The sequence below is a fragment of the Salvelinus namaycush genome, chromosome 4, assembly GCF_016432855.1.
Source record: "Salvelinus namaycush isolate Seneca chromosome 4, SaNama_1.0, whole genome shotgun sequence".
NCBI lineage: Eukaryota > Metazoa > Chordata > Actinopteri > Salmoniformes > Salmonidae > Salvelinus > Salvelinus namaycush.
Genome location: NC_052310.1, coordinates 48,298,502 through 48,370,590, shown reverse-complemented (window position 1 = coordinate 48,370,590; position 72,089 = coordinate 48,298,502). Strand labels below are relative to the sequence as shown.

Sequence of the window (72,089 nt, the reverse complement as noted above, 5' to 3'; positions counted from 1 at the left end):
ACAATGTGCAGGATATAACCCCACCCACTTTGCCAAAGCACAGCCCCCACACCGCTAGAGGGATATCAACAGACCACCAACTTAATACCCTGAGAAAAGGCTGAGTATAGCCCATGAAGATCTCCTCCACTGCACGAGCCCGAGGGGGCGCAAGACCGGACAGGAAGTTCATGTTAGTGACTTGACCCCACTCAACTCGAGTATAGTGCAAAAAAGCGTGACGTGACGTGACGCACCCCTCCTTGGGACGGCATTGAAGAGCACTAGTAAGCCGTTATAGGGTCAGAGGCAGAGAATCCTAGTGGAGATGGGGGATCCGGCCAGGCAGAGACAGCAAGGGCTGTTCGTCATTCCAGTGCATTGCCGTTCACCTTTGCACCCCTTGGCCAGACTACACTCAATCATAGGACCTACAGAAGAGATTAGTCTTCAGTAAAGACTTATAAGTTGAGACCGAGTCTGCGTCTCTCACGTGAATAGGCAGACCATTCCATAAAAATGTTGCTCTATAGGAGAAAGCCCTGCCTCCAGCATTTGCTTAAACATTCTAGTGACAATAAGGAGATGCGTCTTTGACCATAGCGTACATGTATGTATGTACGGCAGGTCCAAATGGGAGATAGATAGGAGCAAGTCCATGTAATGCTTTGTATGTCGGCAGTAAAACCTTAAAATCAACCCTAGCATTAACAGGAAGACAGTGTAGTGAGGCTAGCACTGGAGAAATATGATCACATTTTTGGGTTCTAGTCAATATTCTAGCAGCTTTATCCGGGTAGCCGGAGAGTAGAGCATTGCAGTAGTCTTTTCTAGAAGTGAAAGAAGTGTGGATTAGCTTTTCTGCATCATTTTTGGACAAAAAGTTTCAAATTTTTGCAATGTTACGTAGATGGAAAAAAGCTGCCCTTGAAATATTCTTGATATGTTCGTCAAAAGAGAGATCAGAGTTCAGAGTAGCACAGAGGTCCTTTATTTTAGACGACTGTACACCCATCAAGATTAATTGTCAGATCAGACAGCAGATCTCTTTCTTTCTAGAATATGCATCACTGTTTTTTCCGAGTTTAAAAGACAAACATTTGCCGCCATCCACTTCCTTATGTCTAAAATGCAGGCTTACGGTGTAGGTAATTTTGGGGCTTCACCATGTTTCATCGAAATGTACAGCTGTGTGTTGTCCGCATTGCAGTGAAAGTTGACATTGCGTTTCTGAATGACATCATCGAGAGGTAGAATATATAGTGAAAACAATAGTGGTCCTAAAACGGAACCTTGTGGAACACTGGAACATACAATTGATTTGTCAGAGGACAAACCATCCACAGAGACAAACGGATATCTTTCCAGCAGATAAGATCTAAAGCAGGCAAGAACTTGTCCATGTAGACCAATTAGGGTTTCCAATCTCTCCAAAAGAATGTGGTAATCGATGGTGTCAAAAGTGGCACTAAGGTCTAAGAGCATGAGGACAGATGCAGAACCTTGGTCTGACGCCATTAACCCTTTGACACATACCAACAAACGGATTGTGATCATTCTACAGTGGTCCCTGCAGTGTACGCTTAAACCTGTGATATTAGAACGGTTACTTACGGCATCTAGTTTGAATTGACGCAACAGTCAGCGTTTGAGCTGGCCACACTGTTTTTTCACAGAAACATTTTGCACAAACACAGTCCTTACAAAGTTATGTCCTGAATGTGAGCATTTTATTTTTGGATGCAATGTTCAGACATTCACAGAAGCAAGTGACAGCATAACACAATCATCCAAACCGGAAAATGTAGGCTACATTAGAGATAACTGAAGAAAGATTGACATAACACAAGCGGTCATCTTTAGCTAACTCCACAATATGTATTAGCTAAAAGCAATTATTATTTACAATTCATCACATCATGGGTGAGCTCACCATTGATCAAAATAATTGAGTAAAACACTTTCTAAAAATAGTATTAGCTCATCATAATCAGTACAACCTTCAAAAAAGTATTTTACACAGATCATAGGCGTCCATTATAATCTATGCAATAATCGGAATGCATTATTTGTGACCAGTACTTGAAAACATGTGAATAAAACTGTAAATACAGTACGCTCCATACATACATACTATATGCTACAATGGAAATGACAACACAATTTACAGAAAATAAGGCACTTACTTTGATAGGTACGCACACGTGTCCAAAGTTATTATTTGTAAGGAAAAAAAACAATGAAAGTAATGCAAACATCAGCCAGAAAATGTGCCACGGGAAAAAGTTTGTGCAAGACCGCACAAATGTCTTCATACTTGATCTGCGGAAACACTGGGGAAGTGCTTGGGCTCTCCTCGAAGAGAGAAGTTTGTCCGGTTCAGTAAAGCCTCAAACATAAATAGTCCGCAACAGTGAAATAGGCTACTTCTATGTGAATTAATGAGGAGGCGGAACACACCTTAATTCAAATTGTTGTTAGAAACTAAAACTTGTTAGAAAATTATTTGAAATTGACATGTTGAAACATAGCCTATAGGCAATTAGCAGGCAGCATGGGTTAACTGTCCTGTTGTGTAACAATCACATTTTGCAACATTGAAGGCAGTAAGGAAGCCTTTTGGAGTGGATCTGTGGACTTTTCCATGTGAATATTGAAGTCACCAAAAATTACAATATTATCTGCCATGACTTCAAGGTCCGATAGGAATTCAGGGAACTCAGGAACACTGTATACGGCCCGAGGAGGCTTGTAAACAGTAGCTATAAAATTGATTGAGAAGGCTGCATAGATTTAATGACTAGAAGCTCAAAAGACGAAACGCGCGGGATATGGTCACTAGTATAACAAGGAGGAGAGGCCTTCCTCACTCATAATTTGTTAATTTTTAAAGAGAAAAAAGTATATGAACTTTAAAAAGTAACAGCAATTATAGTTTGGATGGAAAGAAGCTCATTGATTGGACTTAACACATTAATTTAATCATGCTTGAGCCATGTTTCAGTCAGGCCAATCACATCAAGGTTATGATCAGTGATTAGTTAATTGACTATGACTGCCTTCGAAGTGAGGGATATAACATTAAGTAGCCCTATTTTGAGATGTGAGATATTACAATCTCTTTCAATAATGACAGGAATGGAGGTCTTTATTCCAGTGAGATTTCTAAGGCGAGCACCGCCATGTTTATTTTTTCCCAACCTAGATCGAGGAACAGACATGGTCTCAATGTGGAAAGCTGAGCTGACTACACTGACGGTGCTAGTGGTAGACTCCACTAAGCTGGTAAGCTGGCTGGCTATCTCATTGTGGAGCTAGATGAGTTAGAGCCCTGTCTATGTTGATAGATAAGATGAGAGCACCCCTCTAGGTACGATGGAGTCCGTCACTCCTCAGCAGGCCAGGCTTGGTCCTGTTTGTGGTTGAGTCCCAGAAAGAGGGCCAATTATCTACAAATTCTATCCTATCGGAATGGCAGAAAACAGTTTTCAACCAGCGATTGAGTTGTGAGACTGCTAGCTAAGAAATTATTGTACTGTTGGCCACATTTTGGCTGTCAGCTGACTAGCTAGCTATAGTTAGCTAACGCTAACGCTGTACATCGCGCTGTAACGTACAATTGACCTTATTTTAGTGCCCAAAAAACGTAATGCTTCCTGTTCAACTGTAATATGAATACCATTGTAAAGCACCATTTCTCCCCTTTCCAGCAAAATCAATGACGAGACCATCATGCTGCCTGTCTCTGCATGATTGAAGAAGGCAATGAGTTCTGTCGGGTATTTTTAAAATTGGCGGGTGGGGAAGCAAAACCTACTGCGTGATAGGGAAAGGGGGAGATTTTTCACCTGATCAATCCAACTTATCACCTCTAAAATGTAAATAGAACACTTTAAAGAGTTTATATAATGTGTCATTGCATACCTATTTGAAGGTTTGCGTCAAATTTGAATCGGGTTATTATGGCGGCGCTAAACTTATCTTCAGAAGTAAACAGAGGCTGTCGCGGCTTTTGAGAGTCATGATTGCTTGCAGTGAGGATGCAAAAAATGAATGCATTCCGTTGTACAATTGACTAGGTATATTGAAAACCTAAACATAAAATGTACTACCTGCACATACATGTATTGCCACTTGTATTTTTTTAAACAAACACCTTATAAACTGCATATGCACCGAAAACTTTGTTGTTTTGACAAGTGGCAATTAATCACTTATATTGATAACGGGGGAAATCAGGGTGTATGCATTGTTGAAACTAACATATCTCATAAACCACATGGAAACTGGAAATATTGTTTGCATCACTCATTAGAGGAAAACCTGCTGAAGACAACAAGCTACATTTTGGAGTGATGCATTTTGATTTGTTGGTTGCCAAAACAGAAAAAGAAACGCAACACTTTTTTGTCAATCACTCATATTGATATCACATGGAAATCAATAGAACGAGAAAGATGCGTCAAGTTGCACGTCCTGTTGAAACTAACCTTACTAAAAAAACACACAGAATCTGGGAATAATATGTATATCACAGGTTAGAGGACAACTTGTAGAAGAACGCCAGCTACATTTTGTATTGTTGCATTTTGTTTCAAGTGGGTCGCCAATGCAGAAAGGTAAAAGCAACACTATTTTGTTCATCACTCATATCAATATGAATTTGAAATCAATAGAACAGGGGCAAACGTTTGCTGTGTATGCATTGTTTAAATGAGCGCTATTCAAAGGCCACACTGAATCTGAGAACAATTTGTATATCATTGGTTATAAATTCTAGAATGTCGGATGGAAGTTTACGGAGGCGGGGAAGGAAACAAATCAGTTGCTTTGTTATTTAACTTCAATGAATCACGACCTTCCATAGGATAAAACAGTGACAAGGGTTGGCTGTTATTTGAATGATCGTTTGACTCTCAAATCCATGTATTCGTGCGAGGTCAGTGACTTTTATACAAAGAATAACGAATAACATTGTTAAATTGCAAGACTAGTTGGTTTTTGCGACGGAAAAAGTGAGAAACCTTCCCGGTAGCCATGATTGGCTGATGGGCTGGACATGCCGGGAGATGAGTTTGGATTGGTCTGCCATGTAGCATGCTTCTGTCTATAACATGAGCTGTTCAGTATGTGTTGACAGTCCTTTCTAACACTCCATTTTTGAAAGCTATATCGTTAGCCATCGAGAACTACAACATTTTTGCTATTTTTCTCAACAACATTGATGCCCTGAATATAGCAGGCACTATCGACAGATCCGTTGGAAAAAATGATAGGCTACCTTCTACACACGCCACAGTCAGTGTGAACAAGAGTGACTTGGCACAAAGCTGGCAAACAAGTTGTAGCTCCAAACAAAAAGTTAAATGGTTCCAGTCTGCCGGGAAGCGTTCATCCCATGTATACGGGTTAAAGTCTAGCTACAGTTTCAGATATACGTTTTTAATTTAGTCAGCAAGTCGTTTGGAAGCTTCATTAAATAGTACCCGCAAAACACCAGTCTCAACGTCAACAGTGAAGAGGCGACTCTGGGATGCTGGCCTTTTAGGCAGAGTTCCTCTGTCCAGTGTCTGTGATCTTTTGCCCATCTTAATATTTTCTTCTTATTGGCCAGTCTGAGCTATGGCTTTTTATTTGCAACTCTGCAACATTAATTAACAATGTCTACACTGTACTTCTGATCAATTTTATGTTATTTAATGGACAAAAAAAAGGTGCTTTTCTTTCAAAATCAAGGACATTTCTAAGTGACCCCAAACTTTTGAACGGTAGTGTACATGTCTAAACAAGACTCCACTTCGGCTGGATTATTACATGACCCATCAAATAAGCCAGATGTGTCTGGGGGTGATTATGGCCACCTATTGTATTTCATTAACATGTGTACATGTCTAGACAATAGTGACCCATCCACTTAGCTAGATGTGGCTGGGGGTGGTTATAGCATTTCCTTCACATGACCCATCAATTTAGACAAGTGTGTTGGTAAGCGTCACCTAATAATGGTCAAATATTTCATTTTTTTTTGTATCTGGACATTTTCTGTTTCTGATATTGCTACTATGCAAGTAACCACTTCACTGTACCATTTACACATTCTGTATCCTGTGCATGTAACAAATAAACTTAGATTGTATTTGATTTAGTGTGTGTTTACCACATGGCCTCACATGTGAATCCCTAAAGAGATGGGTGGGACTGAGGCTTAAGAGGGCGTGAACGATGCTGAATGGGTGTAGACAAAGAAGCACCTTCCAGTAGGTTTACCAAAACATTCAAGGACCTTTTTCTCAAAAGGGGGTTACAAGTTTATCAACTTTCAAAGCAGAATTACTTTCCCATTGTTCCTCAACTGCTCTAGCTTTGAATCTGTACTTTTTTCCAATGTAAAAAAAACACAATTTCACGTTTTTCTACATAAGACTGAATTGAGGCGGTCGGTCACAAATGTGTTTACATTCCTGTCAGTGAGCATTTCCCTTTGCCAAGATAATCCATCCACCTGACAGGTGTGGCAAATCGAGAAGCTGATGAAACAGCATGATCATTACTCAGGAGCTCCTTGTGCTGGGGACAATGAAAGGGGGTGTACAATTGCAATGCTGATTGCAGGAATGTCCACCAGAGCAGTTGCCAGATAATTGAATGTTAATTTTTCTACCATAAGCCACCTCCATCGTTTTAGGGAATTTGGCAGTACTTCCAACCGGCCTCACAATCGCAGATCACGTGTAGCCATGTCAGCCCAGGACCTCGACATCTGGCTTCTTCACCTGCACTTTGGATTTGAAATGATACAATAATACAACAGCTTCAATTTGAGGGTATGTTCATCCATATCTAGTGAACCATTTAGAAATTACAGCACCTTTTGTACATAGTCCCCCAGGTTAGCATGTCCTGTGGGTATGACATTTGTGTGTCTGTAACTTTCTCACTCATCATTATTTATGATTCATTCAAGATTAAGCGTTCAGTGTAGACATTGCATGCTATGACTACTTTAATACACATATACTGTAAGTGAATTTGTCCCAATACTTTTGCTCCCCTAAAATGGGGGGACTATGTACAAAAGGTGCTGATATTTCTAAACGGTTCACCCGATATGGATGAAAATACCCTCAAATTAAAGCTGACAGTCTGCACTTTAACCTCATAGTATCATTTCAAATCCAAAGAGCTGGTGTACAGGGCCAAAACAAAAACAATGTGTCACTGTCCCAATACTTTTGGAGCTTACTGTATCTTTTGTGATGTTCCCACCAGACTGTTCCCACAACCTAATGAAACATTCTGGTAAACTTTAAAGAACAGACTAAATGTGTTCTATGAACATTCTTGCAAAATCAGGTGAATTGTTTTGCACCTTAAACGAGACATTGTAGAATAATCCGCACAACTGGACAGTTTTTGTGTTTTGGGAACATATCTTTTGTCATGTCCCCACACTATTGTCACGAACATTGTTGTAAGAATCGGACCAAAATGCAGCGTGGTTTGGGTTCATCATCTTTATTACGTGAACCGGCAAAAAACAATAAAGAACAAAACGAACGTGAAGCTATGCAGTGCTCAAGGCAACTATACACAAACAAGATCCCACAAAAACCCAGTGGGAAAAGGCTGCCTCTGATTGGGAACCATACCAGGCCAACATAGAATTAACAAAACTAGAGTACCCATCCTAGTCACACCCCAACCTAACCCAATTTGAGAATAAAAGGCTCTCTAAGGTCAGGGCGTGACAACTATTCTCACCAGACTGTTTCCACAACCTAATGAAACATTCTGAGGCGTACCCACAACTGCCTTATTGATCAATAATATACCCAAACGTTTGTATTTTATATTGGTTATGGTTTCCTTTTGCATTGATTACATTTCTGGGTAAGGTAGACTGAAGCTCTGGATGTTTTTTTACAGACGTCTGGGTTGTGGGGGACAGCTACACAATTTAATGATCAAGCTAGTTTGGGTCATATGAGGTAAGCTGTGTGGGTTTTGGAACTCAGCTAACCTCAGACAGAATATGATTCTGTTTTTGAACAAGTTGTGTTTGTTTGAAGTTTCAGTTCAATATGGGGTTGAATGGGCCATGGCTTTTCCTTTGGTTTATTATTCTGCATTGAATGCCCCACAGGGTGCAGATTGAGAGGGACAGGAGGGAAAAGAAGGGGGAATAGAGGTTGACTCACTGTGGGACACAGAATAGTGCAGGAATTCCCATATCATGTTACAGTCCCTATACACAACCAGAGCAAAAAGCATCCTGAGTTGATGTAACCAAAATGTGAATAATGTGTAAAGGGCAATTCCACGGTCCTGGAATTTAGCTGAGACCAAGGGGCCAGGGTTCGGGTCTAGAAGCAAGGATTAGACTGCTCCTACAGTTTTGCTTCGTTACTGCAGTTTAACTGACGCCCGTCCACAGAAATTTCCAAAGACGGCCACATAGGGAAGTAGATTTAGAAAATTCCTAATAAGACACTTTATTCATCACCTTTGTGCACAAAACATCTATTGAATTATTCAAATAATTGTCACTGAGGCAGATGTTTCTTTCATTACTCACAGCCAAAGACATTAACATTTTATTTTCATCCAATGTCTGCCTTGTTTTTGGATGATGTGAGATGTCGTAGCTGCTCGCGCTGCTCCTTGTGCACACGGAGTGATATTGTGCATGTGATTTTGGTCCGTATAAACCGGATGCAACATGGATATCCTGTTAGTGATCCCTTCGCACGCCAATCCCTTTAGCGGGATCGATTTGACAACATCCAGTGAAATTGCAGAGCGTCAAATTCAAACTACAGAAATATCAATATTCAAGATTCACTAAAATATAAGTGTAATACATCAAAATAAAGCTTAACTTCTTGTTAATCCAGCCTCAGTCTCAGATTTCAAAAGGCTTTACGGTGAAAGCAGACCATGCGATTATCTGAGGACAGCGCCCTGCAAACAAACACATGAAATCATTTTCAAACAGGCAGGTGGCGACACAAAAGTCAGAAATAACTATATAATAAATGCCTTACCTTTGAAGATCTTCTACTTTTTGCAAACCCAAATGTCTTAGTGACACAATGAATGGTCGTTTTGTTCGATAAATTCCTCCCTTAGAGTGTTTTCTATCCAAATCTACCAATTATATGCATATCCTAGCTTCTGGGCCTGAGTAACAGGCAGTTTACTTTGGGCACGCTTTTCATCCGGACGTGAAAATACTGCCCCCTATCCCTAAGAAGATTTAAACTTACAGAAGGCAGAACATTTACCGCACTATTCAGTTTTAATGTATTTCTAATATCTTTTAAAAACCTTTTCTGGAAGATGTGTTCTAAGACCCCTTTTCCATCCATTTGACCAGAAATCAAAGCCTTTACTTATTCCACATTTTTTGGATTGAAAATGGTTAACAAATGTGTATATGCTTTAATTTTATAAAAATATATTGACAAGCTTTCATTTGATACCCAATTTGATATAGTCCTGTGAACTTCACGTTGGTGCTCATGGGTCTTTTTACATGGAAATGACCTATCCTCAATCGATTAACCTCTCTAGGGTACGTCGGACGGTAGCGTTTGCAGAGCGCAAAATTCAAAAATACTACATTCAAATATTTAACATTCTTGAAAATATATGTGTTATACAACAAAATAAAGCTTAACTTCTTGTTAATCCAGCCGCCGTGTCAGATTTAAAAAATGCTTTACGGCGAAAGCAAACCATGCGATTATCTGAGGACAGCACACCGCATACAAACACATGAAAATCATATTTCAACCAGGCAGGTGCGACACAAATGTCAGAAATAGCAATATAAAAAATGCCTTACCTTTGATGATCTTCGTCTGTTGGCACTCCAAAAGGTCCCAGTTACATCACAAATGGTCCTTTTGTTCGATAATGTCTTTCTTTATATCCATAAAAACTCAGTTTAGCTGGCGCGCTTCAGTCAATAATCCACTCAGTTTCCCTCCATCAAAATGCATACAAAATGAATCGAATGTCAAAATACTGTCCCCTACCCCAGAAAGGTTAAATATTTGAACAATGTGTAACCTCAATTGATTAAATATCTAACTATATTTAATAAATATGACAAGAGAGAGAGAGATAATCACACTATTCCTATAAATTAGTGGCCAGTAGTCTTAATCTTCTGAGCAGGAGGTTTAGCACCACTGACTGGACCACCACTGGAGCTAGCTTAATTTCTACATGGGGACCTGCTGTGCTACTGTGGTCCTGCTGGACCCCCCAGTCCTCTGAGTTTGGCTGATGGTGCGAATGTCAGAGTGCCAGGGAAGTCAGCTTGAGTGAGATTTGTGTGAAATATGATCCCAGAATCTCAATCTATTCAACCAGCCTTTTTCTACACTTTTTGGGGTAGATTATGAGGCCCACTCTGCATCCTAGCTGAAGCCCGCCGGTGTGAAATCCCATTTCCTCTGGTGCAACGTGCCGTGACTAAGACCTTCTCCACATAAGGGACTTCTATAGAGGAGAGAGGGGGAAAGAGAAGAGAAGAGAAGGTATGCAAGGGCAGAGGGGGAGAAGAGAGAGGTGAAGAGAGTCAGGAGAAAAGAGAGGAAGAGGACGCAGAAAGGTAAAAAGGGAGAGTGAGAGACGTAAAGAGAGTGATAATAGGACTAAGAAATGAGCAGTGGAGAGATCACAGGAGAGAAAGTGTGTGTGTATGTGTGTGTAAGGAGGCAGACCGGCTGGAGAGGTGTCTAAGGTGCCTGAACAGGAAGATGGTTAACAGTTGCAACTGGTTTTATTTATTTTTAATTTTTTTCAAGCAAAGGTGAATGGCTTTCTACAGTGCCAGAGTCCCAGAAATCTGAAAAATTAACATTTTAATAAATTAGAAAAAATGAATAAACTTCAAATTACTTCAATAAATATGATAAACTCAATGATAAACTTAATCCTTGCACTGCGTTATCACTGCGTTTGACTAGCCTAGCTGGGCGGCAGCCCAGCCTGCCCTCTTTGCACTCCAGCTCTAACTAGACCTGCTTGGTCAGTCAGGCTCTTATACCATGAAGATGTTGAACAAACCAGCATATCAAATAACTTCAACATTCGCCAGTTTACATGTTACATCATTATGATTTTCATATGTAAATCTTTATCATTTAAATAATGTTGACAAATAATATCAAACTTCATAATGGTCTATCTATAAATACACATGATCACATTTCACTATTAGTTTATTGGTTTATTTGGATCCCCATTTTTTTTGCGGAAGCAACTGCTATTGTTCCCGGGGTCCACTACTGACTTGGACTAGCCCACCATCAACAGTGGCGGGAACCCATTCATATAAAGGGGTTGAATGCACCATCACTTTCTTTACAACACCCAGGACGAGACAAAGCGAATGGAATGCACATCAAGGTAAGTACACAGCTCAGCTTCTGAAATACAAATGCAGTTAGCGATCAGATATTCACATACAGAGCACAACATAATGACTTCATAATAGTAGGTGATCAGTCTAACAATGGACGACAGATCAAATGTGTTGTCTGTTCTGTTACAGCTTGCTGTGTGCCCAGGCTCCATACACGCATATGGCGCTCTGCTGCACATGACACACATCTGCTCAATAAACAATGAAATAATACCTTGTATTTCGTGATCATTTCTAATAGATGGTGATGAGGATGAGAACCGTCACAGTGTGGAAGAAAGACTGAGTACTGTTCAGTTGGGACATAAGTATGGATCAGATATTGTATGTTCTTTTTCTGTTTTCTATCATGGTTTCCTGCTTTCCTTACCTTGAATACAACATCCATTGATGACCACCAACCTCCATTTTATGGGCTATCTTCAATTTATTTTATTGATTATCTTCAATCACTATTTATAAAAATGTTCATCTGATGTACAAAATTGCCTTGCAATTCATCCTTTGAATAGCATACCGAAAGCAAAAAGGTCTAGAGGACAAATCTTTACTTCAAACTTTGAAATCAACAACAAGCAGTATAATCAAAGTGCAAACTATTTTAGCTGTAATAATTTTACCTGCTCGCCGTCACATTATTATACTCATTCAAGAGGGATGTTCCTTTAGAGAAATGAATGTGTCTGCTAATCTTTTGTTGTCAACGACTCTGCGTCTTGTTTTAAATGTTAACCGATGTTTGTGAGATTCAAAACGAGAACTGTGAGCGTAGAAATTTGGCCACTACTGTACTAATCATGCCTTTTCAGACGGGGGCATTGTGAGGTGTTTTTAACATACCCCGACATCCTCTAGAATCTCTTGTAACAATCTCTTGTGAACTGACAGAACAAACAGTTGGGTTACTAGCTTGATTATTGTCCTAGATGATGGATGTGTAAACATAAAGTGAATAAAAATGTGAATTTTTATTGAAACCAACATTTGTCTCTCTCCCTCCCTCTCTTCCACTATGCAGGACATTCTGAATAACCTGGACAAACTGGAGCCAGCTGACCTGGATGAGGACGACCTCCTGCTGGATGTGGACCTCCCTGAGGAAGGCTGTCTACACAATGGTGAGAGGACAGACAATAGTGGCTCCAGGTGCAGTCACATACAGTGTTGATTGACCTCTTCATCTTTCCCCAGACTTGGTGCTCTTTAACAATATGATTGGTTCAGAAGAGCCCTAATCATTACAATGAAAGCCTAATCACTGTGATCAGATCCGGTCACCTTTTGAATGTAGCTCTTCATTCCACTGTGTAATTGTAATCATGTTTCTTTTCCATTTTATATCTAATCATGACACATTCCCTAGCCCTATAACAAGTGCTGATTAGGTAGCAAGGTAAAGTAATCCCATTTATCGTTTTGGTAAATAAGCTTTGATTCTCAGAGATAGCATAATTGTCTTTGTGTGAATTTATGGGTGTGGATGGGCATGCATGCGTGTCTGTGTTTTAGTACATCACGGACATTGACCGTGAATCTTGGGTAATGAAGTCTCTCAACTGTATTGTGAATGCCGTGCTAACAATGCTATTCATGGGTAATGTAGTTCTTTCTACTGTTCTGAAAACACTTTGCCCAGTGTCAGACCACTGACCAGTCTTGCCAAGGGATTGCTAACAAGGGTCCCTTTATGACCCCAAAACACACAGACAAACCCAGAGCTTATGTAGTCTTCAGACACACACACACACACACACATTACTGGGGCAGCTGCCCTTTAATTAGAACTAGCTAATGAAAGACTATATAAACAGCCACAGCTTTGTTTTTCTGTTTACAGAGTGCTACAGTGAGTGTGTTGTGTTGGTGTGTGTGTGTGTGTGAGTGAGTGTGACAGGAATGTTCACTCTGAAAGAATGTGAATCCAACCGGCATACTTCACTCCTCCTTTTTGGAAAGAGCCCATATTTATAGTCCTGTATGTCATAGCTAAGGGAGAGGGGAGCAGAGAGAGGGCCCAGCCAAGCTCAGCCGTTTGGGGCAGGCCTAGAGAGAGGGGAAGAAGGGAGGGAGATTTACTGTTGCATAGTCTTAGGCTCACTCTCCTCCCCTTCCACCCTCCTTCCCATTGACACGCAGGCTCTGCCAGCCAAGCAGGAAGGGGAAAGGAAGACGGGAGAAGGGAAAGGGAGGCCCTGCTATTTTCTCCAGCAGGCAGGCTCCAGCTCCAATGACAGGAGAGGCCCAGTGGTCTCTTCCCTCCCTCCCCAAGCTGGTGACACACAGCCTGTCCACGAACACAGCCACCCCAGCCTCTCCCTCCCTCTCTGGCCCCAGCTCCTAGAGAGTTTCTCAGAAAACAGGGTGGAGGAGTTTCTCTAGCCCTTTAAATGGCTGACTGGCACTTTCGCTCACACTGTTTTCTCACACTTTCTTATATTTGGATTTTCAGTTTTGTACGTGTTGAAAACAAGTTCATGGTTGTAGCAGAGAGTCTTGGAATGTAGCTGAGCTGACTATTTGGACAGGGTCGTCATCAGTTGTGGTATGTGGAGAGAGGCTGGATAAAGTATTTCTTGAGTCCTCAGCTGAAGAAAGTGGCTGACTTTCTGTATTCTGTGTCATTTGTTTTGCACCACCTCATGGTACAACTACAGTAAGATTCAGTTATTTGAAGACTGGCAATCAATTTTATGCAGTCTATCTTTTTGATGTTGTCTCGGTTCATTAATGGCTTGTTTGAATAGTGTTGCCAAATATTTATGTCCCTTCCTTTCTTGCTCTGTTTGAAAGAGAAATTGCGTGTCTGTCTGTGTTTTATGGGTGAGTACGAGTTTGTTAAACTTCTCTCTTGATGTTTTCCCCTGAGAGTCCTACTGACTGTAGGCCTTAGCTTGAGTCTAGAACTGCCGTCTTCTTTGGTTTTGATGTCTTATTCAGTACAAATCAAACTTCAAGCAATGAAGCAATGTGTGAATGTTTTATGAGATGAAGAACTGCTTAAAGAATCCTTATTTTGCTATTTGGTTGTATTCTGACTTTCTGAGTGTGTGTGTTTGTTTGTGGGTAGGTGTGTGTGTGTAGGAACAAATAGATATCCTCTAAAAATCTAAACAAATCAAGTTATTTGTCACATGCTTCTCAGGGTTCTACACAAGCTTTTTCCACTGGTGCTTTTCCAGTTGGCAGCAGCAGCACATAACTTGGTTGCACCAATATTTATATATACAGTGCCTTTGGAAAGCATTCAGACCCCTGGACTTTTTCCACATTGTTACGTTACAGCCTTATTCTAAAATGGATTAACTAAATACAAATCCTCAGCAATCTACAAACAATAACCCATAATGACAACGTGAAAACAGGTTTTGTAATTTAGGGAAAATTACAAAAACTTTAATAAAGTACCTTATTTACATAAGTATTCAGCCCCTTTGCTATGGTATTCGCAATTTAGCTCAGGTGCATCCTGTTTCCATTGATCATCCTTGAGGTTTCTACAACTGTCTTCCGGCGCCGACAGAGATGGCCGCCTCACTTCGTGTTCCGAGGAAACTATGCAGCATTTTGTTTTTTATGTGTTATTTCTTACATTGTTACCCCAGGAAATATTAGGTTTTATTACATAGTCGGGAGGAACTATTGGATATAAGAGCAACGTCAACTCACCAACGTTACGACCAGGAATATTACTTTCCCGAAGCGGATCCTCTGTTTCGTCCACCACCCAGGACAATGGATCGGATCCCAGCCGGCGACCCAAAACAACGGCGCCGCAGAAGGGGCAGACGGAGCGGTCTTCTGGTCAGGCTCCGTAGATGGGCACATCGCGCACCGCTCCCGAGCATACTACTCGCCAATGTCCAGTCTCTTGACAACAAGGTAGACGAAATCCGAGCAAGGGTTGCCTTCCAGAGAGACATCAGAGATTTTAACGTTCTTTGTTTCACGGAAACATGGTTCACTCAGGATACGTCATCAGAGTCGGTACAGCCACCTGACTTCTTCACGCATCGCGCTGACAGAAAGAAGAAGGGCGGGGGTTTATGCCTTATGATTAACGAGACGTGGTGTGATCATAACAACATACAGGAACTCAAGTCCTTTTGTTCACCTAAACTAGAATTCCTTACAATCAAATGATGACCACATTATCTACCAAGAGAATTCTCTTCGATCATAATCACAGTCGTGTATATCCCGCCCCAATCAGACACATCGATGGCCCTGAAAGAACTTCATTTGACTCTATGTAAACTAGAAACCACATATCCTGAGGATGCATTTATTGTAGCTGGGGATTTTAACAAGGCTAATCTGAAAACAAGGCTCCCTAAATGTTATCAGCATATCGAATGTACGACCCGGGCTGGCAAAACCCTGGATCATTGTTGTCCTAACTTCCACATTGCATATAAAGCCCTCCCCCGCCCTCCTTTCAGAAAATCTGACCACGACTCCATTTTGTTGCTCCCAGCCTATATACAGAAACTAAAACAGGAAGCGCCCATGCTCAGGTCTGTTCAACGCTGGTCCGACCAATCGGATTCCACGCTTCAAGATTGCATCAAGCATGTAGACTGGGATATGTTCCGCATAGCGTCGGACAATAACATTGATGAATACGCTGATTCGGTGAGCGAGTTTATTAGCAAGTGCATCGGTGATGTTGTACCCACAGCGTCTATTAAAACATTCCCCAACCACAAACCGTGGATTGATGGCAGCACTCATGCAAAACTGAAAGCGCGAACCACTGCTTTTAATCAGGGCAAGGTGACCGGAAACATGACCGAATAAAAACAGTGTAGTTATTCCCTCCGCAAGGCAATCAAACAAGCTAAGCGTCAGTATAGAGACAAAGTAGAGTCGCAATTCAACGGCTCAGACACGAGAGGTATGTGGCAAGGTCTACAGTCAATCACGGACTACAAAAGGAAAACCAGCCCCGTCGCGAACCACGATGTCTTGCTCCCAGACAAACTAAACAACGTCTTTGCTCGCTTTGAGGACAACACAGTGCCACTGACACGGCCCGCTACCAAAACCTGCGGGCTCTCCTTCACTGCAGCCAACGTGAGTAAAACATTTAAACGTGTTAACCCTCGCAAGGCTGCCGGCCCATACGGCAACCCCAGCCGCGTCCTCAGACCATGCACAGACCAGCTGGCTGTTGTGTTTACGGACATATTCAATGAATCCTTATCCCAGTCTGCTGTTCTCACATGCTTCAAGAGGGCCACCATTGTTCCTGTTCCCAAGAAAGCGAAGGTAACTGAGCTAAATGATTATCTCCCCGAAGCACTCACTTCCGTCATCATGAAGTGCTTTGAGAGACTAGTCAAGGACCATATCACCTCCCCCCTACCTGACACCCTAGACCCACTCCAATTTGCTTACCGCCCCAATAGGTCCACAGACGACGCAATAGCAATCACACTGCACACTGCCCTAACCCATCTGGACAAGAGGAATACCTATGTAAGAATGCTGTTCATTGACTACAGCTCAGCATTTAACACCATAGTACCCTCCACACTCGTCATTAAGATCGAGACCCTGCGTTTCGACCCCGCCCTGTGCAACTGGCTCCTGGACTTCCTGACGGGCCGCCCCCAGGTGGTGAGGGTAGGTACCAACATCTCCACCCCGCTGATCCTCAACACTGGGGCCCCACAAGGTTGCGTTCTCAGTCCTCTCCTGTACTCCTTGTTCACCCATGACTGCGTGGCCATGCACGCCTCCAACTCAATCATCAAGTTTGCAGACGACACTTTAGTGGTAGGCTTGATTACCAACAACGACGAGACAGCCTACAGGGAGGAGGTGAGGGCCCTCGGAGTGTGGTATCAGGAAAATAACCTCACTCTCAATGTCAACAAAACAAAGGAGATGATCGTGGACTTCAGGAAACAGCAGAGGGAGCAGCCCCCTATTCACATCGACCTGACAGTAGTGGAGAAGGTGGAAAGTTCCTCGGCATACACATCACGGACAAACTGAAATGGTCCACCCACACAGACAGCGTGGTGGATGCACAACGCATCACCGGAGGCAAACTACCTGCCCTCCAGGACACCTACACCACCCGATGTCACAGGAAGGCCAAAAAGATCATCAAGGACAACAATCACCCGAGCCAATGCCTGTTCACCCCGCTATCATCCAGAAGGCGAGGTCAGTACAGGTGCATCAAAGGGACCGAGAGACTGAAAAACAGCTTCTATCTCAAGGCCATCAGACTGTTAAAATCTCTACTTAATCACCCTCCCGGATCCGGGATCATCCTCATCAGAAAAGCTGACTAGCATAGCCTAGCCTAGCGCCACAGGGATATCATATAATATAATTTCATGAAATCACAAGTCCAATACAGCAAATGAAAGATAAACATCTTGTGAATCCAGCCAACATTTCCGATTTTTTTAAATGTTTTACAGCGAAAACACAATATATATTTATGTTAGCTCACCACAATAGCCAAACACACAACGCAAACATAGCTTTCACAAAACCCACAAATAGAGATAAAATTAATCACTAACCTTTGAACAACTTCATCAGATGACAGTCTTATAACATCATGTTATACAATACATTTATGTTTTGTTCGAAAATGTGCATATTTATAGCTACAAATCCTGGTTTTACATTGTGAATATGGCGCCAAAATTACCCAATTGTCCAGAGAAATTTTGGACAGTCACGTAATCTAACCAAAAAACTCATCATAAACTTTGCTAAAAAATACATGTTGTACAGCAAATGAAAGATACACTGGTTCTTAATGCAACCGCTGTGTTAGATTTTTTTTAAATAACTTTAGTACAAAGTACAGCATGCAATAATCTGAGACAGCGCCCAGCCATTCTCTGCCATGTTGGAGCCAACATATTCCACAAAAATACGTAATAACATCATAAATATTCTCTTACCTTTGATGATCTTCCATCAGAATGTTGTGCAAGGAGTCCTAGTTCCACAATAAATCGTTGTTTTGTTTTAGAATGTCCATTTCTTCTGTCGAATTAGCAACTTTGGCTAGCATGGTGGAGCGTACATGTCCATGAACTCTTGGCGCATGGAACGAAAAATTCCAAAAGTCATAATAAACGTCGAATAAACTGGTCAAACTCAGTTGAAAATCCATCTTTATGATGTTTTTCTCATATGTATCCAATAACGTCCAAGACGGAGCATTTCGTTGTGTCTACCTAACGCATTTCAGAAAATAATATGGTGCTCTCTGGTGCACAGCAAAATACTGCCAATATGGCGGACCTGTCACTCCAAAAGCTCTCATTCGGTCTCACATCAAGCTAGACACCCCATTCAACATTCTACTGCCTGTTGACATCTAGTGGAAGGCGTATGAAGTGCATACAGATCCATAAATATAAGGAAATTGAATAGGCAAGGCCTTACACAGACACCCATTTTCAGAATTTTCACTTCCTATTTGGAAGTTTGCTGCCAAATGAGTTCTGTTTTACTCACAGATATAATTCAAACAGTTTTAGAAACTTCAGAGTGTTTTCTATCCAATAGTAATAATAATATGCATATCGTATGATGTAGAACAGAGTACGAGGCCGTTTAATTTGGGCACAATTTTTTCACAAAGTGAAAACAGCGCCCCCTATTAAAAAGAAGTTAAACAGCCATCACTAACATTGAGTGGCTGCTGCCAACATACTGAATCATCTCTAAACCACTTTAATAATGAAAATTGGATTTAATAAATGTATCACTAGTCACTTTAACCTCTCTTGGGTACGTGAGACGTTAGCGTCCCACCTCTTCAACAGCCAGTGAAACTGCTGGGCGCCAAATTCAAATACAGAAATACTCATTATAAAATTTCAGAAAACAAAACATATTTTACATAGGTTTAAAGATGAACGTCTTGTGAATCCAACCACGGTGTCAGATTTAAAAAATGCTTTACGGCGAAAGCATACCTTACGATTATTTGAGAACATAGCACAGCAGACAAATCAATATAAACAGTAACCAGCCAAGTAGAAGAGTTACACAAGTCAGAAATAGAGATAAAATTAATTCCTTACCTTTGATGATCTTCATATGGTTGCACTCAGCAGACATTAATTTACTCAATAAATGTTCCTTTTGTTCGATAAAGTCTCTTTATATCCAAAAACCTCAGTTTTGTTCGCACGTTTTCTTCAGTAATCCACAGGCTCAAACTCAGTCAAAACAGGCAGACAAAAAAATCAAAATTGTATCCGTAAAGTTCATAGAAACATGTCAAACGATGTTTATATTCAATCCTCAGGTTGTTTTTAGCCTAAATAATCAATAATATTTCAACCGGACAATAACGTCGTCAATATAAAAGGTTAACAAGAAAGGCACTCTCTCGGTCGTGCGCATGAAAAAGCTCTGTGACACTTTAGGGTCCACTCATTCAGACTGCTCTTACTTCCTCATTTTTCAGAATACAAGCCTGAAACAATTTCTAAAGACTGTTGACATCTAGTGGAAGGCATAGGAACTGCAATTTTAGTCCTAAATCAATGGATTCTGTAATGGCATTGAATAGAAAACTACAAAATCCCCCCAAAAACTACTTCCCGAATGGATTTTTCTAAGGTTTTCGCCTGCCAAATCAGTTATTTTATACTCACAGACACTATTTTAACAGTTTTGGAACCTTTAGAGTGTTTTCTAGCCAAATCTACCAGTTATATGCATATCATATCTTCTGGGCCCGAGAAGCAGGCAGTTTAATTTGGGCATGCTTTTCATCCACAATTCCGAATGCTGCCCCCTACTCTAGAGAAGTTAAACAATGCCACTTTATTTATATAATGTTTACATACCCTACATTACTAATCTCATATGAATATACTGTACTCTATACCATCTACTGAATCTTGCTTATGCCGTTTGGCCATCGCTCATTCATATATTTTTATGCACATATTATTTTTCATTCCTTTACACTTGTGTGTATAAGGTAGTTGTTGTGAAATTGTTAGGTTAGATTACTTGTTAGATATTACTGCATGGTCGGAACTGGAAGCACAAGCATTTCGCTACATTCACATTAACATCTGCTAACCATGTGTATGTGACAGATAAAATGTAATTTGATTTGAACTTGATTAGAGTCCACCTGTGGTAAACTAAATTAATTGGACATGATTTGGAAAGGCACACCTGTCTATATCAGGTCCCACATTTGTCAGTGCATGTCAGATCAAAAACCAAGCCATGAGGTCTAAGGAATTGTCTGTAGAGCTCCGAGACAGGATTGTGTCGAGGCACAGATCTTGGGAAGTGTACCAAAAAAATGTCTGCAACAATGAAGGTCCCCGAGAACACAGTGGCCTCCATCATTCTTAAATGGAAGATGTTAGGAACCACACCAATATTTAGAGCTGGCCGCCCGGCCAAACTGAGCAATCGGGGGAGAAGGGCCTTGGTCAGGGAGGTGATCAAGAAACCGATGGTCACTAACCGAGCTCTAGAGTTCCTCTGTGGAGATGGGAGAACCTTCCAGAAGGACAACCATCTCTGCAGCACTCTACCAATCAGGCCTTTATGGTAGAGTGTCCAGACGGAAGCCACTCCTCAGTAAAAAGGCACATGACAGCTCACTTGGAGTTTGCCAAAAAGCACCTAAAGGACTCTCAGATCATGAGAAACAAGATTCTCTGGTCTGAAACCAAGATTGAACTCTTTGGACTGAATACCAAGCGCCACGTCTGGAGGAAACCTGGCACCATCCCTACGGTGAAGCATGGTGGTGGCAGCATCATGCTGTAGGGATGTTTTAGATTTGCAGGGACTGGGAGACTAGGCAGGATCAGGGCAACAATGAACCAAGCAAATTACAAAGAGATTATTGATGAAAACCTGCTCCAGAGCACTCAAAACCTCAGACTTGGGCGAAGGTTCACCTTCCAACAGGACAACGACCCTCAACACACAGCCAAGACAACACAGGAGTGGCTTCGGGACAAGTCTCTGAATGTCCTTGAGAGGCACAGCCAGAATACCATAGGGCGGCGCACACTTGTCCCAGCGTTGTCCGGGTTTGGCCGTCATTGTAAATAAGAATTTGTTCTTAACTGACTTGCTTAGTTAAATAAAGGTTAAATAAAAATAAACCCCTGGAGAGACCTGAAAATAGCAATGCAGCAACACTCCCCATCCAACCTGACAGAGCTTGAGAGGATCTGCAGAGAAGAATGGGGGAAACTCCCCAAATACAGGTGTGCCAAGCTTGTAGCGTCATACCCAAGAAGACTCAATGCTGCCAAAGTTGCTTCAACAAAGTACTGAATACTTATGTAAATGTGATATTTCAGTTGTGTCTAGATTGATGAGGGAAAAAAACTATTTAATCCATTTTAGAATAAGGCTTTAACGTAACAAAATGTGGAAAGTCAAAGGGTCTGAATACTTTCCGAAGGCAATGTGTGTGTGTGTGTGTGTGTGTGTGTGTGTGTGTGTGTGTGTGTGTGTGTGTGTGTGTGTGTGTGTGTGTGTATATATTGATTACACACACACACACACACATACATACAGTTGAAGTCGGAAGTTTACATACACCTTAGCCAAATACACTTAAACTCAGTTTTTCACAATTCCTGACATTTAATCCTAGTAAAAATTCCCTGTCTTAGGTCAATTAGGATCACCACTTTATTTAAAGAATGTGAAATGTCAGAATAATAGTAGAGAGAATGATTTATTTCAGCTTTTATTTCTTTCATCACATTCCCATACTCTCAATTAGTATTTGGTAGCATTGCCTTTAAATTGTTTAACTTGGGTCAAACGTTTCAGGTAGCCTTCCACAAGCTTCCCACAATAAGTTGGGTGAATTTTTTGCCATTCCTCCTGACAGAGCTGATGTTACTGAGTCAGGTGTGTAGGTCTCCTTGCTCGCACACGCTTCTTCAGTTCTAACCACAATTTTTCTATGGGATTGAGTTCAAGGCTTTGTGATGGCCACTCCAATACCTTGACTTTGTTGTCCTTAAGCTATTTTGCCACAACTTTGGAAGTAAGCTTGGGGTCATTGTCCATTTGGGAGACCCATTGGCGACCAAGCTTTAACTTCCTGACTGATGTGTTGAGATAATGCTTCAATATATCCACATAATTTTCCTTTCTATTTTGTGAAGTGCACCAGTCCCTCCTGCAGCAAAACACCCCCACAAAATGATGCTGCCACCCCCGTGCTTCACGGTTGGGATGGTGTTCTTCAGCTTGCAAGCCTCCCCCTTTTTCCTCCAAACATAACGATGGTCATTATGGCCAAATAGTTATATTTTTGTTTCATCAGACCAGAGGATATTTCTCCAAAAAGTATGATCTTTGTCCCCATGTGCAGTTGCAAACCATAGTCTGGCTTTTTTATGGCGGTTTTGGAGCAGTGGCTTCTTCCTTGCTGAGTGGCCCTTTCAGGTTATGTCGATATAGGACTCGTTTTACTGTGGATATAGATACTTTTGTACCTGTTTCTTCCAGCATCTTCACAAGGTCCTTTGCTGTTGTTCTGGGATTGATTTGCACTTTTCGCACCAAAGTACTTTCATCTCTAGGAGACAGAACGCGTATCCTTCCTGAGAGGTATGACGGCTGCGTGGTCCCATGGTGTTTATACTTGCGTAATATTGTTTGGACAGATGAACGTGGTACCTTCAGGCGTTTGGAAATTGCGCCCAAGAATGAACCAGACTTGTGGAGGTCGACATCTTTTTTCTGAGGTCTTGACTGATTGTTTTGATTTTCTCATGATGTCAAGCAAAGAGGCACTGAGTTTGAAGGTAGGCCTTGAAATACATCCATAGGTACACCTCCAATTGACTCAAATGATGTCAATTAGCCTATCAGAAGCTTCTAAAGCCATGACATAATTTTCTGTAATTGTCCAAGCTGTTTAAAGGCACAGTCAACCTAAGTGTATGTAAACTTCCGACTTCAACTGTACATACACACACACACACTGATAATGACCTGGCCTGTGTCCCATAATGTGCCTGCATTCAATACAAAACTAAACTTTCAGGTAAATTTGCCTATGGCGCACTGGGCCAGTGCCAACAAAGCTACTGGCCCAAATGAAAAAAATTCTGTCCCGGGTCAAGATCTGATAGGAAAGCAAATGATGGGTGCATAATTTTAATAGCAGGTGATTTTAGATTTGATTTGCGGTCTGAGAAAATATTCTATACAGGGTTCATACAGACATTTGAATGTGAAATTCAAGGGCTTTTTCATGCACTTAAATTGTAATTTAACTTCTCTAGGGTAGGGGGCAGCATTCGGAATTAAACTGCTCAAATTAAACTGCCCAAATGAAACTGCCAGCTACTCATCCCCAGAAGATAAGATATGCATATTATTAGTAGATTTGGATAGAAAACACCTCTGAAGTTTCTAAAACTGTTTGAATCATGTCTGTGAGTATAACAGAACTTATGTAGCAGGCGAAACCCCGAGGACAAACCATTCAGAATTCTTTTTTTTTGGGGTCACCCTGTTTTCAATTATCTTTCATTGAGAATCCAGATTTCTAAGGGACTTGCTTGCAGTTCCTACCGCTTCCACTGGATGTCACCAGTCTTTAGAAATTGGTTGAGGTTATTCCTTTGTGTAATTAAGAAGTATGGCCATCTTGAAAAAGTGTCACTTCATGTGTACTGTTTGATAGAGGCGCAAGACCAGAAAGCATGCTTGAGTTTGTTTTCTTCCTGTATTGAACACAGATCATCCCGTCTTCAATTTTATCGATTATTTACTTTAAAAAATACCTAAAGTTGAATTACAAAAGTAGTTTGAAAAGTTTACAGGTAACTTTTGAGATATTTTGTCGTCATGTTTGCGCAAGTTGGAACCAGTGTTTTTCTGGATCAAACGCGCCAAATAAATGGACATTTTGGATATATATCGACGGGATTAATCGAACAAAAGGACCATTTGTGTTGTTTATGAGACATATTGGAGTGCCAACAACAGAAGCTCGTCAAAGGTAAGGCATGAATTATATTTTTATTTCTGCGTTTTGTGTCGCGCCTGCAGAGTTGAAATGTTTTCTCTCTTTTGTTTACTATGGTGCTATGCTCAGATAATAGCATCATATGCTTTCACCGAAAAGCCTATTTGAATTTTGACATGTTGGCTGGATTCACACCACGTGTAGCTTTAATTTGGTATCTTTCATGTTATGATTTAAATGAAAGTTTGATTTTTATAGTAATTAATTAGAAATTGGGGCTCTGCATTTTCTCTGGCTTTTGGCCAAGTGAGGCAGTAACATCCCGCCTAAACTCAGATTTTTGGATATAAATATGAACTTTACCGAACAAAACATACATGTATGTATTGTGTAACATGAAGTCTTATGAGTGTCATCTGATGAAGATCATCAAAGGTTAGTGATTCACTTTAACTCTATTTCTGCTTTTTGTTACTTCTCTCTTTGGCTGGAAAAATGGCTGTGTATTTCTGTGGCTATGTACTGACCTTACATAATCGCAAGGTGTGCTTTCGCCGTACATCCGTTTTGAAATCAGACACTTTGGTTGGATTAAAGGGAGGTTTATCTTTAAAATGGTGTATAATGCTTGTATGTTTGAGGAATTTTAATTATGAGATTTCTGTTGTTTTGAATTTGGCGCCCTGCAATTTCACTGGCTGTTGGTTAGGTGGGACGCTACCGTCCCACATACCCTAGAGAAGTTACGGACCTACATTTTATATGTAATTGTTGTAATAGCCTATAGATGAAAAGAAAACTCCCCCCAAAATGTATGCAAAAACGTATGCATTACCACTTTAAGAATGCATTTTTTATAATCTATACCAAATGGTATTAAGCATTGATTTTCACCTTATTTTTACATTCTAAAATGTCAGAGTAATGTGAGCATTGCCTGACTAAATAGACAGCATGCTCCCAACTCAAACACACTAATAAAGTCTGTCCATGTGGCATCTAGTCAGTCTCACCATCTGAGATGATGGGTTACTGTATCATGTTTTAAAAACAAGAAAACGACCAAAAAACGGTTTCCCTTTGTAATGGAATGTATGGAAAATCAAGCCAAAATCCAATGTTGTCTTGCTCATAATATCCTTAAGTGCAATAGACATTATTTACATTTTAGTCATTTAGCTGACGCTCTTTAAGATAGCTACGTGGGGGGGGGGGGTGAAAAGTTATGGTTAAAAAAAAATGATTTGTATTTTTTGTGGGGGGGTGGTCAAGGTGAGGAAGAGGATTATTTAAAATACTGTTTGAAGGTAGGGTTTCAGATGTTTTTGGAAGATGGGCAGGGACTCTGCTGTCCTAGCTTCAGGGGGAAGCAGTTCCACATTTGGGGTGCCAGGACAGAGAAGAGCTTGGACTGGGCTCAGCGGGAACTGCCCTCCCGTAGGGGTGGGATGGCCAAAAGACCTGAGGTGTCAGAACGGAGTGCTCGGATTGGGGTGTAGGGTCTGAGCATAGCCTGAAGGTAGTGATGGGCAGTTCCACTTGCTGTTCTGTAGGTAAGCAGCATGGTCTTGTAGTGGCTGCAAGCTTCGACTGGAAGCCAGTGGAGTGTGCAGAGGAGCGGTGTGACATGAGAGAAATTGGTAAGGATGAAAACCAGGCAGGCAGAATCATTCTGGATATGTTGCAGGTGTTTGATGGCACAAGTTCAGTGTCATCCACATAGCAATGATAGGAGAGACCATGTGAAAATATGGAGACAAGTGACTTGGTGACTAGAGAGAAAAGGGCCTAGAACCATGCCCTGAGGGGACACCAGTCGTGAGAGTACGTAGTGCAGACACAGATCCTCTCCACGTCACCAGGTAGGATGCAATACAAGAATGTGCAGAGCCTAAGACGCCCAGCAATGAGAGGGTGGAGAGGAGGATCTGATGGTTCACGGTGTCGAAGGCAGTGGATAGATGTAGAAGGATGAGAAAAGAGGAGAGAGAGTCAGCTTTGGCAGTGTGGAGAGCCTCCGTGACACAGAGAAGAGCAGTTCCGGTTGAGTGACCCATCTTGAAGCCTGACTGGTTAGAGTCAAGAAGATCGTTCTGAGAGAGATAAATAAAAGAAAAGAATGAGGAGACACAGGTCTATAGTTTGACGTCAGATGAGTCGAGGGGAGCAACTCGGGCCATTTTGACCTCAGAGGGGATGCAGCCAGTGGTCAGGGATAAGTTGAGGGAAGTGAGAAGGTCTCCAGAGAGGGTCTGGAGAAGGGATGAGGGGATGGGGGTCGAGTGGGCAGGTTGTCGGGCAGGTAGACCTCACTAGTCACAGGATGTCATCTGGAGAGAGAGGAGAGAAAGAGGTCAAGGCGTAGGGTAGTTCTCTGTGAGTGAGACCAGTGGAGTCAATAGGCTGAGTGAATGAGTAGCGGATGTCGTCAACCTTTTTTTCAAAGTGGTTGACAAAGTCGTCTGGACCATATGATTTTTGTGGGTTGACACGTTGAAGGTATTGCTTGATGTCTTTCACAGAAATCTGTATATCAACAGCTGGTATGCTGTCTATACTGTCCAAGGCCACTTTCTGCTGCGATGTAAAATCACAAAAAGTCAAACCTACAATAGAAACTGTTAAAATACTTTGCAAAAGCAAGGTAATTTGACAGTCATCCAATGTCTCTTTGGTTTGTAGCCTATGATGGTTTGTAGCCCTTGCCAGGCTTTCTTACTGTCCTTGAAAAGGTTTTATAATTGGTGTTTGTACACTGCTTTGCACTCCTTAAATGCTTTTAAGTAGCCTCTGAATATTTTTCCTTTCCTCTTTACTGCCACCTGATTTAAAACACATTTTTTTCTGGTTGAGGAGTTCTTTTAATTCCTGAGTTACCCACAGTTTATTATTGGGGGAGATATTGCCTTCCTTTTTGGGAATAATGAGATCCTCACCGAAACAGATGTACTCAGAGACGGTATCCGCTGCCTCTTCCAGGTCATCGGCGCTGTCCATCAGAGCTGCCCAATCAGTGGACTCAAAACAGTCATGGAGGGCTTCAGTCCAGCTTTTAATCTCCACCTTTTTAGCCTTTTCTCATTGCAGACGTGCTTTGTAGACTGAGATGAGCTGAACCATGTTATGATCCGAACCCACAAGACAGTAGTGCCTTGGAAAAATACACACCTGGGATGTTAGCAAAACAGAGGCAGAAAGGCTTCATTTCGGGTAGGACATGTAACATATTGCTGATATGATGGTAAGTCTTCAGATAGATTGCACATGTTAAAGTCTCCCAGGATCAGCTTTACTGCTTCAGGTGACTGTCTCAGCCTGGGATACAAGGTCGTGAATCAAGTCTGCAGCTATTTGGGAGTCAGCGTGGGCTACGTAAACAATAAATAATCGGACCTGATTTATTTCCCATGGCAGGTAGTATGGCCGTAGGTTAAGAGCAAGGAGTTCAATGTCTTTATTACAGACCTTGTGCTTAGTTGTAATATGGACAGGATTGCAATATTTCTCATTGATGATTGCACAAACTCCACCAACATCTCTTACCAGAGTTGATGTTTCGGTCCATTCTAATAATTGTTGAGCCATAAAGCTCCACAACGGAGTCGGGATCCTTTTCCGTAAGCCAGGTCTCAGATAGACAGATCAAGCAGGATTGTCAGTACTCTGAGAGGTATTGGGTACAAGCCCGTACGTAGCTCATCAGTCTTATTCCTTATGCTTTGTACATTGCCGTGCATAATAGAGGTGTTCTGAAGGGCTGTTTTTTAATCCGATTCGAAATTCCTCCTCTACTGCCATGCTTCCTTGGTTTAGAAGCCTTTCCTTGGCAACACGTTGATTGTATTAATGGTGGTTGTGCAGCTTGTTTGGTGTGTTTCACAAAAAAACGTACTGCTATTTGCCTCATTATTAATTATCCAATTTAATACAACTAAAAACTTTGTTGGTTAAGGTAGATGACAACTTTAAACAAACAGAAGAGACGAGCACAAATGACCATGTCGCTGCAAGAACAGACGCCACTTTCCATGTATAGTTCCTGACAGGCGCTCCTAACAAACACTAATTGCTAATTGCCTAGCAGAGGTGGAGAGCACACCTCCCTGTACTAATTGCTGATTGCCTAAAAGAGGTGAATCCACTCCCCCTCCAATACAGCCACTGATTACTGGAGATATCAGGAGTCCTCTAGCAATAGAATGAAGCATGGAGCCTGAGAAGCTGGTTATATACACTCAGAAAATAGATTAAACCATTCCCCCTCCAATACAGTGATTACCAAAACAAGTAACAAATTGCCCTGCCCCTTGATCCTGGTTGATGTGTCAACAACTATCTGCAAATGACCAAGTAGGAAGACAGGCAGCACTTAAAGTAGATGGCCCTAGCTAGCAAAAAGACGGTACTAGACCACAACAGATAAAGACAAACAAATTATACTTATCACTCCTGGAGATATCGGGAGTCCTCTAGCTACAGAATGAAGCGCAATACCCTTCAATTGAAATGTCAGGAAATGAAAGCGCCTACATATCTCATAAAATGTTATCATAAATTAAATCACAGAATAATTATATTGGACTTCTAAATTTGCTACCATAACTTCAATGACTTTTCAAGGATCAAAGCGCCTGCTACTGCCATCAAGCTGTACCGGAGCGCCAAGTCTGGGACTAAAAGCCTCCTGAACAGCATCTACACCCAAGCCTTAAGACTGCTGAACAGTTACTCAAATGGCTACCCTGACTATTTGCATTGATCCCCTTTTTATTTGCACTGATTCTCTTGCACCGGCTCTGTGCTGGACTCTACCCACACATACTACACTGGCATTCCAACATACATTTACGTCATTTAGCAGATGCTCTTATCCAGAGCGACTTATAGGAGCAATTAGGGTTAAGTGCCTTAAGGGCACATTGACAGATTTTTCACTAATTTGATTCAGGGATTTGAACTAACAACCTTTCAGTTACCGGCACAACGCTCGTAACCGCTAGGCTACATATACACACATTTACGCACACACACACACTACATACGCTCACGCACAAAACACACACACATGCATATTGATGCCACACACACACTCACACATAGACACATTTAAAAAACTTTCACACTCTTCACAAATGCTGCTGCTACTCTGTTTATTATCTATCCTGATTGCCTAGTCACTTTTACCACTACCTACATGTACATACTGTATTACCTCAGCTACCTCGTGCCTCTGCACATTGACTCAGTACCGGTAGTCCTTGTACAGTATATAGTCTCATTATTGTTATTTTATTGGGTTACTATTTCCTTTAACATTTTTAGCAACTTTTCCGTACTTTGTTGGGTAACTCTGCATTGTTGGGAAAGGGCTCATAAGTAAGCATTTCACGGTAAAGCCTACACCTGTTTTATTCAGGGAATGTGACAAATTAAATTTGTGTTTAATTTTCAAGGTAGGCTATTCCATGATGACTGAATTGTGCATTGCAAATATTCAACCAAGACCTTGAATTGAATTGGTTTGCATACCCATTCTTGCCTTAGCATTTACTGGTAGATATCATAACTTTGAAAATGTTTCCTACAGCTGTTGGTTTTCTCTCCACACAACAACCAGCTGTTTGAGAGCTGCGCGCTATTTCTGCCCGACAGATTATCTATTGACTATATGTGTGCTGCACGCGTGATTAATAATCGACATAACGAACAAACAGTTCCTGGAATCCATCTGTTTTTTAAAATAAATGATGTAGCCTGGATTAAAAATACAATTTATTTTCACTGGCCCAAGCGGGTTTACAAAACCTCCCCTGCATGTCGAGCCCTGACACACACAGACATGGGTATTCCCGTGCAGTTGTTGCCTCTTCAGAAAGTTGGTTTATTTTTGGTCAATTGCATATTACTGTTTTAATATATCACGATGATAAAAAAAAGCTAATTGGGATCAAAAAAGGAACATGACCAGGTAAAAAAATATATATACAGTATATATTTTTTTGACCAAATCAAAATTTGTGTTTCACTGCCAAGTCAAATGGTCGCAAATGCAACTGTTTTGGTCACAGTATCGAACCCAGGTGTAGACTAACAGTGAAATGTTTCTTATGGGTCCTTTTCCAACAATGTAGGGATAAAGATAAGCTATGTTCTCAGGGGGCAATATTTGTTTGTGTGTATACAGGAGTCTGTTTACATGCAACATATAGAACCACTGCCCCCAGACACACACACACTGTAACGGCTTTCCTCCTCCTCTTCATCCGAAGAGGAGGAGCAGGGATTCGACCAAAACGCAGCGTTGTGAAATGACATGATTTTTAATTAACAAAACAGAAAACACGAACGAACACTTGAATAGTTACAAAACAATAAACGACGTAGACAGACCTGAACGACGAACTCACATGAAACACGAAGAACGCATGAACAGGAAAACTGACTACATAAAAGAACGAACGTACAAAACCGAAACAGTCCCATGTGGCGTAACATAACACAGACACAGGAGACAACCACCCACAACAAACAATGTGAAACAACCTACCTTAATATGACTCTCAATCAGAGGAAACGCCAAACACCTGCCTCTAATTGAGAGCCATACCAGGCAACCCATTAACCCAACATAGAAAACACATAACATAGACTACCCACCCAAAACTCACGCCCTGACCAATTAAACACATACCAAACAACAGAAAACAGGTCAGGAACGTGACCGAACCCCCCCCTCAAGGTGCGAACTCCGGGCGCACCCCTACAACTCAAGGGGAGGGTCTGGGTGGGCATCTGTCCGCGGTGGCGGCTCCGGCGGTGGACGAGGACACCACTCCACCACTGTCTTTGTCCCTCTCCTTCGCGTCCTTTGAGTGGCGACCCTCGCCCCCGACCATGGTCCAGGAACCTTCACTAAGGCCCCTCCTACATAGAGGAGACAGCTCAGGACAGAGAGGTAGCTCAGGACAGAGAGGTAACTCAGGACAGAGAGGTAGCTCAGGACAGAGAGGTAGCTCAGGACAGAGAGGTAGCTCAGGACAGAGAGGTAGCTCAGGACAGAGAGGTAGCTCAGGACAGAGAGGTAGCTCAGGACAGAGAGGTAGCTCCGGACAGAGAGGTAGCTTAGGACAGAGGGACAACTCTGTACTAATGGCAGCTCCGGACTGAGTGGCAGCTCCGGACTGAGTGGCAGCTCCGGACTGGAGGGCAGCTCATGACTGGAGGGCAGCTCATGACTGGAGGGCAGCTCATGACTGGAGGGCAGCTCATGACTGGAGGGCAGCTCATGACTGGAGGGCAGCTCATGACTGTAGGGCAGCTCTGGCAGCTCCTGACTGGCTGGCGGTTCTGGCAGCTCCTGACTGGCTGGCGGATCTGGCAGCTCCTGACTGGCTGGCGGCTCTGGCAGCTCCTGACTGGCTGGCGGCTCTGGCAGCTCCTGACTGGCTGGCGGCTCTGGCAGCTCCTGACTGGCTGGCGGCTCTGGCAGCTCCTGACTGGCTGGCGGCTCTGGCGGCTCCTGACTGGCTGGCGGCTCTGGCGGCTCCTGACTGGCTGGCGGCTGCGGCTCCTGACTGGCTGGCGGCTCTGGCGGCTCCTGACTGGCTGGCGGCTCTGGCGGCTCCTGACTGGCTGGCGGCTCTGGCGGCTCCTGACTGGCTGGCGGCTCTAGCGGCTCCTGACTGACGGACGGCTCTAGCGGCTCCTGACTGACGGACGGCTCTAATGGCTCGGGACAGACGGGCGGCTCTAATGGCTCGTGGCAGACGGATGGCTCAGAAGGCGCTGGGCAGACGGATGGCTCAGAAGGCGCTGGGCAGACGGATGGCTCAGAAGGCGCTGGGCAGACGGATGGCTCAGAAGGCGCTGGGCAGACGGATGGCTCAGAAGGCGCTGGGCAGACGGATGGCTCAGAAGGCGCTGGGCAGACGGATGGCTCAGAAGGCGCTGGGCAGACGGATGGCTCAGACGGCGCTGGGCAAACGGATGGCTCAGACGGCGCTGGGCAGACAGATGGCTCAGACGGCGCTGGGCAGACAGATGGCTCAGATGGCACTGGGCAGACGGATGGCTCAGACGGAGCTGGGCAGACAGGCAGTGCAGAAGGCGTTGGGCAGACGGCCGACTCTGACCCGCTGAGGCGCACAGTAGGCCTGGTGCGTGGTGCCGGAACTGGTGGTACCGGACTGGAGACACGCACCTCAAGGCTAGTGCGGGGAGCAGGAACAGGGCACACTGGACTCTCGATGCGCACTATAGGCCTGGTGCGTGGTACCGGAACTGGAGGTACCGGGCTGAGGGCACGCACCTCAGGGCGAGTGCGGGGAGAAGGAACAGTGCGTACAGGGCTCTGGAGACGCACAGGAGGCTTGCTGCGTGGTGCCGAAACTGGAGGCACTGAGCTTGAGACACGCACCACAGGAAGAGTGCGTGGAGGAGGAACAGGACTCTGGAGACGCACTGGAAGCCTGGTGCGTGGTGTAGGCACTGGTGGTACTGAGCTGGGGCGGGAAGGTGGCGCCGGATATACCGGACCGTGTAGGCGTACTGGCTCCCTTGAACACTGAACCTGCCCAACCTTACCTGGTTGTATGCTCCCCGTCGCCTGACCAGTGCGGGGAGGTGGAATAACCCGCACCGGGCTATGTAGGCGAACCGGGGACACCATGCGTAAGGCTGGTGCCATGTAAGCCGGCCCGAGGAGACGTACTGGTGGCCAGATATGTAGGGCCGGCTTCATGACATTTGGCTCAATGCCCAATCTAGCCAATCTATCTCTTCATCCGAAGAGGAGGAGCAGGGATTCGACCAAAACGCAGCGTTGTGAAATGACATGATTTTTAATTAACAAAACAGAAAACACGAACGAACACTTGAATAGTTACAAAACAATAAACGACGTAGACAGACCTGAACGACGAACTCACATGAAACACGAAGAACGCATGAACAGGAAAACTGACTACATAAAAGAACGAACGTACAAAACCGAAACAGTCCCATGTGGCGTAACATAACACAGACACAGGAGACAACCACCCACAACAAACAATGTGAAACAACCTACCTTAATATGACTCTCAATCAGAGGAAACGCCAAACACCTGCCTCTAATTGAGAGCCATACCAGGCAACCCATTAACCCAACATAGAAAACACATAACATAGACTACCCACCCAAAACTCACGCCCTGACCAATTAAACACATACCAAACAACAGAAAACAGGTCAGGAACGTGACACACACACACAAACTTCTTAGATTCTAAGCTAACTCTTGGATGACCGTGACCTCTCTTTCTCTCTGTGAAGACGCTAACGGGATGTCCCATTTTGAACGCTCAGAGAGGGGGGGACGACAAGGTCACTGGAGGAGAAGGCAGCATCACTGGAATGGACCGGATCACTTCCACAATGACAACAGGTGAGAATCAGTAGCTATCCTACAGCATGAAAATTGTAAAAATACCAAACATAACATAGTATACTAGGTGTGCTATATTTAAGCAATAAGGCACAAGGGGGTGTTGTATATGGCCAATATACCATGGAAAAGGGCTGTTCTTAATTATGACGCAACGCGGAGTGCTTGGATACAGTCCTTAGCTGTGGTATGTTGGCCATATACCTCTAACCCCTGAGTTGCTTTATTGCTATTATAAACTGGTTACCAATGTAATTAGAGCAGTAAAAATAAATGTCTTGTCATACCTGTGGTATATGGTCTGATATACCCCTGCTGTCAGCCAATCAGCATTCAGGGCTCGAACCACCCACTTGATAATCGTGAATATAAAGCTCCAGGGTGAAATGATTTACAAAATACCAGAGTGCATTTTGTAAATGACTTAATTTGCCCATTTACACCTAGTCAATGTGGCAATTATAAATATCTGACTGCCTCTCTCCCCCCCCCCCCCCCCCCCCCCCACTCCCACTCCCAGGGGTCCAGTGTTCCAGCAGTATGATGGTTATGCTGGCCCTGTGGGGTTCAGGGTAGGCCCCCGGCCTTTTCCTCCTGTAGGGAGACACAATGGACACACAGGGGCGCTGGACGAGCTCACACTCAAACATATGGCCCAGGACTGCAGCTCAGTGAAAAACCAGCTGCTTACACTCAAGAGTTTATTACAGGTAACACACACTCCCTCAAAGGCTCGAATGTAGTCCTCGGGAACTCAATGTAATTCCAATCTAATCACACTGTTGAGTTGAGCTATGACTATGCAAGTGGAAATCATATCTTGTTACTGTTGTCAGCTCCTTTTACAATTAAATAGATTTAGCGTCCAATAAAATGTAACTTTAGTAGAATAACTATTATGTCAAGGTTTGAGTTTACATTTCGCTAGACGCTAGACTGCTGATGTTTTATCAAGCAGTAGCTTTATAGGAGTTTATCACACATCCAGGTGAGAGAAGGCTTCTGAAGTTGAAAGGCAGTATAAATCTGTATTGCTGCCACAGTGACCCTCTATGCCTACTTGTGAGGATGTAGTAGAGATACACAATGAATCTCTCCCACATTTCCTTAGATGGAGAGATTTCTGGAGAAGAGAACTGGTTTGATATCATGTAATCATAGAAAATAGCTGCTGGCTTTACTGTGCTTTACTGAGAATGTCACATGTCTCATGTCCATGGCTTGCGAGTGAGTGACTGTGGCACATGGTTTTATTCTATGTGTCACTCATCTCTTCTTACCTCTTATTACGACCCTGCTCCTCCCTTGTGGGTTACCTGTGGTACCTAATCACTTAATAGATCTGTCGGTATCAGATGAAACATTCCATTTAACAGAGAGATACACACACACACACACACACACACACACACACACACACACACACACACACACACACACACACACACAGTGTGTGATGTGACGTGTGAGACAGTTAATCAGTAGTGTACAGCCTCGGACTGTACAGCGTCTCATGTCTGGCCCTGTAGGACCCCAATATCTACCTTAGTGTCAGGCTGGTTGATATTGGCTTTGGCCTCACAGCCCTCAACAGATTACATTCCTCCAAAACAAGTCAACTGTGCCCCAAGATTATCTCTGACATGACATGACAAACACATATCGACACACAGTTCACTTTCTGTGATGGTAATTGTATTTGCTTGGCAGAGCTGAGATTCTGTTCGTTATCTCCAAAAAGGTACATCTTTGATAAGGACCAAAGTGATAAATGTGAGTTATCTGTACCCATGTTTGATTCATGTTCATTTGATATTTGACCTCTGACTGTAAAAGAAGTGCTTGTTGCTGCTGGTAATAGTCATCTAATTGAGAAAGTCTGTTTGTTTTCTTTAATTAACAGGGTAGTTTGGCCTTGAGCACCAAACAATTTGTTGGCCCGCCCATGAGTTGTTCTCTTCTTAATTGTTTCTTTGGAGCTGTGATGTTGTGCTCTGGGAAGCAGCTGTAAAATGCGTCTCTACTTTAGTCATAATTGATCTGAGCTATAAGCAACAGGCTGTATCGGTGTACCTAGCTGACTATAGGCAAGCTAGAGTGTCCAAAAGCAGAAAATTACAGTTTTTTGGGGATACACAGTGAACATGTCCCTTTGCTTGAGAAAAGTTATTTTTATGTCTTCCAAACTGCTTCAAGGCCCTTATCAGCCATTCTACAGAATAATCTACAGAAGAAGCTCCCAACTATGTAGCAATTAGTAGTATCATTATAATAACATATAAAATACAATATACCTACAGCTAGTCCTCCTTTCTGCCCAGCATAGTACAGTTCAGAATACTGAATCTTATGTTATGTGTTCTTTCTGTGTTTGTAGATGGAAGACGGTGGCCCAGAGGTTGTTGGGGGCAGTGAAGAGGATAACAGCATGACCCTACAGGTAAGACACCACCTGGAAAAACACTATTTCGGACTTTGAGCCAAAACAAGTAGCATTGTTAGACTAGAAATGAACCTCTGTGTGTGTTTCAGTTGGAGGAGCTAATGAAGGAGGTGTGGAAGCTCAGGGAGGAGCTGAGGAATAAGGAGAGGACAATCGCTCAGCTGACACTACAGCAACAGCAGCTACAGCAACAGGGGGTGAGTCTCCAGGAGGGGTCAGCGAGAGAACGGCAGTCATTCTCTGCCAGTGCACTACAGCTGCTTAGTGCAACATTGGGTTATGTGGGAGTTGTGGTTTTACTCATACCATAGTCAGACAGCTACATATGTGGGAATGGTAACCTCAGTTCTGTTAGCTTTTACCTGGATCCATCAGTGTTGTAATGTTCATTAGTGTTCAGGGGCTAGTGGTCTCGTTAGGCAAAAAAAACAACTGTCCACTGACATTATTCAAATTCCCCATGTACAGTAATACCAAATGTATGGAAGCCCTGAAGCCCAATGCAAAACAAATACAATAAAAATGTAGACTCATTTGAACAACTTAGTATCTCATTCAAATTACATAGTTTTCTCGTTTGAATGACTTAGTAAAAAAAAAACGTATTTTGTCTAATTAGGCCTCATTTCTTATGCAGCTTGTCAGTCAGTGTAAAGGTTGCTGCAGCCATTCATTCGCTGATTCCACCCATTGATATTATTATTTATTGACAGTTCTTTGATAGCCTAAAGCAGGGCTGCTTTGTAATGTCAGAGCATGTAAGTGGGCGAGTGTGGAGGGAGGAGCAGAGCGTAATTCGAGAAGATTTGGAAAATGGTGAAGGCCTTCTCTCCCGCATCTATTTTGCTCTGGTATTGCTCATCCACAAGCTCTGGGTATGCTTTTCCTAACATTTTTTGTTTCCTTTTTCACTGTCACTTTTAATTAAGCCTATTCGGTTGTAATTATTTACCCTACCCCGCACACAGTAGCCTATATCTAGTTTATATTCTACTTTCTAACATTAGGATATGTCGTTTCTATTTTGAAGGACTTCAAATGTATTAACGCATGTTTCAAGTAGGCAATACATAGGCTGCTGTAAAATGTAGAAACACCATAATATAATAATATATTTAATGAAGCTAAAATTTCATAAATAAATCTTAAAAAATAAAGGAAAGGGAATAAATCATCTGAAACGGCAACGGTCAAATGATTTGCACACAGAAGCGCCACCAAGCTTCACATGTGCATTGAGTATGGGAAATGCGCTCTACAAATTAAATATTTATCATGACACAAGGCGAGACCCAGATGCAGACTCAGGAGGCAGATGGTTAGAGTCTTACAATGTTTATTCATCTAAAAGGAGTAGGCAAGAGAATGGTCGTGGACAGGCGAAAGGTCAAAACCAGATCGGAGTCCAGGAGGTACAGAGTGGCAGACAGGCTCGTGGTCAAGGCAGGCAGAATGGTCAGGCAGGCGGGTACAGAGTCCAGAAACAGGCAAGGGTCAAAACCGGGAGGACTAGAAAAAGGAGAATAGCTAAAAGCAGGAGAACGGGAAAACCGCTGGTTGACTTGGAAACATACAAGACGAACTGGCACAGAGAGACAGGAAACACAGGGATAAATACACTGGGGGAAAAAAGCAACACCTGCAGGGGGTGGAGACAATCATAGGGACAGGTGAAACAGATCAAGGCGTGACAATATAATAATTATTATTGTTATTATTATTATTATTAAGACTGAAAAATACACATGTGGAAACTTAATTACGTAAAGGAATATTATTGTTAATCTAGCCATAATATAAGCAAGTGAAAGGAGAATTGAATATATAGTGAACAAGATGAAGGAAAAAGCAAACCCCACACTGCTCTTGATAGTATCACTGATATTTAATAAGCTTAGGTATCGGCCTCACGGCCTTCGTCAGAGCTTTTGTGATTTTTTAAAAATTTGCACCCTTATGTAGACCTGGCCCCACCCACATCAGTTCCACGCATCGAAAGGGGTTGGAGGCAAAGGAAAAACAAATAAGTGCTACCAAATATAACAAAAAGCATTTCATAAATACTACAAAAGTGTATAAATAAGATGTATTAAACACGTCTATAAAACCACAATGAGGACATAGCAAGTTTTCATTAGTCAATGGGTACATCGTACAAAAAACATCAGAGTAATCTTCAATAGGCACATAATTCATGTTCAAATTCACAACATAACATACATAGGCATTTCATCATTAAGTCCTTTAGGAAATAATGTCTGGAGGGTGAAATCCACCACTTATTGTGTATAGGAGAGGTCGCAATTTACGCGATAAATTGGTTCATGCCAACTGCCAGCCACAAAAGTAAATCAGCCAGGCTCTTTTACGCCCTCTACCTAATGGTAGCTATAAATGCAGAGGATGTGCACAGTGCAACAATATGATGAAGTGTGAATATTTATGCCACCCACACACAGGACAACGGTTCCAAATAAATGACATTATTACGTGTTCCACCACCCATGTTATTTACATTATTAAATGTCCATGTGGGCTCTGTTATGTCGGTAAAACCTCCCGCTCTCTCAAACAGAGAATTTGTGAACATACAAGTTAAATCAGGAGAAACGACAGGGACTATCCAGTCGCAGTACATTTCAATGACCGGAAGCATGACATTTCTACCTTTAGATTTTGTGGCATAGAGAAAGTTAAGATATCAGACAGGGGAGGTGATATTAATAATACTCTGAGTAAAAGAGAATGTTTTGGTATTTTCACCTTCCAGATATTATTTCCTAAAGGATTTAATGATGAAATGCCTATGTATGTTATGTTGACCGATTAGACATTAGTTAAACTTTTTCCCGCTAATAAAAACAACTCCACACAATGTTATTGTACATATCATCTATGCACACCTTAGCCATTTTTTGCCCAGTAGGTGGCTTTTGACTCCTGGTAGCTTGGAATGTTTGAAATAGCCTTATCAGTCTGCGTCAGCCTGCACAAAATAGTAAGGTAATAATTGTTTCATCGTTTTTTATTATTATTATTTGTATTATTGCTACTGCTGTATGAGGCTATAAAACTGCCACAGCAAGTTGATCCCTGCAATGCAAGGATTTCTTTTGCAACCCATCCGCCAAATCCATCCATTACGCACGGTTCTCCCTCTCAAGCACTGCTTCTCGAGGATTCATTCCAACCATCAAATTATAGGTTAAAATCAAATTTTATTTGTCACATGTGTGGAATACAACAGGTGTAGACTTTACCGTGAAATTCTTACTTACGAGCCCTTTCCCAACAATGCATAGTTAAAAATGACGAAAAAATGATGAACATTTTCAAATAACAATAGAAAATAGTAACACAATAGATAACAATAACAGGGCTATATACAAAGTGTACTGAGTCAATGTGCAGGGGTATGAGGTAGTTGGGGTAATATGTACATGTAGGTTGGAGTAAAAGTGACTAGGCAATCAGGATAGATAATAAACAGAGTAGCAGCAGTGCACTGTAAATGAAGACTGTAAAAGTGTGTGTGTGTGTGTGTGTGTGTGTGTGTGTGTGTGTGTGTGTGTGTGTGTGTGTGTGTGTGTGTGTGTGTGTGTGTGTGTGTGTTGGAGTGACAGTGTAAGTATGTGTGATTGTGTGGGTAGAGTCCAGTGACTGTGCATAGAGACAAATTGTCAGTGCAAATAGTCTGGGTAGCCATTTCATTAACTGTTCAGCAGTCTTATGTTATGGCTTGGAGGTTGTTGTCATCGGTGCTATTGAAAATCAGAGAGCTTCCTTAAGTTTCAGTAAACAATTAGCTTACTCTTTAAAGATTAAACAAAGTCATCATCTTTTTATTTAGGTGATTTAAAGTATTTGTTCCTGTTATTGTGAACTATATGATATAACAAGTTAAACCTTTCAATTAAAGGCCTATCACAAACCTCTTTTTGTATTCTGGTAGGCTAATACAAACATGTTGTTTGCAGCATGAACCAGCCTATTATCTCTGAAGTTCATTCATGTATTGGTGATGAATACTTTAGCTGTATGTTTAGTCTACTATTAAAGTAATCATATAGGCCACTTCTCTGCCAGACTGCGCAAGATATCTAGTATGACCAGTAAGTGCGGTCTAAGCAATTCCCTTATGATATCACGCTACCTCCCTAAATTGGTTCTATTGATGTAAAATGTGTGTTTACCTCTTGTGTCGCACACATTACATTCTAGCTCACAATCAAGGATGGCTGTGTATTCCCTCCAGCAGTGGTGAAGTGTAGACTATGTAGCCTTGTGATACTGTCCTACTGGACTCTGTGTCGGTCCCTACTTAAATGTAATAGATTTTTGAGAAATAACATCCACACATGGGGGTGGCTTCATCTCAATGTATTTAAAATGTTTGTAATCAAGCTTTTACATTTGTGTTTTCCTGTCTATATAATGATAATATTTTTTTATTTGTAGGGTGCATTTCCCATGCTCAGTGCACATGTGAAGCTGTTGGTGCTTGCTTGTGTGCACAAATTGTTTGACCTCTGCAGTTTGACATGATTTATTCCCCTTTATTTATGAAAAGGAGCCGATACTGTCCTTTATTATTTACATTTATATGTTTTAGCTTCATTAAATTGATTTATATTATGGTGCTTCTATTCCAAGAAAAGCAAACATTCATTTTACAGTGGTCTATGTATTGCCTACCTGAAACATCTATAATACATTACCTTCAAAATAGAAACTACATATCCTATTGTTAGAAAGTAGAATATAAACTAGATATTGGCTACTGTAGGTGGTAGGCAAAATAATTACAACCGAATAGAGGAAATGACAAATGCTAGGGAGAGCATGCCCAGAGCTTGTGGCTGAGCAATACCAGAGCGAAATTGGAGCCGGGAGAGAAGGCAAACACCATTTTTTTTTTTTTTATCTGCTTGAATTACGCTCTGCTCCTCACTCGCCCACTTACATGCTCTGGCATTCAAAAGCAGCCCTGTTTTAGGCTATCAATGAACTAATGAATAATCACATTAATGGAATCAATGAATGAATGGATGTAGCAAACCATTACACGGTCTGAGAAGCTGCATAACAAATGAGAACTAATTAGACAAAATAACACGTTTTTTACTAAGTCGTTCAAACGAGATACTAAGAAATTGGAATGAGATACTAAGTCGTTCAAACGAGATACAAAGTCGTACAAACAAAATAATTCCAAGAGTATGTTTTTTGTTTGTTTTTCGCCTTGAGCTTCAGGGCCTCCTTACAGCAACGTCAGGTACAGTAATAGAAAATGTCAGAGCAACATCAATGTTCCAACCTCTCCAGCTCTCCCAATTCCAATAAGAATAGCCCACATAGCACCGCTCTTCTCTCCATCACACTTCTGCCACCTCTAACACACACGCAAACAGTGTCTGGATATTTGCAGATCTCTGTCTGAACTTTAAGAACTGAGAATGGGAAAAAGCAAGCGAGAGAGAGATGGATAGAAAAGATGGAGAGAGGATGAACTGTAGTAGGGAAGGATTCTGATTGAAAGGGATAGACAATAATAAAGAATTACTAAGGACACGGAGAGAAAGATTAAGGGAGTTATGTAATGGAATATAAGATAAGAGCCAGATAATGAGAGAGAGAATAATAGAGGGAAGGGGAGAGAGAGAATAACAGAGAGACAGATAGATAGAATAATATAATGAAGGGAAAAATAAATGCTGAATTCTCTGTGGGGTGAGCTGCCAAAATACTTTAAGTTTTGACTTCTGAGTTTGTGTGTCTGGTTTGTCAGCAGTTGATGCAGAGCTGTAGATGTTCTGTCATTAGCAAAGGGTGGTTGGTGGTGGGTTTTTTTTCTCTCTCTGAGGAGAGAGACAGACATGTGGGTATGTTGAATTTTAATGTAGCTTAGCTCTTCATTGATTATGAGGTTGGATTGGATTGAATATTAATATTAACCTCACCTCACTCAACATTGGGGCTCCTGGAATGAATACATTGTTTAATGACAAACTGTCAATTACCAACTGATCCACTGCTATAATCCAAACTTCAAAACCCACTGGGGATGACCTACAAGCTCATAGAGTTAATAGGGTCTACTAGTCATGTCTAGACTAGAGACTGTTTTTGTATCTTCATTAGAACCCAAAAACTCAGAAATAAGTTTCACTCATGCAGTTTTTGAATACCAACTCACCCTAGTAGATCATTCATTTGTTATTGTTCTTTTCCTGATACAGTTGTGGTAACTCTCTCTCTCTCCTCCCCCAGCCTGCCCATGCTGCTCAGTCCGGGAGGTGTCACTGCCACCAGAGGTCACCGTCACTCGGGGGGGACAGACGAACGCACCACGACAAAGCCACACAGACCTCATGGAGAGGACAAGGACACAGCCAAGCCGTGAGTACACCTACAGTATATATATCTGGAGAGTGGAGACCTAAATCCAGTTTGTCTCCAATCTGTCCACTACTGCATGCTATAGTCAGTTATCAAGCCAGTCCATCACCTATAGTCCCCACCCTCACACTATCCTCCCATTCAACTTACTCTCTCACCTATCACTGGTACTACATTGCCCAATCCCCCCTTCCTACTCCCACCCCATCACCATTTCCTATATGGTGGAACCACTTGATGGATGGTGATACTGACTGTGTGCTTGAGACAAGCCGTCAGCTCTCAGCCATGTACAGGTGTAGTGACTAATTATTTTTTCTTTCATCCTCTGTCTGTCTCAAACTCACTTAGTCTTTCCCCATTTAATTATTCTATTTCCCCGTCTGATATACCCTCTCTCTTTCTGTTGCTTTCTTTTTATCCACTGTTACATTCGGTTGTGTGAGGGTTTTGCTTCTAACTCTTTGTAGGGAAACACAGTCGATAATGATAACTTTGACATTGTCCAAATTGCTCTGAAAGGTTAGGAGGAATATAGTGAAGTGGTTTATGATGAGTAGAGGAAAAAAGAATGAAGAGAGTGTAAACAAACAGAAATCAGATGACAACCGCAGGGTGATTCTCTCTCTTTTTTCTCTTTATTTCAGACAGTATCAAAGTTACAAGTTTCACACTGTTTAGTTTTGCACGTTTTATGCTGTACTGCAGATTGCACTTCCCATCCTCTCTGCGTCTGTCCTTTCTCTCCTCCCTCTCCCTCCCTCTCTCCCCTCACAGTTCAAAGGGCTGTTGGAACAGGTAGAAAATGTGGTTTATCTTCTCCTCTGATCTTAGTTCCCACCACTACTGTTAATGTGTGACATCCTGTGGCCTGCCTACTAGTCCCTCTATAGGGGTTTACCCAATGCATTACACTACTACTGTCCAATGACCAGGATGTTGTTTGGGCTTTTAAATGTTTAACTGTTATGGAATTGGAGAATTTATATACACCACACTTTGATAACTTTAACGTAGTCCACTTTAACTTCGGAAGATATGAAGGGTACCCATGTTATTAGATATAACTCTTAAGTTCCCATGGCTTAGTTGATACACTGTTAACTAGGGTTGGGGCAATGTATGGAATGACAGATCGTTGTGGCGCACGGAGGGGTCAATTGGCGGGAAGAACCATAGACATTAAAACCAGTGGGTAGTGATAGCGCTGACATCATCCATGTAATCTTATGGAAAACTCCCGATGGCTCATGAAGCCGTAAGTATTTGAATTTGAAGCGTGCCATATTGCTGAATAGGGCTGAATGGCACCAACAAGTTGCTACGGATCATGGTGAAAGTTTCCGTAACTAGCAAAGGATCATGGTCGATGAACAGTAGTCGTTTCCATCCTGCCTGAGAGAGTCAACCAACCAGGTGCGAGCCTCTTCGTAGCCTGCCGGTCTGTGATTGGTCTGTGTCATCAAGTGGTCTTGTGTGTCGACAAATGTAGTAGTCAGAATGGATCCCTGTTTAATTAAATATCTAGATTTGTAGCAAACTTTTAAATATTTCACAGCGGGGATCGAACTTGATCATAGTTTTAGAGCCCAAAATGTCCGTACATTTTTTGGGGGTTTGGCCATTCTGGCGATCGTAATTTACATACTGTAGGCTTTCTAGGGCAGATCTGTCACGTTCCTGACCTTATTTCCCTTGTTTTGTATTTATTTAGTATGGTCAGGGCGTGAGTTGGGGTGGGTTGTCTATGTGTGTTTTTCTATGTTGGGGTTTGTGTTCGGCCTGGTATGATTCTCAATCAGAGGCAGCTGTCAATCGTTGTCCCTGATTGAGAATCATACTTAGGCAGCCGAGGTTTCACGTTTGGTTTGTGGGTGTTTGTTTCCTGTGTCAGTGTTTGTGCCACACGGGACTGTTACGGTTAGTTTGTTTGTTATTTTGTATCGTGTCTTGTTTTCGTGTTATTAAAATCATGGAAACTTACCACTCTGCACATTGGTCCTCCGATCCTTCTCGCCTCTCCTCGTCCGAGGAGGAGGAAGAAATAGACTGCCATTACAGAAACACCCACCACCAAAGGACCAAGCAGAGTGGTAAAGGACAGCAGCAGCAGCGGCAGAAGACACAGGACTCATGGACTTGGGAGGAGATTCTGGACGGCAAGGGACCCTGGGCTCAGCCAGGGGAATATCGCCGTCCCAAAGCAGAGTTGGAGGCAGCGAAGGCAGAGAGGCGCTGGTATGAGGAGGCAGCGCGGCGACGCGGTTGGAAGCCCGAGAGTCAGACCCAAAAATTGATTGGGGGGGGGAAACGCGGAGTGTGGCTAAGCCGGCTAGGAGACCTGAGCCAACTCCCCGTGCTTACCGTGGAGTGAGAGGGCGTCGTACTGGTCAGGCACCGTGTTATGCGGTGGAGCGCACGGTGTCCCCAGTACGCGTGCTTAGCCCAGTGCGGGCTATTCCACCTCGCCGCACTGGCCGGGCTAGGTTGGGCATCGAGCCGGGTGCCATGAAGCCGGCTCAACGCATCTGGTCTCCAGTACGTCTCCTCGGGCCGGCGTACATGGCACCAGCCTTACGTATGGTGTCCCCGGTTCGCCAGCATAGCCCAGTGCGGGCTATTCCACCTCGCCGCACTGGCAGGGCTACGGGGAACATTCAACCAGGTAAGGTTGGGCAGGCTCAATGCTCAAGAGCTTTTGTACTCCTTCACGGTCCGGTATATCCGGTGCCACCTCCACGTACCAGTCCTCCGGTGGCAGCCCCCCGCACCAGGCTGTCTCTCCGGTTTCTCTCTACAGTTGCTCCCGCCTGTCCAGCGCCGTCTGAGCTGCCTGCCTGCCCAGCGCCGTCTGAGCTGCCTGCCTGCCCAGCGCCGTCTGAGCTGCCTGCCTGCCCAGCGCCGTCTGAGCTGCCTACCTGCCCAGCACCGTCTGAGCTGCCTGCCTGCCCAGCGCCGTCTGAGCTTCCTGCCTGCCCAGCGCCGTCTGAGCTGCCCGCCTGCCCAGCGTCATCTGAGCCGCCCGTCTGTCCCGAGCCATTAGAGCCGTCCGTCAGTCAGGAGCCGCTAGAGCCGTCCGTCAGTCAGGAGCCGCCAGCCAGGAGCTGCCAGAGCCGCCAGCCAGCCAGGAGCTGCCAGAGCCAGTCAGCCAGGACCTGCCAGAGCCGCCAGCCAGCCAGGACCTGCCAGAGCCGTCAGCCAGCCAGGAGCTGCCAGGGCCAGTCAGCCAGGACCTGCCAGAGCCGCCAGCCAGCCAGGAGCTGCCAGAGCCAGTCAGCCAGGACCTGCCAGAGCCGTCAGTCAGCCAGGACCTGCCAGAGCTGTCAGTCAGCCAGGACCTGCCAGAGCTGTCAGTCAGCCAGGACCTGCCAGAGCTGTCAGTCAGCCATGACCTGCCGGAGCTGTCAGTCAGCCAGGACCTGCCGGAGCCGTCAGTCAGCCGGGAGCTGCCAGAGCTGCCTGTCAAGCCGGCGATGCCGGAATTGTCTTGCACTCCGGTGCTGCCGGAGTATCCTGTCCATTCGGGACCCATGGCTAGGGTCCCCAGGGCAAGGTCGGCGGCGAGGATCGTCGCGCATAAGAGGCCACGGGGGCGGTTAAAGAAGTGGACAAAAACAATGGTGAAGTGGGGTCCACGTCCCGCGCCAGAGCCGCCACCGCGGACAGACGCCCACCCAGACCCTCCCCTAGAGTTTTAGGTGGTGCGTCCGGAGTTCGCACCTTGAGGGGGGGGGGGGTTCTGTCACGTTCCTGACCTTATTTCCCTTGTTTTGTATTTATTTAGTATGGTCAGGGCGTGAGTTGGGGTGGGTTGTCTATGTGTGTTTTTCTATGTTGGGGTTTGTGTTCGGCCTGGTATGATTCTCAATCAGAGGCAGCTGTCAATCGTTGTCCCTGATTGAGAATCATACTTAGGCAGCCGGGGTTTCACGTTTGGTTTGTGGGTGTTTGTTTCCTGTGTCAGTGTTTGTGCCACACGGGACTGTTACGGTTAGTTCGTTTGTTATTTTGTATCGTGTCTTGTTTTCGTGTTATTAAAATCATGGAAACTTACCACTCTGCACATTGGTCCTCCGATCCTTCTCGCCTCTCCTCGTCCGAGGAAGAAATAGACTGCCGTTACAAGATCAGGGTTTTTTGCACTGCTGGGTTGCTACAGTATGTAGTCACTAACAGAGCTTGTGACTTCGCGCTCCAGGCCGGACACCGGGTACCTGGGAAGAACACAATATAAAGGACACATTGGTTATACCAGAACTGTGATTTGGTGCATAATGTCATTCTTCTTATTTAAATTGTTACAAAAGCCACAAAAACAATCTCATTAAATCATTGTTCAAACAAAAGTGTTAGACCTAGTTACTTTTTAACCGAGTCCAGGCTGCAGAATGATTTTCAAATAGGGGGAGCTATGTTTCTCTTGTCCATAAAAATACTCCGATATAGTTATATGAGCCTACCTTTAAAAAAAATAATGTTATAGCCATATCAAGTGTAGGCTATTGTTATTTCAACTTGATCATCTGGGTAAGCGCATTTGTGACATTCTTTCTTCCATTAAGATACTTTCTGACAGTTTCAGACTGTAAAAAAACAAAAAAGGAATGTGACAGGATTTCACTTAGTAACTATAGTATAACCTGCCTTAGCTAAATCAGAAAAGAAAAAAAATGGCTGACTTGGTGGGAAAGAAAGCACATCTTCGCCTGTTTGACAGTTCTTCGGTTTCAGGCTGAATGATAGAGGTGAGCCAGAAGACCTGACCCAAATCACTTGCAGAATATGCTAAAAGCTTATCAGGGCAAAGGATGGACAGACTACAGACCCCTGTCATCCTGCTGAGTTCGCTACTCCGGGGGTGAAGATGCTGCTGGCGTTCCTTGACATAAAGAATGTTATAAATCATTTGACTGTATATTTATAATTTGTACAGTTACATCGGCAAAAGGCATAGCCTAAGATTAATAGGCTTATTGGTTTTTACCCTAAGCCAATGTTCATTCAAGTGTTATAAAGAATGGTATTGGCTAAATAACAGATTTTATCTGATTGTTGTGGACTTTTATATAAATTCACCACTTGTAAGCTATTTAAAATAAAGTTGTTTGTGAGAAAATTCCGACAACCCCCCCTGGAAAGAATGCTGCGGGGAGTTTAAGCCCGATTGCCAGTTGCTCAATTCAACGACATTACTAAACCCTTTGACAATATTATAAATATTAGTTTATGCGTTGGCAAAGTAAGTTTACAGCAACTTTTCTTGACAGCAGCCAATGTGTAAGCTTATATTATAGTATTTGTTTGTAAGGAGGGATTTTCTGACTGCACAAGTTATGTTGCCTACACTTTGGTCAAGTAATGCAGAAAGGTATCAGGTTTGTTTAAACTTCCTATTCGAATAGTCTATCTTGCAATTGTTTGTTCTCTGTCGTTATTACAGTACTATGTTTTTATTTAGGCTATTCAAACAACTTTATGAGATGGAACTCTGTTAGGCCTATAGATTAATTCGATGGTTGATCATGATTAGGGGAATAGGGAGAAAAAGGGAAATTAGGATTTTGAAACAATAAGCCAGATAAAGGAGTGTCTGCTGCCAAAGGCCCATGATCATCCGACATTGGAGAGGAGAGGAATGTGAGGGGAAAACACATTAGGCCCTATCTGACATTTTGCGCTGCTTTGGTCCTCTCCTCTCTTTCTACAATCTAAATTGTTCTCTTGCATTATGTTAAAGATCCAGTATGTAGCTTTGTGCACTACCAGAAGAAATCCACATAGAAATGAGAGTCATATATTACATGATTAAAAGTATGTGAACACCTGCTCGTCAAACATCTCATTCCAAAGTCATGGGCATTAATATGGATTTGGTCTCCCCTTTGCTGCTATAACAGCCTCCACTCTTCTGGGAAGGCTTTCCACTAGATATTGGAACATTGCTGCAGGGACTTGCTTCCATTCGGGCTACAAGAGCATTAGTGAGGTTGGGCACTGATGTTGGGTGATTTGGCCTGGCTCACAGTCAATGTTCCAATTCATCCCATAAGTGTTCGATGGAGTAGAGGTCAGGGCTTTGTGCAGGCCAGTCAAGTTCTTCCACAACGTTCTCAACAAACCATTTCTTTATGGACCTCTCTTTGTGCACGGGGGCATTGTCATGCTGAAACAGGAAAGGGCCTTCCCCAAACTGTTGCCACCAAAGTTGGAAGGACAGAATCGTCTAGAATGTCATTGTATGCTGAAGCATTAATATGTCCCTTCACTGGAACTAAGGGGCCCGAACCATGAAAAACATCCCCAGACTATTATTCCTCCTCCACCAAGCTTTACAGTTGCCACTATACATTGGGGTCGGTAGCGTTCTCCTGCCATCCACCAATCCCAGATTCGTCTGTCGGACTGCCAGATGGTGAAGCGTGATTCATCACTCCAGAGAACGCGTTTCCACTGATCCATTTTTACGCGCTATGCACTTAAGCACTCGGCGGTCCCGTTCTGTGAGCTTGTGTAGCCTACCACTTCGCTGTTGAGCCGTTGTTTCTCCTAGACTTTTCCACTTCACAATAACAGCACTTATAGTTGACTGGGGAAGTGCCAGCATGCATGCGCCTGGCCCGCCACAGACCCTCCCCTAACCCGGACAACGCTGGGCCAATTGTACGCCGCCTCATGGGTCTCCCGGTCGTAGCCGGCTGCGACACAGCCCGCTACTCCCAATCCCATGGAAATGTCCTCCTGTTCTTCAGTGAGTAGCTCCTCTCCACTCAGGACGAGTTGGACGTGGCTCTCATCCCCTCTATTCTTTTGGTAGGCGCTGGGAACTTCACACACTGTAAGACGTAAACATTAAAACAAAGAAATTCGAAATATTAAGGTTAGCCACTGGGCACAGACATCAATTCAACGTCTATTACACATTGGTTCAGCGTAATTTCAATGAAATGACGTGGAAACAACGTTGATTCAACCAGTGTGTGCCTAGTGGGTAATCAAGTCATACTTCAAACAGTAAGTTAACAACTGAGCACACCTTACACAGTAGTACTACTAACGTTGCATTCATTTATTTGCCATACTGGGAAATACATACCCTGTCTGTGACATACAGCCCACTTGGATCTTCTTTGAGGAAGTAGGGGAGGAGCATCTGGCTGCAGTGATCTTCAGACATTAAATTGGAGGGTGTGTAATAAAAAGACTAAAAAAGACTGGATTAAAGTAAATATAATTGGAACGGCTGCATACTGTAAAGGCTACATGAGAAATGTCATGACAGATTATTGGGACCGAGGTCAGAGGAGCAGACAGTCAATTACATAACTAGAGATGGTCTTGTTATGCTGCTGGAAATGTGATGGAATAAACAATGTGGGAATAAACTATCAAAGCCAGCAGATTATTATGGTCTGGGTAGGCACAATGGTGTAAAAAGGTTATTAGTGTGTGAGTAATGTGAGTAGGAAAATGGAAGCCTTATATATCCCTTCCCTGTCTGGTCTCTCAATGAGGAATACTTTTGAATGAGCGCTGTGCACACATCCATGTATTGTCAGGTAGTCAGGTACACTATATATACAAACGTATGTGGAGAACCCTTCAAAATAGTGGATTCGGCTTTCATGTGTATAAAATTGAGCACACAGCCATGCAATCTCCATAGACAAACATTGGCAGTAGAATGGCCTTACTGAAGAGTTCAGTGACTTTCAATGTGGCACCGTCATAGGATGTATCCTTTCCAACAAGTCAGTTCGTTAAATTTATGCTCAGCTAGAGCTGCCCTGGTCAACTGTAAGTGTTGTTATTTGGGAAGTGGAAAAGTCCAGGAGCAACAACGGCTCAGCTGCGAAGTGGTAAGCCCACACAAGCTCACAGAACGGGACCGCCGAGTGTGAAGTGCGTTTAAAAATCTTCTGTCCTTGGTTGTGACACTCACTACAGAGTTCCAAACTGCCTCTGGAAGCAACGTGAGCACAAAAGCTGTTCGTCGGGAGCTTCATGAAATGGGTTTCCATGACCAAGCAGCCGCCCACAAGCCTAAGATCGCCATGCCAAGCGTTGGCTGGAGTGGTGCAAAGCTCACCACCATTAGACTCTGGATCAGTGGAAACGCGTTCGTTCTCACGCTATACCATCTGGCAGTCTGACAGACGAACCTGGGATTGGCGGATGCCAGGAGAATGCTACCTGCCCCAATGCATAGTGCCAACTGTAAAGTTTGGTGGAGGAGGAATAATGGTCTGGGGCTGTTTTTTATGGTTTGGGCGAGGCCCCTTAGTTCCAGTGAAGGGAAATCTTAACGCTACAGCATGCAATGACATTCTAGATGATTCTGTGCTTCCAACTTTGTGGCAACAGTTTGGGAAAGGCCCTTTCCTGTTTCAGCATGACAATGCCCCCGTGCACAAACAAGGTCCACACAGAAATGGTTTGTCTAGATCGGTGTGGAAGAACTTGACTGGTCTCCACTCTGTCCTGACCTCACTGTGCTGTGCTGTTGTGCGCTGCCAGACTCCGGCGGTGCAGTCAAGTTCAAATATGCAAAATCTGACATCATGATGTCGTCACCATCGACAATGACTAGTCAAATATCGACAATGGCTGTCAAACATCGTCGATAGATGATGCAATCGTAAAATCGCCCAACCCTACTGTTAACTCAATGCAGTGATTAGAGTGACATAGAGAGAGACAGTGTGTTTGTGCGTGCATGGAGGTGCAGGATAGATAGAGTACAGAGGCAAGGAGGGGATGCCTCTGAACAAAGGGCTTAGTAAACAGGGGAATGCCGAATGGCCTCATTAAAACAAACAAGTGCTGGCAGGAAGACTAATCGAATGGAAAACCTTGTGTTTCATCAGACCAAGACAAGAGGCTAATTACTGCTACACCCCCCTCTGTCTACCTCTCTCTCTCCTCCTCCAACTTTCTCTCTTTTATTTTTCTCTGTCTCTCTCCCTTCCCCTTTCTTTCTTTCTTTCTTTCTTTCTTTCTTTCTTTCTATCATTATCTAAGCTGTAATCAGACACAATACTCTTGTCATTCTGTCAGCAGGAGGTTGGTTTGTAGAGGGAGAGGGAGCGAGAGGAAGCGAGAGAGAGAGGCAATGACAGAACAACTTGTGTCCAGCATTCTAATCTAGAATGATGGGTGGTTTTCACAGAGAGGTCCTGACATTAGTCCACCATACTGCCTCTCTCTCCCACCCCCAGAGATTCCACACTCACTGCCATGCCCACAGCTACCACCAGAATTCTGTTTGAAAGTCAACTTCATAATATCAGACAGGTGCAAATGTAATTGTGAGAACTACCGAAGTAAAAAGTCATGTACAGACCTTGGTTGTATGTCTTGTTATTATCCTCAATCTAGCTGAAAGTCTTTCATGTAGTGAATGATTAGGGGAGTTAAAGTAAGATTTATCAAGCCGGCTATGACATCCTTCAGGACACTGCTAGCAGAGCTGCTAATGCCTTGACAATTTGTAATGAGCAATGACAACATGCTCCTCAAATAAGGACTCACACCAACTTGTAAGATGAAAGGGGAAGCTAACGCTTTACTAGCATAACGGCTTATGCTTTGCTAACACTTCATTATTAGAAAATCAACAACAATATGCACAATTTATGAATGCTTCACACTGACATGTTAAGCATGCTAATGACATCATGATGAAAGTCAAATCCATCTAATAACTCTGGTAGAGTTCAAAGTAGTTTATAGAGTTAGCCTACTTGTGTGTTTGATGGCAAGCAAAGCTTTCCATACAAAACACCATTATGATTATTGCTAGTTCTTTGCTTGTACTTCCTAATGAAAGATAATTCCATACTCCTCACATAAAGGGTTCCCCCTAGACCTGTCAGAACTGGGAAGTAGCTACGTATTCACACCAGAATGTAAGATGAAGACAGGAAAGCTCGCCCTGAGCTGAGACAGCCCAATGAAAATTCCAGCCGCTGTCAGTGCTAGTCTCTCTTTCCCATTTCAAACCTTCCTTTCTGCAAATTAAGCCGTGGCAGGTGGCAGCACAGAAGGGTCCTGCTGTAATTGTGTATTACAGAAAAAACAGGGAGGAAGTCGATCAGAAACCTCATTTTTCCTCCACTTCCCTCACTGCGGTTGTCTCTGAAATTGCTTGGGCATCCCAGAGAGTCCAGTCTCTCTCAATCTATGCCTATGCGTCCCTCTCGGTTTGAGGAGATGTGGCCAATTTAAGAGCAGGACCAAACAGTCAGGAGAAGGAGATTACCTGTTGACATTCATCTCTGGTTAACGAAGAGCCTCCACTCTTCTTCTACACAGGATGCTTTTATCTTTATGCACAGTTTGGGTTTGTTCAGGTGGGATTGAGCCGATTATTGAGGACAGGCATTCACCCTCACACACAGTCAAACAGTCGGTCTGATTCTTCAGTGCTAAATGTAATAGACTGTGGGAAAGAGAGTGAGTGAGAGAGACAGAGATGGAGAAGAAAGGAATGAAATATTGGAGGGAGGTTCACATAAGAACCTCATGCATTTTCATTTGTATGCCTTTGAAAAAGGGAATATGTTTGCATTAATATCCTAGAGCAGGGAAATAGAGAGGAAGAGGTAAGCATGGTAACAGTATTTTTTCAAGCTCGTTGATGTCATACTTCCTACTCACACTTGCTCACAACATTGCCTGATGTCTTGTGGAGTTCTGGTGTGGGGGGGGGGGGGGGGGGTGTCTTTGCTTGTATGACAGTATGTGTTCCTGTTTATATGTGCTGTTTGTGTACTGTATGTGTGCTGTATGGTGACTCTATACTCTCACATGTATAGGACCTATATCTTTATGCATGTACAGTAACAGTCCAAAGTTTGAACACACCTACTAAGGGTTTTTCTTTATTTTTTACTATTTTGTACATTGTAGAGTAATAGTGAAGACATCAAAACTATGAAATAACACATATGGAATCATGTAGTAACCAAAAAAGTGTTAAACAAAACAAAATATATTTTATATTTGAGATTCTTCAAAGTAGCCACCCTTTGCCTTGATGACAGCTTTGCACACTCTTGGAAATCTCTCAACCAGCTTCATGAGGAATGCTTTTCCAACAGTCTTGAAGTTATTCCCACATATGCTGAGCACTTGTTGGCTGCTTTTCCTTCACTCTGCGGTTCAACTCATCCCAAACCATCTCAACTGGGTTGAGGTCAGGTGATGGTGGATGCCAGGTCATCTGATGCAGCACTCCATCACTCTCCTTCTTGGTCAAATAGCCCTTAGACAGCCTGGAGGTGTGTTGGGTCATTGTCCTGTTGAAAAACAAATTATAGTCCCACTAAGCGCAAACCAGATGGTATGGCGTATCGCTGCAGAATGCTGTGGTAGCCATGCTGGTTAAGTGTGCCTTGAATTATAAATAAATCACTAACAGTGTCACCAGCAAAGCTCCCCCACAACATCACACCTCCTCCCCCTCCATGCTTCACGGTGGGAACTACAAATGTTTAAATCTTCCGTTCACCTACCCTGCGTCTCACAAAGACACAGTAATTGGAACCAAAAATCTCAAATTCCGACTCATCAGACCAAAGGACAGATTTCCACCGGTCTAATGTCCATTGCTCGTGTTTCTTGACCCAAGCAAGTCTCTTCTTCAGATTTGTGTCCTTTAGTAGTGGTTTCTTTGCAGAAATTCAACCATGAAGGCCTGATTCACGCAGTTTCCTTTGAACAGGTGAGATGACTCTGTTACTTGAACTCAGTGAAGCATTTATTTGGGCTGCAATTTCTGAGGCTGGTAACTCTAATGAAATTATCCTCTGCAGCAGAGGTAACTCTGGGTCTTCCTTTCCTTCCTTTCCTCATGAGAGCCAGTTTCATCATAGCGCTTGATAATTTTTGCGACTGCACTTGAAGAAACTTTCAAAGTTCTTAAAATGTTCCACATTGACTAACCTTCATGTCTTAAAGTGATGATGGACTGTCATTTCTCTTTGCTTATTTGAGCTGTTTTTCCAATAAATAGGCCTATCTGCGGCCTATACCACCCCTACCGTCACAACACAACTGATTGTCTCAAATTAATTAAGAAAGAAATTCCACAAATGACCTTAACTTTTAACTGTTAATTGAAATGCATTCCAGGTGACTACCTCATGAAGCTGGTTGAGAGAATGCCAAGAGTGTACAAAGCTGTCAAGGCAAAGGGTGGCTAATTTGAATAATCTAAAATATATTTTGATTTGTTTAACACTTTTTTGATTACTACATGTTTCCATATGTGTTATTTCATAGTTTTGATGTCTTCACTATTATTCTACAATGTAAAAAATAGTAAAAATAAAGAAAAACCCTGGAATGAGTGGGTGTTTCCAAACCTTTGACTGGTACTATACGTCATACCTCCTTTGTCTTTTCTCTGTGCAGGGTTTGCTGCCCACCCCCTTCTTCTCCCCCGGGCAGGGTTCGCCCCGCACCAGCATGCCCCAGCGCAGACAGAGTGAGTCACTAACCCAACCCCCCTCTGTTGCCTTGTCTGCTTCCATTATTCCCTGTCTCTGCCTCCCTTCTCTCTATCATTACTCCCTTCCTCTATGTGATCTACCCATTGCTTTCATCAGTGAAGGGGATGAGTGGTGTTCAGTTCATTCACCTGAAAAAAGCGTGTGTAGGGAAATCAGTAGGTAGCATGGTTGAGTAAGCAAAAGCAGTGGGTAGTTTTTGTAAATTGACTTGGATCGTTATCTGACACATCTCAGCGTAAAGTAACAAGCCTAGCTAATTACTTGGAAGAGTTTATGACACCCGAATCAAGACCTCGTCTTTTATCTACAGTACAATTAGTACATGGTAATAGTGAACAGTTGGTTATTTATCATTTACTTTAGCAAGTTCCTGAGACATTTTCATTTTAAATGAAGCAGACTAGCAATCATCCTGCAAATATTGCCATTCTGTCCTACCAAACCCCACTATTTTGAATATGTTGTGTTCTGCTGATGAACAGAGGGTGACAGAGAAGTGGAGAAAAAAATAATGATAAATATAGAGAGAAACTACATTCTTTTGATGTTTCTCTACGGGGCGCTGGTTGGGCATCATCCAAAGCATAACAGTAAGGAATGGGGGTGCATTTCCAAAACCATGGCAGTCTATTGGCTGTGTTTAATTAGATTTGACAATAATAATGTGGCAACCCCGCTGTCAATCAAGGGGGTGCATTTGTCGGGTTTGCCATCATTGACACTTCAAGGTCCTAATTCAACTAGAGGAGAGAGAGAGAGAGAGAGAGAGAGAGAGAGAGAGAGAGAGAGAGAGAGAGAGAGAGAGAGAGAGAGAGATTCTAATGTATTATGTCATTAAAACATTGTGGAATTCAGGAGAGAGACAAAAAGGAAAGGGCAGAGTCAAAAGAGAAGTGAAGTGACTCATGTTTCTCAATGGAGTAATGTTGTTGTGGAGCTCCTGTTGTCAACGCTAGGTGTAAACAACTCGGTTGGGGTTTCTTGCTTGTACAATATTGGATTTTAGAGAGGAGTAATGTGGGTAGGAGTTAGGATGACATGAATACAGTAGATGCACTGGATAGCCAAATGCCCTGGATTGAGCTTGTTTGCAATTGAACATTTCAGGTGTGATGTAAGTGTGTCTGTCCTTTTCTGTGCCTGATTGGCAGACTGAGTCAGTATGATGGAGTGGTCAAGGTACTTGTCTGTAAAAATGTGGAAGTCATTGAAGATGTCATCACTCATTGATGCAAGTGCTCCTTTTCAGCTACCCAATTCTACCAAACTCTGTTATTAACCCTGTTTTAACAGTGTCTGTTTATGCGTGTTTGCGTGCATGGAAGCGTGTGTCCTAGATGCGTGCATGCATGTCTGTACTGTGCATACATGTAAATGTGTGTGTGTCTGCTTTCTGCTACTGTGTCTCATCTCCTATCTCTTTCTCATCCCATCTATAGAGTGATTTCAGTGCCAATTTTATTTGAATTGCATAATTTTGCATTTGTATTAGGATATTGAATATTAATTTAATATTTTTGGATTCGTAATGTACAAATTGAATCATTGATTTCATAAATTGAAGAGCGTACCGTAAACTCACTCCGCAGCTTGATATTTTTAGATAGTTCAAACGGTTAGTACGTTGACAAGGAGGGTGGTCATGTGTGTTTGCGAGGCAGAGGTTCTGAGTTCGAGAAGAGTCTTAGCTCTTTTTCATAATTGCTTATAGCCAAAATTTTTGAAATGCTCGAGTCCCCCAAAAAATGTCAATTCAACATGCCACAGAAGCTTCTGTTTTCCACAGAACACATTTCATTCTATCTGTTCTCTACCATTCCTGTCTGGCAAAGTACCAGGATGTTGTCTCAGGTTTTGAATCTGAATTTAAAGAACTGAATTTGAAAACTGAATCTGAATGCATCTGAAAAGTTGAATATATGAAATGTTGATAAACCTGAAATGATAGTATAATGACTCGCTAGGCGCGGCTGATAGAAAGGCATTGAGGAGGAACAGACAGAATTCCAACACACAAGTGCACAGCATAAACCAGGGTAGGCTGGCATATTTATTCAAAATAAAGGTTCACAAAGCTGGTTCTCAAACAATTACTGAAAACAAAACACTCTCCCACTTTACTTAACTGAACCTAGAGTTAGCCTTAACTTAAAATAAAACAAGCTGGGCTGCTACCCAGCTTACCAACTTCACTTGTAGTCCGGTCACTTCTTCTTGCGGAGAACCCAATGACCAGGACTTCAAACAAATGTCTGTAGGGCTCAGCCTCCGCGTCCACCAAGGGCTCCCCTGTGCTGTACTAAAGCAGCCCCTTAAAATGTGCAGTCTAACGAGGCAGAGTGGCCTCAAGTCTAGGCGTAGCCATGCAGCCTACAATGCTGGTTGTGGGGCTTGACTGACACTCTAAACAGTGGCTTTCCCCGGCCACATCACCGAGGGCGCCACAATAGTTTGTAAACTTGACAATTAATGCAAAAATTATCAAAGACTCCAGTCACCCAAGTCATAGACTGTTCTCTATGCTACTGCATGGCAAGCGGTACTGGAGTGCCAAGTTTAGGTCCAAAAGGCTCCTTAACAACTTCTACCCCCAAGCCATAAGACTGCTGAACAATTAATTGCCACCCGGGCTATTTGCATTGACCCCCCCACTCCTTTGTTTTTACACTGCTGCTACTCGCTGTTTATATGATATCTACCATATTGAAACTGAATATATAATTATTGAATTGAACATTCAATTAAATTGAAATATCATTTTTTAACTGAATGCAATATTAATTCAGTTTCAAATCATGAAAGACAAGTTACATTTATGAATTCAATGATTCAATTGTGCATTATAAATACAAAAATATTACTTTCAAATGCAATATCCTAATACAAATTCAAAATGATGGAATTCAATTACAATTTTTGTTGGTACTGAAATTACTCCATACTTTTGTTGGTACTGAAATTACTCCATACCATCTCTCTCTCTCTCCTGCTCTGTCAATGTTTTTTTCCCTCTGCCACAATGCCATTGGCAAGGAGTGGAGCACCTAGTGCATTACATCACTGCCAAAGCGTGGTACAGTAAGCGTTTCCGATCTCTCTAACCTCTACCCATCACACCGGGCCCTGCACGCTGGCATGGCATGACATGGCACGATGAAAGCATGCCAGTGTTGATGTGCATCTGCATGCCGTGGGTTGATTTTGGAGTCTACCTAGTGTTCCTGCCAGACCTGCGATAACTATAGTTTTTAAATATGCTTTATGGAAAGTAACTATTTTATGGGGGGAACAAATAATTACTTTGGAGGTGACTATTTTCATTAAGATCCCTTAAAATGACTACTTTGAAAACTATTTGAATACAGATCTCAGAAAATAGCTACTTTAAAAAAAATATTTGAATACAGATGTTACGGCTCTCGTTTGTCGAAGGAAGAGTGGACCAAAGCGCAGCGTGGAAAGTGTTCATGATTATTTTATTTCAAAAACACTCAAACAAAATAACAAACGTGAAAACGAAAGCGCACAGGATTAGCTGCCTTCAACTAAAGGCAGGGCTGTATCAGGAACTGCATAAATAGATTGAATAGAGCAAAAATGTATATTCCATTCTATCTGATATAAGTTCATATGTGATATACACAATATATTTATATCTCAACATTCTCAGTGAATTGATAGTAATGTGTTTATTTTTGTTTTTCATCCATAGCCACAAATACAGCCTTCCAGCCCCAGCCACCACGAGCACCTCACCCAAGAAAGACTAGTAAAAACAGCCCACACCGAGGGCCACAGTGACCCCCAGAGAGGGAGGAGGACCAGGGGAGATGGATCCCACTGCACAGACTCTGACACACCCACTGGAAGCCCGGCCATGGGTGTGGACACTCCACCAGTGCCTTACCCAGATGAATTGAGTGTGCTGCTTAGCACCCAGCTCAACAACCATGTCAGAGAGGGTCCTGGAGCCAGCCCCAGTCCCACCCAGGGGCTTGCTGCAGCCAGCAGACCAACACCAGGAGCTCTGTCCAGGCCAGAGGGAGGGCAGCAAGCCTCTCCATTGGGGCCACAGGGCCCTGGCTGCCCTCGCATCCTGCAGCCGCCACGCCACCACAAGCGTGTGTCCATCCCGGCTCTGCCTCAGGGGGGCACTAATGGCTCTCTTCTTCGATCGGGGTCTTCAGCGCTGCTGGCCAACCACAGGACCAAGCAGCTGCCGCCTCCCTCCAGGGGCTTGCCCTGCTTCAACTCTGGTCCCCAGGCGGTGAGCCCGTCTCTGGACCATGGGGTGCTCGCTAAGCCCCGGGCTCTGGGGGTCAGGAGGGAACTTGGGAGAACCAGCCCTCCTAGCCCTAGTCTGGAAATGCCAGACCTGGGACTGCTCAGAGCCAGAGTCCTGGTTCCCCCCAGCCTCTCATTCATCCCCATGCCAAAAATCCACTGAAGAGTTCACATAATCAAACATGACATGTTATATACTGTATAACATCCCTCCTCTTCCACCTGCTCATTGTTCCTGCTCACCATGTGTGTGTCCATATGTGCGTGTGCCAACAGCTCCTTATGGACATTCAGGAACTGCCCTTAACTATTGTTTGAACTTCTGCTGAACTGAACAGAATATGTAGCATAGTCCTGTCTTAAAATTTACAAAATGCAAAGGTACAGTGCACATCTATTCAAAATGGCTCCCACAGGTTATGACTGAGATACACTGAAGGACTGTTTTATCCTTTATAAAATGTCCAGTCACTTGCTTGGCAGCCTTTAATTGCACATTGTCTTATGCAGAAAAAGAATGACTAACAATCATAGTTTCTCTTTGCTAATCTCTCACATGTACTGTACATGTTTTTTTAAAGAATGTTCCACTCAACTCTATTCAAACTCACATGGGTCCTTCCATTGAAACAGCAGCACATGGTTTGACTACAGGCTTACATGACCTCAGAAATGTTCAATTCCTCCCAGAGCGTAAAAAATAGAATGAAAGAAAAAAAGCAGATTGGGGAAAGAAATACAGAGTGGAGTTTTCTGCTTAAACAGGGAAATGGGTTGAAAGAACAATCGTTCACTAGAAAGTTTCAAGTATTTCCTCTAGAATATGTCCTTCCACTAAACTCCCTGATGTACCTCTTTCAGACCAAGTGACAGGCACCACTAAACTCCCTGATGTACCTCTTTCAGACCAAGTGACATTCACCACTAAACTCACAGTGAACTCCTGAACACTGAGTAACATAGGTTTACCATATAGTATCTACTAGATAGTTTTGGTTCGGTAATGGACTGATTAAGACAACATTATTGAACATCACTTCATTACATTTAGGCTACTTTAGATACTATCGTTTAAATATTTAGCACCCATAATTCGACCACAAAGGATTAAGATCACTTTTTTTTAAAGTGTGCACATACAGTCACACGAGGAATCTTTGCTCAAGCATAAACACAATTACAACTCTCGCACAACTCTCCTGAATAAAACACAGTTCATCTTGTAGTCCTGTTCCACCTCTGAGGAAAGATGTTGGGGCACTAATTACGACTGTACTGTATGTGAGTGAGTGTGCAAGTTTGTGTGTCTGTCTGTTGCTCCTCCTTTCCTCTGTGAGGTTTTAGTGTGTTTTGAGTTATAAGGGCTTAGTTCAGTTTGAGGATTTGAGGAGTTTGAGGGTTGTGTTTATCTCCTTTTCAGAACAGTGGTTAATGTTTGGATGCCTCTAGAAATGGAGAGTGTGTTAAATGGTTTCTGATAGAGACTATGGCAGCTTCCATGCATGGGGGCTATGGCTGTAGGTTTATGACTGTGTCACTCTCTGTTTTACAGTACCCAATAATACATACTACACATGCACACATGGGGAAAAAAGCATACACACAATTCTGGAGAGTCCCCAGGGACATTGATCCATCTGTCCCCTACAGCAAAACAAGATGGCTGCCTGTGTGTTTGTCTGTGTGCGTGCGTGCGTGCGTGCGTGCGTGCGTGCGTGCGTGCGTGCGTGCGTGCGTGCGTGCGTGTGTGAGACCAGGTTTCCATCCAACCTTTTTATGCAAGTAAAGTAAAAGTAAGATAAAACATTTCATGACAGGAATGATGAAAACTTTCCAAATGTCGACAAAACAAAATACGCTAGACAAAATGGGATTCTTTTGGGTTGGTAAAATAAATTATGTGAGAAATGTCTGTTGACACACTTTTATGCCAAAATATGGACTGTTGGAAGTCAGAAGTTTACATACACCTTAGCCAAATACATTTAAACTCAGTTTTTCACAATTCCTGACATATAATCCTAGTAAAAATTCCCTGTCTTAGGTCAGTTAAGATCACCACTTTATTTTAGGAGTGTGAAATGTCAGAAAAATAGCAGAGAGAATGATTTATTTCAGCTTTTATTTCTTTCATCACATTCCCAGTGGGTCAGCAGTTTACATACACTCCATTAGTATTTGGTAGCATTGCCTTTAAATTGTTTAACTTTGGTCAAACGTTCCGGGTAGCCTTCCACGAGTTCCCACAATAAGTTGGGTGAATTTTGGCCCATTCTTCCTGACAGAGCTGGTGTAACTGAGGCAGGTTTGTAGGCCTCTTTGCTCACACACAAATTTTCAGTTCTGCCCACACATTTTCTATGGGATTGAGGTCAGGGCTTTGTGATGGCCACTCCAATACCTCGACTTTGTCGTCCTTAAGCCATTTTGCCACAACTTTGGAAGTATGCTTGGGGTCATTGTCCATTTGGAAGACCCATTTGCGACCAAGATTTAACTTCCTGACAGATGTCTTGAGATGTTGCTTCAATATATCCACATAATTTTCCTACCTCATGATGCCATTTATTTTGAAGTGCACCAGTCCCTCCTGCAGCAAAGCACCCCCACAACATGATACTGCCACCCCCGTGCTTCACGGTTGGGATGGTGTTCTGTGGCTTGCAATCCTCCAAACATAATGATGGTCATTATGGCCAAACAGTTCTATTTTTGTTTCATCAGACCAGAGGATATTTCTCCAAAAAGTACGATCTTTGTCCCCATGTGCAGTTGCAATTTGTAGTCTGGCTTTTTTATGGCGATTTTTGAGCAGTGGCTTCTTCCTTGCTGAGCGGCCTTTCAGGTTATGCCGATATAGGGCTCGTTTTACTGTGGATATAGATACTTTTATACCCGTTTCCTCCAGCATCTTCACAAGGTCCTTTGCTGTTGTTCTGGGATTGATTTGCACTTTTTGCACCAAAGTAAGTTTATCTCTAGGAGACAGAACGCATCTCCTTCCTGAGCGGTATGACGGCTGCGTGGTCCCATGGTGTTTATACTTACGTACTATTGTCTGTACAGATGAACGTGGTACCTTCAGGCATTTGGAAATTGCTCCCAAGGATGAACCAGACTTGTGGAGGTCAACAATTTTTTCTGAGGTCTTGGCTGATTTCTTTTGACTTTCCCATGATGTCAAGCAAAGAGCCACTAAGTTTGTCCTTGAAATACATCCACGGGTATACCTCCGATTGACTCAAATTATGTCAATTAGCCTATCAGAAGCTTCTAAAGCCATGACATCATTTTCTGTAATTTTCCAAGCTGTTTAAAGACTCAGTCAACTTAGTGTATGTAAACTTCTGACCCACTGGAGTTGTGATACAGTGAAATAATCTGTCTGTAAACAATTGTTGGAAAAGTTACATGTGTCATGCACAAAGTAGATGTCCTAACCGACTTGCCAAAGCTATAGTTTGTTAACAAGAAATTTGTGGAATGGTTGAAAAACGATTTTTAATGACTCCAACCTAAGTGTATGTTAACTTCCGACTTCAACTGTATATAATGAACATCATATTGAACGAGTCACACGATGACATGTTGTGTGGTCCTCCCACTACAAGTCTTCTGGAAAGTATGCAGTTCATTAGGCTACAGATGAAATATGTCATGATTTACTTCACCTGGTGGTGAAAGTGGTGATGAGCTTGATGCTTTTTTCCAATAAATATCGATGGTCTTATTCTGGTGATATGATCATCGATGCTTGGCTGCCGTTTGACAAATAAAAATAATCTCTCTTTTGTCCATAATAATCTCATCATGTAGGCTATAACCGCACTGTATCTGCAAGCTGTTGGCTCGAGTGGGCGCACTTGCTATATAACTCAACATTTTTTGTAAGAAAACCATCAGTAGAGTTGAAAGTGGGATGGGAAACACATTTAATTTCGGTACATGGGAATTTAACTGCAATAGGTATTTTTATGTGCACTACGTCATCACACAGCCTTTTATCCACAACAAGTCGATTTGATGGAATCACATCTCTGGTGGGAAAATGCGCATATTGTTTCTATTCAGATTTTAGAATATTCACATGAAAATCTGTCGCCAATTGGATGGAAACCTAGCTTGTGTCTGTTTTGTGTGAGAGAGAATATTTGTGTACCATGGTGAGATGTCTTCCCATGCCATACGGACCTGTCAGTCAACACTGCTTGGTAATGCCAAACAGATAAATCAATAAGAGAGAGAAAGAGAGACAGAGAGAGATGTGTGTGGTACGGTCCGGAGAATAGCCCAAAAGTATCACCCCGCTGTGTGTGTCTCTAGACACACCAATCTGGCAGTGGGTGTGTGTGAGAGATGTATAATATATGCCGACAGACCACAGAAATCATGCTAGGGAGAAATGGTAGTGCCGTTCTGTCCATCAGCCATTCAATAGCTTTCATCAATAATTCTAAAGCAGGAGTCTAGCAAGCTCAGGGGTGTCCAACAGGTCGATCTCGCAGCCCGCCTGGGAGTACCTCGCTAAACAAACTGTGAAATCGCAAACTGTCATAAACAAATCTCACAAAATATCAGACACTGCGAGGTCCCGGGTACTATCCAATCAAAGCCACATTGACTTTATTCCACAGCTGGTTAGCAACAATTGGCATAGGAAACCAAACATAACACAATATTTGCCAATTCATTTACATCAATCTTGCCCCTGTCTGTGTGGCGCATGCTTTTGTCTATCACCTTTTCTAGCCAGTTAGCGATGCTAATGATAGCCGTCTTGAGTGTAGACATAAAGGCTTTTCCCAAAACCTTTCTCTATTAAATGTTACTTGCAAAGCAAGTCTACCAGACACAATGGTATCATGATTATTTGTATCAACAGGGTGGGCATTTGTTTTGCAAACTCTGCCATGATGTGCAGAAGGCCTACAGCAACATCGCTAGCCAAACACATTCATCTCTTGCTAGGTGCACACTCAAACATTTATATTTGTTAATTTTTGTCAAAACCTCAAAAATTGTATTCTGATGTGATTTATATATTGGCATGAACTCTAAACATCCAATTTTGTGGGTCCTCTATAAGTAATTGTAATTTTGAGAGTGAAACAGAAAAGGATAGAAAGGAAATACAAATAAATGAGGAGCTCGCAACATTTTTAAAAATAGCTCTAATGTCAGAAAATGTTGGAGACCCCTGAGCTAGCTAAACCACAACAAAGAGCCAAAAAATGCAATTAAACAAGTTAAATGAATTTGCTATTTCTAGCACATTCTCTTTAGTGGAGAAACTAACAGCCTGTTTTGTACATTGTGTTAGTTAATGGGACACCGAAGGGACATGGCTGCCTGCCTATCATCATTAGGATAGTATACTTAACTGTTTTGTAGTTATTGCTAAAGAATACCGATTTAATGCAATTGAGCAGGTTCAATTTAGGACAGGGTTGTCCCCTCTGCTGTTTTGATGTCTGTCCAGGTTTTGGGCTTACACTGATCACATGTCTAACAACATGGAGGGTTAATTAATTTTCGTAAGTCTACCTACACTATTTATGCAACAGGACTGCAATTCCCTCCTGTTTCCCCACTACTTACACATACACCACTATTATTTACACACCCCTTACCTCATCTGTAGCAATGTTTTACACAGCCTTTAGCTCATTTGTTGATTAATTACTTACTATGGTGTAATTGCAACCTTAGAGAGAGGTATTTGTGTGTCTTAAATATTCATAAAAACAATAAATTTCTAGTTCCTGTATTTCATGTTGAATCACTAAACAGCTCCATCCTGCTGTATTGCATTGTCCCATTGTATAACGTGCAATACTGTATTGAATTAAGAACTATATTAACCGATCTCGATACTGATATTGAAGCAACGCTATGTCTAACAACTGCTAACCTTTATGCAAATGAATAAGAAAAGGGTCAAAAGCTTAGCTATTCAGAGATGCACTGTAAATGATGTAGGTGAGGCTGACAGAACACTAAACTGGAAACAGGCTACTTGTTTTTTGTGGTGATGTTTTCCTTTCTCCCTGTTTGTACTGCACTGATATTCTCTCTCATCAAGATTGTGTAAGATCACAATAAAGGCTCTACCAAACCTGCCAAGTCTGTTTGAGTCATTTACCTCCGGTCAAGCAGCAAAAGATGTCAGGTTCTTGTTTTGCAGGGTTGCACTTCTTCATGCTATAAAGCTGGTAGCATCAAACCCTGTTAATGTGGGCCATTGTTGTCTGTTGCTCGTTTTCATCCTGACCTTTTCGTCAACTGATTCAGACCTGCCATGCCAGATATGTGGATGTCAAGTGACATTCATTGATAAAATACTATGGGGTCAATTTCACGCCATATGTATTCAAAATATAATAAATCGTGAACATGAAAAATAAATTTGAGAATGTACACATTATATTTTCGAGGATGGGTAAAATAATGGATGTTGAAATCAAAAACCAAAGAATTGAAAGCAAAATGTATAGAATTGTAAACAAAAATAAGACATCAAAATCAAAACCCCAAAACTTGAAAGGAAATACATTTAAGGCCAGCATCCCGGAGTCACCTCTTCACTGTTGAAGTTGAAACTGGTGTTTTGCGGGTACTATTTAATGAAGCTGCCAGTTGAGGACTTGTGAGGCGTCTGTTTCTCAAACTAGACACTCTAATGTGCTTGTCCTCTTGCTCAGTTGTGCACCGGGGCCTCCCACTCCTCTTTCTACTCTGGTTAGAGCCAGTTTGAGCTGTTCTGTGAAGGGAGTAGTACACAGCGTTGTATGAGATCTTCAGTTTCTTGGCAATTTCTTGCATGGAATTGCCTTCATTTCTCAGAACAAGAATAGACTGACGAGTTTCAGAAGAAGGTTATTTGTTTCTGAGCATTTTGAGCCTGTAATCGAATCCACAAATGCTGATGCTCCAGATACTCAACTAGTCTAAAGAAGGCCAGTTTTATTTATTCTTTAATCAGGAGAACAGTTTTCAGCTGTGCTAACATAATTCCAAAAGGGTTTTCTAATGATCAATTAGCCTTTGAAAATTATAAACTTGGATTAGTTTACACAACGTGCCATTGGAACACAGGAGTGATAGTTGCTGATAATGGGCCTCTGTACGCCTATGTAGATATTCCATAAAAAATCTGCTGTTTCCAGCTACAATAGTAATTTACAACATTAACAATGTCTACAATGTATTTCTGATTAATTTGATGTTATTTAATGGACAAAAAATTGCTTTTCTTTCAAAAACAAGGACATTTCTAGGAGACCCCAAACTTTTGAACGGTAGTGTAGATCGAGAGAGAGATGTCTACATACAGAATGTGCAAGCTATCATTCTAAAGGGTTATCTCTGAGTCCAGTGTGTACAGAGTTCCAGGTTGTGCAGAAGGCATGTTTTAAATATACTGAACAAAACTATAAACGCAACATGCATCAATCTCAAAGATTGTGCTGAGTTACTGTTCATATAAGGAAATCAGTCAATTTAAATAAATTCATTAGCCCCTAATCTATGGATTTCACATGACTGGGCTCCCACTGGGGAGCCCACAGGTGAAGAAGCTGGATGTGGAGGTCCTGGGCTGGCGTGGTTGTACGTGGTCTGCGGTTTTGAGTCCGTTTGGACGTATTGCCAAATTCTTTAAAATTACATTGGAGGCTGCTTATTCTTAAAATGAAAGATTTATGTGCTTGTATAAAGCAAAATACACTATTTAGACGAAAGTATGAGGACACCATGTCAAATTAGTGGATTCGACTATTTCAGCCACATGGTTGCTGACAGGTATTTAAAATCGAGCACATAGCCATGCAATCGCCAAAGTCAAACATTGGTCTTACTGAAGAGCTCAGTGACTTTCAATGTGGCACAGTCATAGGATGCCACCTTTTAAACAAGTCAGTTTGTCAAATTTAGAGCTGCCCTGCTCAACTGTAAGTGCTGTTATTGTGAAGTGGAAACATCTAGGAGCAACAACAGCTCAGCCACAAAGTGGTAGCCCACACAAGCTCACAGAACGGGACTGGCGAGTGCTAAAGCGAGCTGCGCATAAAAATTGTCTGTCCTCAGTTGCAACACTCACTACCGAGTTCCAAACTGCCTCTGGAAGCAACGTCAGCACAATAACTGTTCGTCGGCAGCTTCATGAAATGGGTTTCCATGACTGAGCAGCCGCACACAAGCCTAAGATCACCATGTGCAATGCCAAGCGCCGGCTGTTTGGTGGATGCCAGGAAAAGGCAACCTGCCCGAATGTATAGTGCCAAATGTAAAGTTTGGTGAAGGAGGAATAATGGTCTTGGGCAGTTTTTCATGGTTCGGGCTCACTAATGCTCTTGTGGCTGAATGGAAGCAAGTCCCCGCAGCAATGTTCCAACATCTAGTAGAAAGCCTTCCCTGAAGAGTGGAAGCTGTTATAGCATCAAAGGGGGGACCAACTCCATATTAATGCCCTTGATTTTGGAATGAGATGTTCGACGAGCAGGTATCCACATACTTTTGGTCATGTAGTGTACATAGAAAACGGAAAACTTTCTGTGGGAACTTGAACTTCAGTGTCAATACAGACACAGTACAAAACAACATTACTCATGGTTGTCATGAGGTGTCCCTAGATGCTTTTAACGAAGAAATGCTCCAGTCTGTCACTCATCACTGCTTAGCAGCAGCAAACAGAAAATCTATGTTACATGCTGTGTGTCTCTAGAAACACCAAGCTGCCCGTGTGTTCTTATTGGATCTGTGTGGTGTGTGTGCCTACGGGGCAGAGATAAACCATGCCAGGGAGAAAGGGAGTTAAAGGGAGTCACTTCAATTTTTATAGTATTCTCTACAGTGCACACTCAAATACCTCTCTACCGTGGATCTCTGCATAGGACGCCCTTCAAGAGTACTCACTTTAACCTCTCTGCAAATCAGCACTTTTAAGAACATGTGAATATTAATCTTATACTGCTGAAGAAAAGCATTCAAGAAACATATTATTTTTTAGGCTACAGATTAGAATAGTACGGGGATTGTTTGCCACAGTCTGAAAGGCAGCAGCCGTAGCTGAAAATTGAATCCACACTGGTGGGAACCACTTAAAAACACTTGGTGACTGACTAACAAGAAGTCTGGCAGGTGGTCAAGATTCTCACATCACCATGTATTTATTCTGTATTTCTGTCTATTCAATACAACGCTAATAGATTCGATTGATTCTATCTCTACTGTAAGGCCGGGCTAAAGAAAGAATATCCATGGACAGATATAGACTCCAGGGTTTAATTAGAGCAACCACACAACTTCAGGGGACAAATAAAATCTTAGGATAAATCATATGAGCAGATAGGTGGCACTTGTTGTTGCACTAAACCCTAAAATGAACAGCTATCCCAGCAACTCTTGCTCCATATACCCCAGAACCACAGTCACTCAATTACAGTCCCACACTAGCTTTACTCGGATAGAGCTAATTCATGTTTAGTGAGTTTTGGATGAGTTATGGATGAGGAAAGTGTTGGCCTTGATTCCAACAGTTAACTTTTCAGCAAACCCCCCTAAACCCTGTAGCAAATTGGAGAGTCTAATAATAATTCTGGCAAAAGTGCTGGTTTGATCAACTATAAATAAATTTTTACTCTGATGTCTTTATTACACATTAATTACATGCCAAGTAAGATCTTACCTTAATGAAACATGTATGTACAGTATTACAAATGTCCATGGTTGTTTTGTCCGTTAATGACATCTCAGTTTTCATCGAAAGGAAATGTATTCCAATATTGATAAAAATGCTGTGTTTCTGAATTCATGTGATGGTTTCAGATACTTAAACTGTGAAACAACACCAAGGCACAGAGGCACTTTTACTATTTTTTATATTTTAGGTATTTTCTACCACACCGCCACAGTGTAGGCTACCGTGCGATACCTTAAAATGTTCACAAATGCTGCAGGCAAGATGGCTTGTTTTGAAATTGAAAAGGGGAAGTGAGAGAGATGATGGCAGCAGAACATGGTCATAATCAGATCCCCAGACGCCCGGCTTCAATATAAAACTCCCTTATTTTGGACTCGATTTCACTGCTTTATTCGAGCTCATGTCTTTGCATACAAATTTCAATCACTGTGGGTCCGATTCCTTTCCTACGCACACGTTTCCTACACACTTCTGAGTAGTTGGTATTTAGACTTACCTTATTTAGGCCATAACAGGCTTTTCAGGTGTGGCTATCTTGCACTCACTGAATAAATGTAATTTAACCAATGAAAAAATGACCACTTGCTGACCAAAATATTGTATTGTGGAGATATCATTCAATGGGATTTTCAGTACATTTATCTAAAGCTATCCCTTTAAAAATGACTGAAAGCAAATAATTACATGGGGGCTAATAGGCTAACATTTCATTCTTGTTGAAGGAGAAAGAAAAAGGATGACAGATCATGCAGTCTTATTCAAAGTGAGAAATGCAGCAGGACCTCATTGGAGATCTATCTCTTCTATGTAACGAGCTATGACAAAACTGAAACCTAGCCACTTACTCTTATCTTAGCAAACAGTAGCTAGCTACACACGTTTTTAGATAGCTAGTTAATAGTTTATCCCGACAACATTGACAATCATTAAATGTTTGTTTTCAGCCATACAGTGCATTCGGAAAGTATTCAGACCACTTTACAGTTTGTATAGGTTATAGACTTATTCTAAAATATATATATTTTTAAATGTCCTCATCAATCTACACACAATACCCCATAATGACAAAGCGAAAACTGTTTTTGGGATATTTTATGCAAATTTATAAAAAATAAAAAATAAATACTTACATAAGTATTCAGACCCTTCTCTACAAGACTCAAAATTTAGCTCAGGTGCATCCTGTTTCCATTGATCATCCTTGAGATGTTTCTACAAATTGATTGGAGTCCACCTTTGGTAAATTCTATTGATTGGACATGATTTGGAAAGGCACACACCTGTCTATATAAGCTCCCACAGTTGACAGTGCATGTCAGAGCAAAAACCAAGCTATGAGTTCGAAGGAATTGTCCGTAGAGCTCCGAAACAGGATTGTGTTGAGGCACAGATCTGGGGAACGGTACCAAGAAATGTCTGCAGCATTGAAGGTCCCCAAGAACAGTGGCCTCCATCATTCTTAAAATGGAAGAAGTTTGGAACCACCAACACTCTTCCTAGAGCTGGCCCGCCTTGCCAAACTGTCAGGGAGATGACCATTATGCCGTAATGTGTGTAGATTGATTAGGGAAAAATCATGTAATCTTTTTTAGAATAAGGCTGTAAAGTAACAAAATGTGGAAAAGGTCAAGGGGTCTGAATACTTCCCGAATATACTGTATGTCCTGGAGAGTTACCCTCCTGTAACCTATCAACTAGCTAGCTATTGAAATCAGGTGCACTAGATTAGGGTTTGTAGAAAACTTACAGGACAGTAACTCTCTAGGAGTGCTCTGTATCAGATCATGTTGGATCTTACATCAAGTTTGTTGATTCCATCTCGATCTGGTCATCCTCATTAATGTCACACTTTTCCCACAGCCCCAGCCAACACACCTGATTAAACAAATTGCATTCCAAGGACGAGAGTTGCCCATCTCTATGATAGACTGTCACCATGATCACATAAATAGTGTCACAATTTTTATCAACAAGCTGATCGCTGTGTCTGTGAATGCATCCATCCACACACATAGAGAGACAGAGGAGACATAACTGTAAATCAACCATACAATAACATTATCTACAAACATTGAACAAACAAATCAGTAATTAGGAATTGATGATACATCAAAATGAGATGGTAAGTGATTACTGAATGACCCCCAACTACTTAGCATCATTGAGATAGAGTTGTACTCTATCATGAGGTCAGAAAGACAGATGGAGACATTCTCACCTCTGTTGTGCTGTGCCTCTACTTCTTTCTTACCTTTTTGACTTTTATTTTCTGGTGCCCACTCCTGAAAGAGAGGTTTCATTCGACTCCATTGAACAACAAGGCAGCAGCCCCTAACAATGGTCACATTGTTGGAACATACACAACTATCTACAAGCCATCAGACTGCTGAACACTTGAACTGGACTGACCACCAGCTCTGATTCTCACCCTAGCACACACACACACACTCACACACTTTATGTTCATATTCTTATATTTTATTATTTCTTACTGTTGTTGCATGGTCGAAAAGGAACTTGCAAGTAAGCATTTCATTGGACGTGTATACCATGTGTATCCTGTACGAAACTTGAAACTCTAAACTACTGTTATAAAGCCTGCTACATTAGCTTGTAACACTGTTCGCTACATTACACTAACTCTGACAATAACAAAGGGGCTGAAGTCTACATCACCCCATATTACAGTACACTCCATTAGGCCCCATTAACATCCATTAGCCCGCTGTGTGTGTGTGTGTGTGTGTGTGTGTGTGTGTGTGTGTGTGTGTGTGTGTGTGTGTGTGTGTGTGTGTGTGTGTGTGTGTGTGTGTGTGTGTGTGTGTGTGTGTGTGTGTGTGTGTGTGTGTGTGTGTGTGTGTGTTTGTGGGTGTGTGTGCATCTGTAACTGTGGGCATGCCGGGTCTGTGGGTGTTCTTCCACCAGCACAGTTTGTCC

The 72,089-nt window shown here is 42.5% G+C and overlaps 2 protein-coding genes across 2 annotated transcripts; both read left to right on the top strand.

Moving 5' to 3' along the window:
* The first annotated feature begins 33,621 nt into the window (after nt 1–33,621).
* Nucleotides 33,622–36,640, top strand: LOC120045901 (serine-rich coiled-coil domain-containing protein 2-like). Its single transcript, XM_038990830.1, has 5 exons — nt 33,622–33,814; nt 34,335–34,524; nt 36,192–36,254; nt 36,347–36,454; nt 36,569–36,640. Exons 1-5 carry the CDS (start codon nt 33,672–33,674, stop codon nt 36,638–36,640), a joined length of 576 nt encoding a protein of 191 aa, XP_038846758.1. The 5' UTR covers nt 33,622–33,671.
* Nucleotides 36,641–42,532: 5,892 nt separating this feature from the next.
* Nucleotides 42,533–61,481, top strand: LOC120045643 (proline-rich transmembrane protein 1-like). Its single transcript, XM_038990559.1, has 3 exons — nt 42,533–42,656; nt 55,071–55,143; nt 58,881–61,481. The coding sequence occupies exons 1-3, from the start codon at nt 42,535–42,537 to the stop codon at nt 59,613–59,615; spliced, it is 930 nt and encodes a 309-aa protein (XP_038846487.1). The 5' UTR covers nt 42,533–42,534; the 3' UTR covers nt 59,616–61,481.
* Nucleotides 61,482–72,089: the final 10,608 nt, after the last annotated feature.

Coding starts and splice junctions, on each gene's coding strand:
- LOC120045901 (XM_038990830.1), top strand. CDS start 33,672: ATGACCGTGACCTCTCTTTCTCTCTGTGAAGACGCTAACGGGATGTCC. Junction 33,815..34,334: donor CACTTCCACAATGACAACAG/GTGAGAATCAGT, acceptor TCCCACTCCCAG/GGGTCCAGTGTTCCAGCAGT. Junction 36,455..36,568: donor AGCAGCTACAGCAACAGGGG/GTGAGTCTCCAG, acceptor CTCATACCATAG/TCAGACAGCTACATATGTGG.
- LOC120045643 (XM_038990559.1), top strand. CDS start 42,535: ATGCTGCTCAGTCCGGGAGGTGTCACTGCCACCAGAGGTCACCGTCAC. Junction 42,657..55,070: donor GACAAGGACACAGCCAAGCC/GTGAGTACACCT, acceptor TTCTCTGTGCAG/GGTTTGCTGCCCACCCCCTT. Junction 55,144..58,880: donor CATGCCCCAGCGCAGACAGA/GTGAGTCACTAA, acceptor TTTCATCCATAG/CCACAAATACAGCCTTCCAG.